Source organism: Netta rufina, assembly GCF_964035555.1.
Source record: "Netta rufina genome assembly, chromosome: 1".
In the NCBI taxonomy this organism is placed as follows: Eukaryota; Metazoa; Chordata; class Aves; order Anseriformes; family Anatidae; genus Netta; species Netta rufina.
The window spans coordinates 102,287,590-102,359,678 of NC_140123.1; the positions used below are offsets into that span (position 1 = coordinate 102,287,590).

The 72,089-nt window shown below is 39.5% G+C and overlaps 1 protein-coding gene across 1 annotated transcript; it reads right to left on the reverse strand.

The window, feature by feature from the left end:
• Nucleotides 1-13,782: 13,782 nt before the first annotated feature.
• Nucleotides 13,783-59,064, reverse strand: ADAMTS5 (ADAM metallopeptidase with thrombospondin type 1 motif 5). Its single transcript, XM_084305891.1, is given in 11 exon segments — nucleotides 13,783-18,892; nucleotides 22,558-22,733; nucleotides 23,601-23,776; nucleotides 24,177-24,360; nucleotides 25,970-26,253; nucleotides 31,747-31,914; nucleotides 46,742-46,874; nucleotides 58,106-58,742; nucleotides 58,744-58,787; nucleotides 58,789-58,827; nucleotides 58,829-59,064. Coding segments are annotated over 11 exon segments (2,595 nt in total). The 5' UTR covers nucleotides 59,012-59,064; the 3' UTR covers nucleotides 13,783-18,321.
• Between the last annotated feature and the right edge of the window lie 13,025 nt (nucleotides 59,065-72,089).

A 72,089-nucleotide genomic window follows, 5' to 3' on the forward strand; every position in this document is an offset into this window, starting at 1 on the left:
CCCCTTAGATAATTCTATGTTAGACCAACAGTAAAATTGAGGACAAGCACACTTATATAAGCAGAAAAACTTTGTACGTAAATATTACTTTTCTACACCACATGAAAACATTTATACTTTTCTAAACATGACAATGCGACATTTGGTGAGTAGCATAATTGTGTTAAAATTACTCAGGAGTTAGGCACTGTAGTTAAAATATTTGATTCTTTCAGAGCTACCGATGCCACCACTATATATTGACCTCTGTAAATATGCGGTTGTTGGGCCAGAAGTGCTTTTATTTATGTGAGTGCAGTGTGGAGTAATTCCAACAATCCAAACAGAGCTGCATGCACTAGCAAGTGTTAGCAAAGACAGACTCTGGCCTATTGTCACTACCTTCTTAAACATGTAGGGCTGATTATTTTCATTTTTAAATTAGCTTAGTTGGTCTGTGCTGGGAAGAACAAGACATATTTCTACTAGTCACCTCCCAGTTTATGATGAAATAGCTGAAGGTGGAAAAAAAAAAACAAACACAACAAACAACTTAACGATGAGAGTGTTCAGAAAAAGCACTAGAGGAAGAAACTTTACATCCTAGAGTCATTTTTTTTTTTTCTTTCTACAATTTCAGTTTCATGACTTTAATCAAATCTCACATGTAAAAGTAAACAACACAAATGAAAGAACACCGCCTTTGCTTAGAGCAGAAGTCACTTGGGTACCAAAAAGATTTGAGATACCCGTTGCCTTCCACAAATGTTTGATTCCCATGTATTTTCTCTTTCGAATGTGGTTGCCTGTTAACCCAGAGATAAAGTAGAAGGATAAAAAAAACAAACAAACAAACAAAAAACATCCCAGGAACTGTGAGAGATGCGGGGATCAAACAGTGTAAAGTCTGCTTGGATACAAAAACTTCTTTCACCACATTTTCCAAAGCTTGTTCCCTCAGTGAGTCTTTAGTATTTTGCTCAGTTCTGCATTTCTTACTGACACAGCCAGAATGGACTCCTAAGAAGCACTGAGTTCTCCATAGCTCTATGCACTCATGAATTTAAAGGCATTTAAATCGATTGTATTGGCTCAGAAAAGGAAGTCAAAATTTTATGTTTGTGGAGTTTTTTCTTCTTTTACTCTTTTTTGACAGCTCAGGAAAGGCATTTGACTCATATAATCATTTGGTTACAATATGATTGCAACTGCTATTTTGTTGTAATAAAACAGAAACATGGATGTTGGGATTTTCTTAAGAGAATAAATTGGAGTGTATTCAAGAGAACTGAGTGCCACCTGTGGAAAAGCTGTGCACAGGCATAGAAGCACCAGCTGGCTTGGTTGCCTTTATTCACTATGGGTAAAAAAGCCAAAAAAGAAGAGACAGCAGAAGCGCACAGAATGAATGGGTGAGGAGGTGGGTTTTCTTATTTTTTTTTTCCTTTTTTAAAAAAATTATTATTATTATTATTATTTTTTTAGCACAGGAAAAAGATCTGCTCACTGAAAGTGAGAGATTCTGCACAGCATGGAGTGTACAAAGCCACCATGGCCTTTTCAGGTTGTGCATGGTGACATTTTCAACCTTATTGTCACAGCTTGTTGAAGCTAAAGTCTTACCAATATTAGTTGTGCAATAGGGATACTCAGCTGCAATAGTCAGTACTAAAATATACTTAAGTAATTAACTTAAAAAGGTCTGGAGTAACATAGTATTTAAATATAGTATATTAAGGCTAAATGATGCAAATAACTTGGTGTCTCTCCAAGACTTTCATAATTTGATTTTAAACAACATCATATTGGTTAAAAATTCTGCAAGTAACAGTCCTAGAAAACAAATGAGATCCACTTACGCTCTACAGAAATATATTTTAAAGAAGGGGGGGAAGAGAAGCATTTTTCTTAAAATCATCACAATATGCATATACACAGCATTTACATTGCGAAGAGTTTTGAACTCACTGTAGATATTTTCTGTACTGAAGAGGATGTATAGTTTCTTACACAAGCTTAAAGATAATTTTGCAATGAAGTAAGAGTTGGAGGAGGTAAGGGGGAGGGATGATAGAGAGTAAGAGTCTGAACTGGAACATTACTAATTCTCACAATGGTAGCTCAGTGAAAAAAAATGCTGCAGAACAAACCTTCCTCCATCCAGTCAATTTTTGGAAAGAATTATAGTACCATTTGGAACTGAGATTTTACTTGAAAACTCCTTGGAAACAGGATATCTCTTGCAAGCTCTTTCAGCCCTTTTGAGACCTGGAATGAGATTCATCTCACTCAGCTTTAGACATCTTTATGGGCTTAAGTTGAGCCAGGGGAGTTTTAGGTTAGATGTTAGGAAGAATTTCTTCACTGAAAGGGTTGTTAGACATTGGAACAGGCTGCCCAGGGAAGTGGTGGAGTCACCATCCCTGGAAGTCTTCAAAAGACGTTTAGATGTAGAGCTTAGGGATATGGTTTAGTGGAGGGCTGTTAGCGTTAGGTTGGAGGTTGGACTCGATGACCTTGAGGTCTCTTCCAACCTAGAAATTCTGTGATTCTGTGATTCTGTGATCTGCATTGTAGCTGTCTGCATCTGAACCCTATGTCCCTTTGTCACTGCAAAGAAATACACATTTGTAATGTGCAATTCATCTAGCCTATTATGGACATCTACTGTAGGGTGAAATTAATAGCATGTGTGAAGTGCCCATTTTCCTCTGTAGAATCTAAAAGGTACCTATAAAGACTATTTCATATGCAGATTCCAAGTCTAAGGAATCCCCTCCACAGTGTCATTTTTTATATTTTTATTTTTTGAAAGACTGAAACAGTTGCTACAGTTTCATGTATTTACATGGAAAAAGGATAAGTGGAATAGTGTTATAGTTTATACTCTTGGCAGACAACATGCCACTGGAAATAATTTATGACAGCAGTGTTTGTCTTTATCAAACAACTTGCATAAATATCAACCATTGTACCATAAAGTAGTCTGTAGAGCAGTGTGAGGCCAGGGATGGATTCATCTGATCAACAGTGACAGCCTCCTCCGCATCTATTAACTTGGACGCTCTCCACCCTCTTTGCAGTCAATTGAGAGAAACATGAACACAGTTGGTCTTATCAAAGATTAGTGGCAAAAGCCCCAAGTGTTCCACCTTCCATGTATCTGCTTTTCTCCATTGACTAGCTAAGGTGCCCAGGTTGGCTCTTTAAAGACACTTCAAGAGTTGCTTTAGGCAGAAATAGTACTTCCATCAGCAGTGGGGAACTGCTTCTGTGGATGCAGTTGCAAGAGGAAGCCTGAATGAGAAAAATAACCAAGAGAGCCAACCTGATGCTGAAAGCAGCTGTTAAAAACACTGGTAGGAGAGGAACAGTTATTTTAGATTGCTGTTTGGGAACCTAGCAGCCCATGGTACTTTACTGGCTGTGCTTCTGCTCACTGTGTGACTTAAAACAGGATAACTATGGATTTTATGTCTTCCAGTTGCTTCCTCTGGGAAACAGGGATAATGGTATCTTCTGGTGCCTCTCTATTTGTCACCACTTCATTTGACCTAGGTAAACATAGGTGAATTCTGAAATCTTACAGTTCAATTTCGCAGTTATCAGAAACTTGGGGATTACATTTTGAATGGCAGCCCTTTCTTTAAGCTAGCTTGGTCCTGGATCAACCCGACATAACTTGTTTGGGAGAAAATCCAAACAATGAATTTATCAGTGAATACTTGGAAATATGAATTTTATTTTGTTTTGCGGTATGAACAACATATATCAGAAGGTAAGCTGCAGGGTTGTACGTATGTGTTTTCCCCTTCTTCTAATTTCTTTTCATTCTACTGTTGTATACCATTGCAATGCATTCTGTCTCAAGTTTGGGAACTGTAGACAAAAGCGAGGAGCAGACCACTGTTGGTATAAGCATTCTTCTGTTTTGGAATTGCAGAGTGAACTCACGTAACTCCACCATTAGCCATTTGCCTTCCTGGAAATCATAACTCACGTGCATGTTAAGAACGTGTAAGGGGGGCACTTGATGACTGCTGCTATGAAGCTAACCAGTGGGAAGGGATTTCTAAATACCCTGAATTGTTGTTGCAACAGCTTTGTATGGTTATTGTATAAAAGAAGCCAAAATTCCTGACATAGCTATTTAATACATCACTTTCATGGAGGCAGTGAAAATCCATCTAAAGGCAAAAGTGTCAGTAAGATAAGTACCTCATGGGGAGAAAAAGGGTCCTAACTGGTGAAAACCATCGTGACACAGAACACTAGGTGCCACAGTCCTATTGCTGGGCTTGGAAGAAAAACTGTAGCAGTGTTGACCTCACAATTTTGGATTGGACCTCTCTCTCTCTCTCTGAAGTTGCTTCCACTCTATTTTCTGTAAATTTTAAGCTTGTATATGTGTATGTGCTTTTGGGTGTTTATGCTGCTTACACTGTGCTTCTGCAATTTGTCTGCAAAATGCCTTGTAGACTGAAGCTACTGTGGTGGAAATTATTAATGACAATGATGAGTATAGTGCCAAATTATTACTGGAATTCAAGTCTTCTTCTTACCCCCAGCTAAAAATCGCGGTGACCTATGTTGGTTGTGTTGTAGTTAAAAAATAAAAAATAAACAAATCCTAATTCAGCCTATAAGAGAACTCCTTGTAAGTGGCTATTTATCTCAACATTGTGGTTCCAGATTCATTGCATTCTGACATTCTTGTCCATTCACATTCATTCCCTGTACAGTGGCTTGAAGAACAGTATGTTAGAGTGTTTGCTGAAGAGGTCTGTTATAATGTTTTCTCATAATAGGAGAGCATGAAATCATCCAACTATCTGCTGGAAAATGTGTTAATTATTTTCTGAGTGGGTAAAAGGTCACAGGCAATGGGACAATGGAAAGACAAGGAAGCTACATACAACTGTGCATTGGAATTAAGCTGAAGGAGGGAAAGTAATATTAGAAATAAGTCCATAAAGATAATTTTAAAGCTTTTTTTTTAAGGCTTCGCCTTTGCTGTCAAGTGCTAAATTCAAGCATTATTCAGCTCATGGAAGCAGAGATTCAGTAGCAGTAAAGAACAATAACACTTTATTTTCAAAATCATAAAGGAAATGTTGATCATTATGCAGGAAATACACCAGACTTAAAAAAAAAAAGTCAAGTCACTTACCTCTAAGGTAGAATAAAACAGAAAGAGACGGGAAACTAACTCACCAACTTCTTAATTGCTATTATGCCAAGACTTTTAGAGAGTTTGAATCCCAAACATGTATTCTAGGAAAGAAAAACATTTTCTTTCATTGAACAGACCTTATGAGGTGGATGGCTTTTTCTGCCCCATCTTATCCCTCCCTGAGATTTTTTTTCCTTTTAATTTTTTTTTATTTTTATTTTTTTTCCCCTTGTATGTACGTGTAAAAGCACAAAATCATTTGTAAGAAGTTCACTTAATTCCTCACTTTCAGCTCACATTTGTTACAAATTTTGTTTGGCTTCCAGTTTGCTAGAAGGGAAGGGAAGAGTGAGCTCCAGCCAGGGAATGCTGCTGTCCACTGAAAAATGTGTTTGGATGGTGGAACGCTTTTTCATGGATGGATTGTGGCTTTTGGCAGCGGAGGTGGCAGGAAGCAGTTGCCATAACTACTATGCCATAAAAAAAAAAAAAAGCCTTTAAGTAAAGATACTTTTTTGAAAGTATGCTTTTATTAACAATCCTGGTAGAATCAATCAGTTCAATACGATGGGTGACAGAATGCTAAATGTGGTCTCCTGGTTGTATGCTAAGGATATGCTTCGAGGACTGTATTCAGGCATTGGCTTGTAAGGTACATAGGGGAGGAAAATATGTAGACAGCCAGAGCACTGAATATAATCTGCCTTGCGTGGGATTTCAGGGCTTGGCTAGAATCACACTGTGGTGTTAAATAGCAGACTGAAATATATATATGTGTGTGTGTGTATATATATATATATATATGTTTTTAAGGATGGGATTTACAAATTCACTGAAATGATTTAAAGGCATGAGTTAGTCTTAAATCAAGACGAAGGGCTCTGCCTTAAGTGTAGACATAATGTATCAATATTCAAGTGGCAGATACTACTTAGATAAAAAGCACAGATACATTTGGTTAACACTAAGTATTACTGTAGTAGGCCATGGGATTTTCTACAGGGGTGGTTTATACTGGGTCAAGCCCAGCAAAAAGTTTTTCATCCTCAAAATTACACCACACATTATTGTCACTGGCAAATTGCTTTGGCACTTTTTTTTTTTTTTTTTTCATTTGGAATCAGAAAATATTTCACACCACTGAAATAACCTCTGCCTACTGCCATATGAATACCAATTTAGTTTTTGCGGTCCACTAGCTACTTTCCTGCAGTGCTTTGACATGTGTCCCAAATGACCAGGCTCATTTACTCATGGCACCTTTACTGAACCAGTCAGGTGAATTGGACTCATAGTCCTGCTTGAACACTGATTCCCAGGCAAACTTTATCCTTTAATTCTCACAGTTGTCTGGGGTCAGCACCTATGAGACTGTTCTTCAATGAGCCTTTGCTACTCATTGTAATGATGCTCCTTCAGCCAGGACCCCTACTCAGGTCCAGCAGAGAGGAGGAGTGTGCCCACTCTCCTTTTCCATTCAGCCAGCGTCTCTGGAGACATGAAGAGCCCTGGGGAAGTAGTTAGTCAAGATCACATCTAAATCCCTTGTCTACGAGGTGTTTCCTATAGTATATCCTGCTGACACAAATACATGTATCAAAGAAACTTTCTATTCTGTCTACTAACAGTTTGCTTTAAAAGAAAGTGTTATATTAGGAAGTGCATCAGGAATGAGTTATTCACTCCCACCCCTTTGTGAATTGTAATGTATATTGCAGTTACAATTGCTTCAGTCCAAGAGTAGGAGCCTCCTGGCATATCTAATTCAATAAATCAACTATGACTTTATTTAAATTGTTAAAAAGACTTAAGCCCCTAAATCCATCTGGGCTGTAATTTTTTTTTTTTTTTTTTTTTTTTTTTTTAAGTAACAATATCCACATTCTGAGCTCTGCAATCTTCATCTAATTGAAGATCTAATTTCTAATTGAAATCTTGAAATCTGTAGATATTTTAGAATCTTTGTTGTTGCTGTTGCTTACCTTTTTCTGGTAAATTTAATCTCATATGAAATAATCCTAAACTGAACTCTCTTATTAGTTGTTTCTTGTCCTTCAATGTATCAAACTGAAAGTAAAATCTTTTTTCCCCCCCCTATATACTCTCTTATTTTAACTGTTTTACTTTGTATTTTACATTTTTCCCCTAATAAATTGATTTCTACAATATCAAATTCAACCCCCTAAATTTTTCAGAGTTTTTGGACACTGCTTGGCTATGGCTTACATCCAGATTCAAGACAGAGGAGATACTGTTCATAGATACTGTTGCTCCTTGGACCTTTCCCCCCTTTTTTTTTCCTTTGTAGTTGGAAATGAAATTCCCCCCCCCCCCCCCTCTTTTGCCAATATCCCTCTTTTCTGATCTTCTAGGACTTTATTGTTCTCTTACATACTTCTAGAAATCTGGCTAGGTCTGAAGACAAACCAGGTGATGATTTAAATAAACATTATGAATGCAGCCAAAGAAAAAGACTCTTGGGGTAGAACATGCAGGCTCTGGGGAGCACAAGCCTCAGACTGGTCTCACTGGAAAGGCCTTCTGCAGGCTGAGGCAGGCAGAAACCTTTTGGAGGCAAAGTTGTTCTGCAGCAACCTCACAGGTTGCCTTGGGTTCTGGCTCTGACTCTGCCTTGCGTTCAGAAACTATTTTGGGAAAAATAATAGCCAGAAATACATAACAAACTCATTCCAAAATAATAATTATTTTGATGGAGAGTGAAATAAAACATCCTTTGGTTCCTTCTCCTCTTCTCCAGAGGAGAAGTTCTTCATAAATAATAATTCACTTCGTTGCCTCCTTTTAACCTGATTAAGGGCTAGCATCTTGATGATGATTTCCTGTATACATTAAGAGGCTAAGCTTTGCACAGAGAAGTCCTGCCACTTCCGTTCTCCCTTTGAAGAACATTACAGCTTGCCTGTATGGCCAAGAGTCTGATTGTGTATTTTGGCATTTGAATGCCAGACTGGTTGGTAATTTCCCCTTAAATCCTTTCATAACTCAAATTCCTATCAAAAGAGCCCATCTCTCTACAGCCACTGGGTCATCATGCAGAGACTGTCACCGCTATCGTTGGTGGCCCCTCTGCCACCTGGTTTGCCCCTGAGGAGCCTGCCATTTCACGTGCTTTTGTTTGGGAGTTCTCTGCAGCGTGTAGTTAAATGAAATATTAGCCAAAAACCCTCTGGATAGCTGTTAGATCTCAGCATGCCACATAAATATTAGCGTGAAAATATTCCTCCCAGCCCACACAGAATGCCTGTAACGCTGTTTTTTCTGGACAAAAACATTGGTAAGTACAGCAAGGCCTTCAGAAAGGACCACTTCCAGTGGGCAGGGTTCTGTCTTAAACAGACCACTTTAAAGTGCTCAGAAAGTTTCCAGTATAATTTTCGTTACCCTTTAGTTACAGACCACCTTTACTAGGTAGCACAGCAGCCTGTTTGCCAACCCCTTGGGTTGCTGCCATGTCAGCAATTGCTGAGGTGGCCAGCCGCCAGGCTTCAACTATTTCAAGATGTTAGTTACCTGAGGCTGCTGGGGACGGTACTGGGGTGATGTTCCCTTCTCAGATGCATTTCTGGTCTACCAGCAGATGTTTCTCTGTGGTACTTTCACTGCTTTGTGGCTGCGTGCAGCAGGTTTCCAGTGGGCCTCTGCGGGATTGCTTGCTGAGGGTAATTTGCACATTCTTTGCAAATCTCTGTGTGTCTGACCCAGGCGTGTGCCCCTCAGTAGTTATCCACACAGCTAGAGCAGGATTTATATCTGCAAACCTCATCAGGGCATAATGGCCCTCTATTATTAAATAAGCAAAATTATCAGTCACCGTGAGAAGATCCAGCTTCCATCAACAGAGGGTCCAGGCAGAACACCTGCTGCCAGGGCACTCCATGCTCTACTAAATTTCTGTGGAAAACAGGGAAGTTTCAATTCTGAGCGTTTAATAAGCACACACCGGTGCCTGAGTTATTTCAACAACAGTTCTGCAAGTGAGCAGCTCTGCACAGGCAAGCTTGAAAGGAGCCCCAGTACCTCCAGAGCAAGCAAGCAAACAAACAAAAAAAGTAACAACCATCTTGACTGCACTCTCACTCACAAAAAGAAAAAAAAGGAAAACACACACACACACACACACACAAAAACAACAAAAACACACACACACACACAAAAAAACAACAAAAAGAAAGCCCACACCACAAATGGGTAAATAGGAGAGAAACAGCGATTAGCAGAGCTGCAGCTATAAAAAGAACATATTTATGATGCACACCTGTGTGAAGCACTCAGCTGTGCTGGAGATAGGCATGTTCTTGCACATCTTGCACACATGCAGGATCTGCAGGTTCAGCTGGCTTCGCGCACTAGCATTAGCTTGGCTGTGCTAGGCTCATACCTCCCCACTGCTGTGCTTCTGGAAGCTGCAAGGGCAGGGAGCCCGGGTCTTTTTTTTTTTATGCACCCACCTGGCTCCATTTGAGGGCTGTTTGGAAGCATCATTACTAATGTAAGTCTGGGCAGCAGAACTTGGTCCACTGCAGAGGGTTTGCTTTTAGTTCTGAAGACATGGGTTCTTTAGGTAAAGGCTTACTGGGACAGAGGAATGGGAAGAATGGAAGCAGTAAAGTGACATCATTGAACCAAACTGCAACACCTGGAGTAGTGAGACTGTGGTGGTGATGGCTGCCATGGCCATTTTAATAACTAAATCCTTAGGTTGCATGATTGCTACAACAAAGCTTTATCAAGCAGTTGCTTAAGATTTTCTTAAAATCTTAAGATTTTTAAATGTGTGCATTTTTCCTTAAGCATACTTTTCCCAGAATAATCAAGGGAAACCATGGAAAATAATAATTTCTTTCCATGGATTTTTATTATAATATTTTTTCCCCTACATTTTCACTTCAACCCTATTGCTGGGTCAGTGTAGAATGCTGAGTGGTGTAAGCATGATGAATTCATTACTTGGGTCTTTGCGTAGCGTAAGAAGAGTGAGGCAACAGTGTAGGCAATGTGGAAAGACTTGGGCATTTTCTTGTTTGATTATTTAATATATTTTGGTTTCCAAGATATTTTTTAAAGGATCAGTTTGGCTGGAAACTAAAATTGAATCAAATGCATCTTGCATCCCAAACTAAAAATGAGACTTGGGTCTATAAGTTCTGAGTCTTGGGAGTAAGTCTCCCCCATCATATGTAATTATGTGTGGTTTCTGAAGAGGTGAAATGTCACATTATGAAGAGATGGAAAATACATTAAGAGAGAATGAGTTCATCTTCCTGATACAGAACAGTCCCTGCACGGTAATGGAATTATGACAGCCTTGGACATTTGAGAAAGTCTATACTGCTGTCTCTGCTGTATTTGATTTGTATATGAATGGATTTCCATTCTCAGTAATGGCTTTTTCTGAGCTACTGCATACTCTAAAATAGGAAATAAAAACATAATTTTGTGAAGATAGCACCTGCCATAATCATTTGGTGACACTGCAGCTTGTTTTGCAGACAAAAATATGAAGGAAGTACTGAAGTATCACTGAGGTGTTAATACTTGTGGAGTCCTGTAACAGACAAAAAATACTTAAAAGTAGAGGACAAAATTATGGAATAGGTTGTACAACTGCTATTTCTACTTGCAGGTGGGCAGGGGGAGATGAGGAATGAGTGGAGGCTTTGACCTGACCCGGGACCTAAAAAGATGAAGGGAAGGCAGAAAACCTGTTAAGTCACTTATTATTGAAGAGACTGTGGAACAGGTGAATAACCTCCCTCAGCCCTTTAGGCAGGATAAACGGTAAAAATGCACTCTTGCACAGGATTTTCACTGCATTCTTCACTGATGTTGAACATAGTATTCTTTCTGATGTGCAGTGACCAGTCTTAAAAACATCTAGTGTAAGTGTGTAAACAAGGTTTTCTGAAACGTTTATATACATACAGAGTATATACAGATATATTATATTGTGTGTGTATATATATGTAGATCTAGACATGTACTATAACAAGCACTAGCCTGATCGTTCTTATGTAATGTGGTTCAAGCACACTTGTATGTAGTGTAACAGATTATTATACATTTTGGGCCTGTCTTTATAAGTACTGGCTGCTCTGTAAAGCTTCACTGCCATTGTATGAACAACCTAGGAAGAAAAGCTATTCTTAGGCATGAGTACATGGTTTCTGTAAATAAGAATCAACATAATTTAGAATCTGTAAAACAATATAAATCAAACAAACAACAACAATAACAAATAAGCAAAGTCCAAAGTTCAAAAAAATGTCAGCAAACAATAGATTAGACATGCACATGGATGGGGTGAGACAGTTTTTGAGTTGGGTTTGCTTTCACTTTTGGAAAGAGCACATCAGTTTAGGGAACGTGAAAAACTCCAACTTAGTGTTACGGAATTAGAAAGGATAAGCAAGAAATCAGCATGGAAATTGAATTATAATGCATAATATAATAGTGCAGTTCTATTGGAAAAATAAGTCTTAGTACTAAAGTGTTTTAAGAGCCATGCTTCAACTGGAGTGTGTAAGTCATTCTTTCTTACCAGCCCAATCGCCTTAGTTGCTGCTTTTCTCTTTCCTTTGATACATGCTTTACTACCGTTTTTGCACAAACTGTATGTTTTCATTACCTGTTCTGGCTGGTTTTTACTACTCTAGTTAGGTTTACATTGATAATTATGAATCTCACTCTATCTTAAACCACTGTCTAATTCTGTTGGATGACGCTTTTGTATAGGTCTCACGGATTTCGTGGGGGCTTTGCAGGGGCTCGGGTGATCACCAGTGTATACCATATCTACTGGACTTTGTCTAAGGCTCTAGAAAGGTACTGTACACACTGTTTTCTGCACTCCTCTGTTATACTTCATGACTCAAAAGAACACTTTCACATAAATCACTTAATTTAGTGATCAGCTCAGTCTCTCTTAGCTTACCTGTCATTAGTGGGTCATAAATGGCAAACAGTAGCCCACAAATATACCATATAGAACAAGTACCTGGACCTATGATACAGTTTATATTTATTACTTTTACTGAAATCACAGAATCAAGTGTTTTAAGATTACAACTGGTAAATTATACATATGTAATAGTTAACAAAACAAAATATTGGCCTTCAATGTGTCATAGTACAGTGTAGACCTTGTACAATTCAGTTCAAATGAATTTATATTTTGCATAACATATTAATTATGGTGTAAACGGGCTGACATAGTAGTGCTCTAAAAATGTTAATTCTCTTATATTAGACACAAACTAGAATGAAAAAAAGTTTTGTGACACATCTTAGTTTTCAAAGGGTACCAGTATTTCAGTCAAGTTATCTATAATGCACAAAGTGACACTTTCCAGAATATGTTGACACCAATAGAGTGTACAAAGAGGCACATGAATAAAAATAAGAAAAAATAAAGGTTGTGCTTTCCTGTTAGTCTTCCCTAGAATACCTCTCTAATTTTATCTGATGTTAGGCAATGACCTGACAATAGAAATTAAGTATTTTTATTGCTATACAGGGATACACACTGTCTCCAATTTACTTGAATACTGTGTATTATTTCCTGTATCTGATGAGATTTTAGCAATGCATATAAGCTTGACTGTCAAGGAGTATGTTTCATATGATAAAACTATTAGAAAACTTCACAGTTCATATGATAAATTGTGTAAACCAGTTCCTATAAATTACAAGAGAAATTATGTTGTCACCTAGAGTGGTATATGTCTGAAGCAGCTCCTGCAAAGCCAAATGATGTAAAAAAAAATTACTCTGAATTTAGTTGCACTGGTGTTAGATATACCTACGTATTTTGCCCTGTGAATGGGACTAATGGAGACTCGAATACTTGTTCGTGTGTATGCGTATGTGAACATGTTTATACATACACATGTATATGCAAGCGCACATACAAAAATATACATTTCCATTTAGCTCTAGCTAAGTTCTGTGTGTCCACCTATGCATTTCAACACGGACTATATGAGATTCTATCTGACATGTGGAAATGCTTTTAGTGTCCTTACAGCTACTGTGAGCCTCTGCAGACAGGTTTCAGGGCAAACAGCATTGTGAGTTTTGGGTTCAATCTGTAACTCTGTATTGCGCAGAGTGGCTGGACACTATCAAGATGTTTGTTACAGGGTATCTGGAGAGAAGCTCTGCAGCCATTTACCTAGAAGATTAACAAGGTGTTTGGGGCTTTTCAGTGTTTGTGTGCTGCCACTGAAAACTGGCAGAGCTACCCCAGAGCTATATATTGTGATGCCAGCTGACTATCTGACAAGTTGTCTCAGGTTAAGAGTCATTACCACTACACATGATAAACCAGAAATGTTTGCATTAGCAATGTTTTTTGAAACAAGAATGCTGAACTACCTTTACTATACAAGCTGGCATTCAGTGTACCCAAACAAAAACAAAACAACAAAAAAACCTTCTTGAAAATGTTACCAATGGCAAGTATGAATGCAGTGATGTACTCTCAATAACTCTATAAAAACTAATCAGTTAATTAAAAAAAGGAACAAAGACCTCAAAATCAGCAACTTTTTTTTTTTTTTTTTTTTTTTTTTTTCCCCTGAAAATTGCAGCCCATGCTCAGAAAATCTAATTTTGGCTCTTGCCATAGGCTCCATCTTCCTCAGTGACAAAAAACAGCACAGCATTCATGAACATGAGAAAAAACAGTCACCTAAATGTTTTGCTGAAAACCTACCATTATTAATGTTTCATCCTTATGAATCCTATTTAAAGCCTGCCCTAAAGATTATCAAAGTCAAGGCTTACTGTCATTTCCTGGCATTTTGGAGTGGGTCTTAAGGGAGACCATTACCCATTGTTTGTTGTAATTTTATCTAAAGCCTTGTGGCTGGCTCAGGGTCTTGGGTAGTGCCTTGACGGCAGCAAACAGCGCACACAGAGGCTGAGCTGGAGTTTAACTTGTGTGAATCTAGACACTAATGAGAAAGGTACTTTTTGGTCATTTGAAATAGATTATTTGCTGTCTGTAGTACTGTCCTTACAGTGAAGTGGTTACAGAAATAATTTGTATCGTTAAATAAATTGATTTTATGAGTTTATTTATATTGCATTTTTCACCTCATAATGAGTCCAGTGCAAGTTCCCTCGAGTTCAGCAGAATTTGGACTGGACGAACAGTGGAAGTAAGCAGATACCATTATTTTCAAGGAAATACTTGGAATGCATGCTTGGCTGGATTTTAGTGTCTAACTTTGCCTGACGTGGTGTGATGAGCTGGAATATAATGAAGCAAATGCATGTAAGTATATAAATGGTGAAAAGACTGAAAAGGCAGCTTTTTTAATGGTTCAGTCTACATAAACCAAATCTGGTGCAAATGGTAGGACTCTTACCACCTTCAGTGCTAAATTACCAAGGTGCGTCATAAGAATTGCATGCACCTTTCGCACCTTTATGGAGTCTGTTGTCTGATCGCTTTAGGAGCATGGATGTGTTTTTTTTTTTTTTGGTGATCCACAGACCTCTAAGACTTGCTAGCTGAGAGATTCTAGAGCTGAAGTGTAACAAAGCTCCTTTGAGCATGAGGTGTCACAAACTTAGAAATCTACAACTTGTCTAAGGTGGTAGCAGAAAAAAGAATATACATCTATACAGTGTGCACACACGTATACACATATACTCCTGTTTCATACAGAAAGATTTCTAAATAAAAACAAACAAAAAAATAACCAGTGCCATACATTATGTAAACTCACAAGGTGTACTTTCAACACAAATTTGAAGCATAAATTAGAGAGAGAGCAAGAAAGAGAGAGACAGAGATGATAGCAAACATTTTAAATATAGAATTTGCACAATTGGTATTTTTGTTAAATAAGAATAAATAAATTCATTACATCCGTTCACATACCAGTTGTAAAAACAATAAATTATTTTATTTTTTTCAGTGCTGTGTTGCTTTTTTTTTTCTTTTTTTTTCTTTTTTTTTTTTTTTTTAACAATTGTGATTAATCCACAAGATTATTTCCTCTCTCCCTTGTGATAAAACTGTTTCCACAGGAGGGCAGCTAAATTGAATTTCAGGTATACAGGCAAAACAAAGATGATAGACTTTTTCATAATGAGGCTGTCATATTTGAAAAGCAGATGCTCGGAAGAACACAGATTTTAAGGGGCTGAACTCCACTGAAAGCATTGGAGATGTGTCCCAAAAAACCTACAGTGAGTTTAACACTGACTATTGTTTACTTCCATGCACAGAGTAATACTCTGGGCTTCTTAGACTGTGTCTCTATCCAGAGGAAGCATTTTATGAATCTTGTTTGGCATGACTTGGTAGTAATATAAGCAATGTGTGACCAACAAAGAATTTAGTTTGGAACACAAGTTGAAACGACAAAGTCACATACCTTGCATCGATTTTTCATTCATCAGTTACATGAAATAGCTATGACTGAAAAAAGCAAGGTTGGCAATTAGAGTCTGATTACAAAGATCTGCTAAAAAGCAAGTGTTAAACAGAGCAGGCTGGTCTAGTTCATCTTGCATTTTTAGGATTGCTTCCTTTGTCTGTCCCCTTTGCCCTCTCACCATATAAAGGAAACTTCTTTTGCACATATATTTGCTTTGTTTAGTTCCCATATTTATTTAATTTTTATAAATAATCTTTCTACAAAAAAGATAGTCTTGATCTAAGAAAGCTTTAAATTTATACCAGCTTATGGTATTCTTCTGGAATCTGAGTAGCATCCAAAAGCTTTACTCATTTTGTTCTTAATAAATTACTACTATGATGCAAACACAAATACTTGTACGTTCTCTATTCTGATAAAACATAGGAAAAAGAAATGCCACTTAATAAAGCATCTGTATGCCAAGACAAATATTAAGTCTATGCACATTAAATCTCCTTACTTTTCCTTTCCTGATGGTTTATACTTACTATGAACTTTCGTGAGAAGTTCTGAAACATTTGTTTAGATGAAGCAAAAATCTTAACTTTCCAGAAGTTTGCAAATATTCAGAGCCTTGATCTAAGTTAATAGGGTGATGTCAGTTATTAACAAGAGAATTTTCCTCAAGACCCATGTTTTTTATAGGACTACTTCTATTAGGTCATACTATTCTTGAAAACCGAAGATGACTAGTAACATTCCTTTGTAATTCAGTTTTAGGGAGGATGAGGCCCTAACCCTATTCCTGTTTACTTATAATAGAGTACAAAAACAGATATTTCTCCAGTTTCATACTGGTAGATGTAGCAACTCTATGCTGTTTTAAAATCATCACATGCTTTCTAGAATTCACACAAACACGCCTCAGTTGCAAAAACATGTTTATGTCAGCCTGGAGTGAGACCTGACCTTCTCACTACACAAGCCAACATGTTTTCTTTACTGATTTCATGACTGGGATTTTTCCTAGAAGAGTCTAGGGAAGTTCAGTGCTCAAATACCACTGACTCACAGTTGTGTCTGAAAATGCTCCTACAGTTTTACATTCTCCTGGGTGGATGAACTGAAAAATAAAAGACAGATGGGCTTCTATTTTCATTAGCAGATCATGACCATTTCTTTTGGTACCTGTTATTCTAGGGCTTTATTCAAACCCTGATGATAAAAAGGAAGCAATTCTAACAGGGTTGGTGTCAAGCCTCCACCTGTTATCTGTATATGTTGAAATACCCTTCCTCGGTCACACAACTTCAACCAGACAATAATGGGATTCAGAAGCTGCTGCCAAAGAAAATTATTACTAGCTACTGCCTGTACTGTGGAAACAGCCTTATTGATATTGGGTAAGTCTTCCACATCCTGATGTGGTTTGACTTTCTAATGACCCCTCTGCCTCCCAAATGTGGTAGATATACAAAATATGAATAAGTTCTACAGCTTAAAAAAAAATAAAAACAAACAAAAAAAATTGACAAACAAAAGGACAAATAGTTACAAACTTTTGCTGGTAAGATGAATACCAGAGTTAGACATGATGGACAAAACAGTGATAAAATATTAACTGCTTGCTGTGTTTTCCGACCTTTATAGCCTCTTCAAAAGATGTAGGTGCATCACACATTGTTAGATTCAAGGTGGAAGCCATAGAGAAAATAACAGAGAAAGCAGTTGTATACAGCCTCAGAATATCTGAGTTAGAAGACACTTGTTTATCTTACCTGTAATTTTTGGTTCTCTAACTAGTTTCTACAAAATACAGTATGCCTTTGTTTTATGGATAAAAGGAACTAGCAGCTATTGTTCATCGACAAGAAAGGCCCCGTGCTGTGACACAGCTGGAGCTAATGGAAAGTTTACTAAGTCGAAGGTATACACATTCTTTCTAGCAGCCAAATCCTCCTGCTATGTGTGTGTGACATACACATAGTAAGGAGCTGCTGATGGTGCTGGTATTTGATCAATGTACTTGTGGGGATCCCTGGTCTGTGAACTGCTGCAATGTTCCTTTTGAGAATTTCTTGGTGGAAACACAGTATTTGTCAGAATTATGATCTGCTGTCAGGAAATTCCTGGAACAAAAATGCATTTCCTTTTGTCAAAACCAAAAAGTATTACTTTTTAAAACCAGTAGCAAGCTCTTCATTTTCCAGTAAAACATCTGCAGCCATTTCTGAAGACTGGACCAAGTCCACAGGGCTGTAGATATACTTTGGTCAATCACTTTGCTTATATAGTTTATCTTTTTTTTTTTTTTAATAGAACCAAGTGATATAAAGTGACATACCAAATCAAATATATTTACAAAACAGTATAAAATAAGCTACTGTGGTATCATGGGTACAAGTGACATTTTCTAAGGACATACTGTATTAGAGGTAGGTGAAAAATGGGGAGATGATTCTGTAACCTTCAAATATCCCAGGATCCTCCATTCACTAGTTTTTCTTCTTTTTTATTATTTTATTTTATATTTTTGCAGACGCAGAGGGCTTATAACAACTTTAATGCTTAGGTTTTTGACATATTAAGATCACCCTACTATTTTTTAAAGCAGTGCACATCTTCATTTGGTCCAAATAGGCAGATTCTGCCCATAATTTGAGACTATATGTAAGTACATCGAAGCCTTTGCTTCTCTCTGTCTGGGCAGACCTAATACCGGTATGTCAAAAATGGCTTCATCAAACCTCTTTTAAAGAAGATCACAACCACAGGTTAACACTTTTTCAACAAGCACTGTTTAAATGCTGACGGTCTCTGAGAGAGAAGACATCCTTTAGCTAGTTTTCCATGCCCATCTTTGCACTGGACAGTCCTGGTGTGCCATCCTGTGTCACATGTTCGAGAACAAGAAAGCCACGGCCCCGTAACCCACCGGGGCTGCATGAGCTGTGGAGTTACTTTGCTATTGCTGCCACTGCCGGTGACAGAGTTAGTCATTTGCCCTTGCTTCTTTGGCACGAAGAAACTGTAACGGACATCCACGGGTTGAGTTGGGTCAGTTGCAAGTATCTGCACAATAAGAACCTCTTTTGTCGCAGAGTGTCCCATCGCATGCAAGAAATCATCTTTGTGACTCCAGCCACTATAGTTCATGACAGTCCCATTGATGTCAATGATTGTTTCTGAAGTGGAGATCATATATTTTCCATTGACAAGGTACTCACCATTTTTCTTTTTCAGGGCCAGGTAGGCAGTAAACCTGCTCTGGTCCTTAGTCTTGAATTGCCGAACTTTGATGTGAGTTGCCCCTTCTGGGATTTTCACTATATCTGTGTAGCCCTTACTGAATGAGGGGGGAGAAAGAAAAAAGAGAAAAAGAAAGTACTCAGTAGCTGGTGTGAAATAAACCTTAAGTCTAATGAAGTTACTGGTACGATGCATCTTTACTTGAATCCATCTGACTAGCGGCACATCTAAGATTAGTTTAATCGGGTTTCGTTATTTGTCTTGTGTACTGTTCTTTATGTTCTTGAAGAAATTTCTACTGCACTTACTTCAAATTGCTTAATCTTTAGCATTAGTAATGATTTTACATGAGTCAGATACAAAAGGAATGAAGAATAACAGATAGCTTATATATTTCAGCAAAGGGTGGGAGATATGAAATACGATGCACGTTCTGCCTGCCAAGGAAAGATAATGAGATATGCATTGGTTACAGCTGTTTCTTGCTGTCTTTGCTATAATGATGATTAAGGGAAGCATGAGCAGAGTAACAGCTGGATAGAGGTACCTTGGGAACATTTTAAAATAATCTTGATCACTGAGAAAAAATTTGTTTACTTTGAAATTCATAAAGCCGAAGATTAATTGTTAAGTGTCTAACACAAGGTACACTCAAATGTTTAATTTGTACCACAAAGTTCTCTTAGTTTCTACTTTGAAATGTTTTAATGCAGACTTAAAAGAAGATATTTAACTTTTCTACCAAAAGTGACAAGCATTCAAAACCTGCAAGTGTGCTAAAATTTTTTACTATCTCAAGTATATTATTTGTTTTAACTGTATGGATAAACAGAAAAGTCTGAATGCTGTACAAAGCTGTAAGCTACCAGCTGGACTTTGGAAACATTTATTTTCATTTCTAATTTTGTGATAAAACCATTCTGCAAGTACCTCAAATCTGAAAAGGTTAGTGCTGAAACATCTAGAGGAAAGGGAATGAGAAAATATACTTAAAATGTATAATAGTGAATGGGGTCCCTTGGAATTGTTTAAAGAATAGACTACTACCTTTGCAAATTTTTGGTTGCAAAAGTAAAGACTGCAGAGACTGCAGATTAAACACTAGTGCTATTCCCATGCTATTTCAAGCAGTTATAGGACAACTACTAAAAGTCCCTTGATTTAGCAGCTCTATAAACGTGAAGGAATATGGTGCAAAAAACAGGATGGGTGACTCTGCTCCACAGCACTGCACAAATATTTTTACTTAACAGTTGCCAAAAGAGCTCTGTTAAAACATATTATTAAAGTTACAAAATCATTTCTTCAAAAATTAAAAGAAATGCTAGAGAACGCAACATTTTCTTCAATATTTCATGTGCAAAAAGAAGCATGTGCATCTTTCATTCTCCTATTTCCCAACTTCTGACTATTTAACTTTACAGCCTTTAAAAAAAAAAAGTTATTACGAAAGAGTTCTCCAGAAGATTGTGTTTTGATTGCTCTAAGGGAAAAAAGTACAAACAAATGTTGTTATGGCAATTGTCTACAATGGAAAATATTAGTTTTCTCTTACACATTTAATAATTTCCCTGTACATTTAAAATACAGGTTGGTTTATAGTGGATAGCAAAGAGGGAGCTGCTATTTTTCAGTGGAGAAAGATAATTTTACTAGAGCCACTGCCCTTTTATATACAAAAATAGTTTACAGACAATTAAGATTTCACTATTTTAATGAAGTTTTTTTTTTTCTTTTTTTGAAGTCAGTCACTTGCATAAAGGAATCATCTCAAACAATATTCCCAGTAAAAAATAAATTCTTGACAATGCAAATTCAATCAAAATCAAATTAGAACTGCTTGATTATTTATTACTTTCTATATGGGACAGCTCTTCAAATGCACTGAGGTTGAATTAATATTTTATTCTCTGACTGGTCTCATTTCAGTTAAAGTCATGATTTTTAGAATAAGATGGTACCTTCATAGGTATAATTACAGTAGAATCTCACTGATTCCAAGTATATCTACACTACAAATCTGGCTTCACTAAAATTCATGGAGTCCCTTTAGCATCTTTGCTGGAGCCCGGTCTGCACCACAAGGATCATTGCTAAAGCACATGAATATCTTGCACTGCCTTCTTCATTTAGACAGCTCAGACATTTCAATATTTACAGATTAGAACAGATCTGGTTTATATAAGTACTAAATTGGATGGAAATTCCATTCTTTTTGGAAGAGGTGTTTTGGCATCCCTAGGTGAGTAATCATTGGTTTACTGAGAAGAATATTGGTTATATTTATTTTTGGAAAAAAAAAAACACTCAGAGATATTTTTGACTGCTATTAATTAGTACGTTGAAATGTATAGAAATAAAAAGTCATTTCAGGACTCAGATTTCAACTTGTAGTAGCATTCCATATGCTAATTTGGAAGATACTAAGCAAAATAAAGTTTCTGTAAATTTTAAAAGATGGTACACTAATTCAGTTGCAAGATGCTGAGTATAAATGTCAGCTAAAAGTTCCTAAGAGTAGGTCACTACAGTGGTCCTCTAAAACCTTGGAATCTATACAAATGATAGTAAAAAAAATCTCATTCTTTTATGAACCTTAAGAATGGAAGGGGGAGGGAAACAAGAATTCAGACAGAAGGCAGACTTATTTGACATTGGTAATCTGTAAAAAGCTTGCTGCTGCTCTCAATATGGTTAGGAAAAAACATGGGGATGTTGCTTTTCTTTTGTTCATATTAAGAAGTATTGTAGTTAAAAGCTGAATATTCTGACAGAAAAACGTCCTACAGATAACTGCTATAAATATTTTAACTTAAAAGAAGTACATCTGGAGATCAATATGATCCTAGTGAACACTAAGGGATGTAGAAAATGCCACTTCTGACATTTCATCTAGTCATTTAAGCTCCCTGTATACTGAGTGGTGTGAAAAGGTATTTTTAGGGTATAATCCCTCTCAGCTGCCAAGGACGACTTTTACAGCTGTGCTCTAATGTTGTCTGCTGCTTCTCTCCACTAACTTACACAAGGATTCTGTCACTTAATCAGGTGGGATATACTTAGTGTTCAAAGTTAGATGAGATCAAACAGATTCCCAGAGCATAACTTCCTAATGCAGCATCACCTGGGAAATGCAGTTTCAGATACACACGGAGTATTCTGACCTCAACAACTGTCTGATGCATCCCTCTCTTCCCTTCCCTCTCTCCTCTACAAACCACAAGTCATCTGCCACAGCAAGACTGGCAAATAACATAAGATTCTATGCCTTAGTCTGCTCACCTGTATCACTTGTACTTTATGTCAGAAATGAACTAGGTACAGTGTTTTGACAGGTGATTATTTGCAAGTTTCAGGGTATTATTAAGAGGCCAGCTGTAAATATCTGTAAACATCAAGTAAATTGAATTCAGAGAAAGAAGGAAGGAAGGAAGGAAGGAAGGAAGGAAGGAAGGAAGGAAGGAAGGAAGGAAGGAAGGAAGGAAGGAAGGAAGGAAGGAAGGAAGGAAGGAAGGAAGGAAGGAAGGAAGGAAGGAGGGAAGGAAGGAGGGAAGGAAGGAAGGAAGGAAGGAAGGAAGGAAGGAAGGAAGGAAGGAAGGAAGGAAGGAAGGAAGGAAGGAAGGAAGGAAGGAAGGGAGGAAGGAAGGAAGGAAGGAAGGAAGGAAGGAAGGAAGGAAGGAAAGTAGGCAGGCACAGACAAGTAGAGATACTATTTGCACAGCAAGTATTTTTTAAATATTTGCTAATACTCAAGATCAATACCTCTTTTTGGTAAAGGTTCCCATGACCTTTGTGCAGCTGGAATTGTCTCCTCCACATACCCCGCACTTATCATACTGGAGCTTTGAACCGATGATGCCATCACAACCAGTTCGGATGCATTTTCCCCGGACGCAGACCGAATTACTGTATGGTCGACATTCAGTACCATCAGTTACCTAGGTAATCAAATGCCTGTTAGTTAAAATTACCACAGATAAAATAAAAATAAATTGGTTTGTGAATCTAACTGGTAAAAAAAGTTACTTATTTACGTGACCCATACAGAACAGAGTTCCTATCCCGGCAGCCCAGACTGAGTTTCTCTAACATTCACAGCACTAAAGCAGATGAGGTTTAGGCAGGGGCTGAAAGCAGTGACAGATAACTCTAGCATAAAACACTAAAATGACCCTGACTTTAATGATGAGCTTACAGTTTATTAATAATAATGATATCAGTACTTGTATATAGCCTCTCACTTGAGCATATCAGTTCACCTTATTAATGCATATATCCTCATAACATTTAGAGGCAGAAAACTGCAGATATAAGTGTAGGAGACATTTTAGTTCAAATTGCATCACTGCAAGTCAAATCTACAATAATTGGCTAATTATTTTATATTAATTGGCTTTGTATGAGTTACTCTAGACTCCCTTAATATATTAAGACTCCCTTAAATTCAGGGTAAAATTTGTTCTTTTATTCATGGCACTCTTTCTCCTCCAAAGGCCACCAGACTCACAAATGAGTCTGCAGGCAAAAAAACATTTATCCACTACTGAAAAGAAACCTGTGCAGAATCCACTAACAGACCCAGATTTTTATGAACCCACATATTGAAATGTGAAAATACTTGACTAATTTCAGAGGTCAGTTCTGGTCCTACTGTATAACCACTGGATCAAACCATTATATTTAGTGACACAGTTAAAACTTTGAATCATATGACTAACTTATTTTCCCTTGCTGTAGGGAAAGATTTCTAAGATACAGGATACTTCGCAGCTTGAACATGAAGTCATGATTGGAGATGCCATTACCTTTTGAGAAAATACCACATAATAGCCAGTTCCTTTGGCTCGGCAGGTGAGCTTGCAAACATCTCCAGGAAGCACTCCAGCATACTTGGGGACCCATTCAACAAATGTTTTGACACCCTTTGCATCAGACTGATAGCCATTCCTTGCTTCACACTGCTCTTGTCGAAAAGATTTAGCTGTAGAATTATTCAAATCATTAGCGACTATTGCAGACTGTGCTATAAAAATCATCATGCACTCACACCTATTATTCCAATTTCTTTTTAACTTGATTTTTGAAGTTACAACACTTCACCTCTTTTTAACTTTTTTAGCAATCTTCTCATGCTATGAAGGACTAGAGCTAGCATGATGGTTCATTTTCCAGGACAAATTTCTTTTCATTTCAACGTCCTTTCTGTCTGCAGTCAGTGTGGGGTTGGGGGAAGAATTAACATATTGTATGAATGATGAATGTCTTGCCTTGGTAAGCACATTTTAAAGGAAGTACAATAGATCTTTGTTGTTTCTTTTCTCAGTAGATGTTCAATATTTACTATCTATGAAAACAGAGGCTGGAGCAAGTACATAACATACCATTTACTGGGCAGGGTGTGACATTGCAGGAGCGATAGATGGCCCTCTTGCCAGTGCAGTACCGGCCGTTGTTTCTAGGAGCTGGATTGTTGCAGTGACGATACGCAAACTGAACGCCTCCACCACAGGTACGGGAGCACTGTCCCCAAGGTCCCCAGGACCCCCAGTTACCATGGCTTGATGCCTGAAACATATAGAACAGTGGGAGGTAAGGGTGTGAATAAAGGTGCTAAATCTCAGAGACACTGCTGATGTTTTCCACAATTGAAAAGGCATTTTGTTGGTCATTTTAACTGGGGATAAAAGGCTTTAGAGCCTTCTTTTTTCCCAGTAAAATTTATTTCTGTCTTTTATCTGCAGATTGATGGCACCTGATTTGTAACTGTGCATGCAAGCACAATATAGGCCTTACTCTTAAAGCCAGCTTCAGCCCGCTCATTGAAGAAACACATGCTTCAGAAATATGGACTATATTTTCATGTGCTGCTCTCTTATTTTTTGCTATTCCCACCAACAGGCCCCCATAAACTAGCTCCAGGGGATTCAGCTCCCAGAACATGTTCATAAGGATACCTACGAATAATAAATGCAATTATTATGATGAATAGGTATTGCTCTAAACAACATATGCAAGCGTTCTTAAGCATACATGAATGCTGAATTCTAAAGGACAAGAGGCAAAATCCCTTATGTTGATGAGGGATGCTACAAATACAACACATGCTACAAATACAACAAACCACCCACAGTTTTGCCAAATGGATTATCTGTCCAAATTGTGGTAGTAGTCTACTAAGTCTAAGTTCAGGTGATCGCTGCTGTTTTTTCCTTTGTAAATAAATCATATTGAATTTCAGAGTGTTTTAAAGGCAGTAAATAAAGGCAAAAAACAAAAATGTTGGCAGGGAAAGTGGAGTAAAAGTTCCTTCCGAACCAACTAGTTAACATTTCAAGAATACTGGCAAGAGGTGGAGCCGTCAGATACAGTTTGCAACTCTGCTATTTTGGCTCCCTAAATACAGTATTGCAACAATTAACAGACATTACATGAAGAAATATACCATTTTACAAAAAAGAGTGTTACAAAGGCTGTAGCTTGATTTGAATGACTCTCATATTTTGTGTCTTCGCAAAGCTCTGCAAGGCTGTCTCTCTCCTGTAGGTGTAACAGAAAGGGCAGTGCTACTTACTGTCTTCCAAGTTAATTTCAAAGCATTTGAACTGTGCAGTTGGCAATCTCATGAACCTGGCCACTCTCATGAACCTGGGGACTCTTAAGAGCTATTAAGTTGACAGAGGGGACTCTGTCACTATAAGTACAAACTATCTGATCCAGAAATTGTATCCTGTATGAATGTCATCAATCTTTCTCTTCACTACAGTTAGGTCCCCGGACACTTCTGGATGAGGGCTGTGAACTAGATTTACAGATTTAATTTACCTCAGAGTCCACTGCCAAGAAGTCAGGAAGCTATGAATAGTTCCTTGAGAATCTTTCCACACATCCTGAGACCTGACTTATTGAATGGGTGAGTCCTCTAGTCTGAAAGGATGTTCTCAGTTTTCCATGATCGAAGGCTTCCGTACTTCAAGAAGAAAACTTCCTGAATGAAACTTCCTGAAACTTAGTAGCATTTTTCCTGCATCCCTTACCAGTAACACTCCAATTACATGCTAAAATATACAGTAACTTTCAATCTGACTTTTGTCAAGTCCCTTTCCCTCCCACAAAAATCAGTGCCTTTGAGGGTTACTCCTTCTAAAATTCCCTAGGGTCATAGCAGGTAACTTACCGAGTAGTATTTTTTCTTCGTTTTGTCAACACATTTTCCCTGGAGGCATATCCTTCCTTTTCCACATGGTGTCCCTTCCACAGCAGGCAGCTTCTTAGTCAGACATACCATCTGACCTTGACGAACAACTGCACACCACAGGCGAGAGCACACATCCATACCAGGACACACCGTGTATTCGGATCCAAATGCCAATTTGCACTGACGAATGGCATCATAGGTTTGCCCTGGAAGCTCCTCGGGGCCCAGGATCTGCTTTCTTGGTTGGTCCAGCAAACAGTTACCTAAAAGAGCAATCCAATCTATTATTACTCATTACCTTGTTTTCTCTGTAGTGCTACTAGTCTGTCATTCATATTACGAGAACTGATAATGACAGTGAGAATGACAGTGTCAAAGGACACTGATGTCAGTGGAAAGACTCTCTGAGGTGTCTGAGGTTTTGTACAGGTCTCTGAGGTTTTGTACAAGGTCATATTGCAACTGTTGTGTCTCCCAGGAGTATACCAGGTGTCAAGCTATTTCCAGTCCAGGAGTGTAAATTGGTTTTATTCAGGTCCTTTGCTCCTTCATTCTGTTTTCCTTTATTTGAATTGACTCCGAATACATTCCACTCTATCAATATGTGATTTAAGGAATGATCAAGACTCATGGAAAAGTAAACAAAATTCCCATTTGAATTTTGAGCCAAAACATCAGTACTACTGAGAAAGAGAAGCCAGAAAAATCACAAAGAACAGACATCTAGCTCATGAGGCACTTAAATACAACCACCACCACCAACAAAAACAAACAAACAAACAAACAAAAAACACAAAAAGATCAAAGGAAAAACAGAAGTTGCATATTGAAACTAATATTGGTGGTAAATCTGGACTGGGCTTCCCTTGTAAAGAATGATAGTTGGTGGCTTCTGGAATTAGTTTGAAGAGGGCTATCAATTTTATACAAACATGCACAAAACAAATAAACACAAACAAAAAAAACAGACAAGGAAAAAATAGCATAAATATAAAATACAGAATTGAATATGTGTGTTGAAATATACTGCAGAAGTAAAAATTTGTCTGGCACACTGAAAATGAGAATTTGCATTTAGGTTCTAGACAAGCTACTAATAGATTTTTTTTTATTATTATTTTTTTTTTTTTACTATTGAAAAAACTCAGTTATTGACATGCAGAACTATTTATTCAGCATAATCTCTTTTACACCCCATGAAAGGGGTATGTGGTCTGGGCAAGCTTCACTTATCTTTGGCCAAAATAACACAATTTACATCACTTTGCAACATACACCAGTATTCTTTGGTTGGATCATGAATGAAAAAAGGCTATCTAGAAAAACTTCACTGTTTAAACTAACTGGAATTGAATTTCAAGCTACAGCAGTGAATTTAAGTAAATCAAATACCCCATCACTCAATGGCTTTTGTTTTCCCTCTAGAACATACACTGTAGCTTTTATTTTTTTCCCCTCTTAAGGCTAAGGACAATTAGCCAAATGAGCCAAAAAGTCTTTCTACATCATCGCTTACTACCAAAAAGCTATCTTGTTAAACTTTTTGTATTTATCCTTTGCTGACCCAGATTTACTCTAGCCTTATCTTTCATCTGGATTATGCTAGCTTCTTAAATAAAGACAAGGTGTGCCAATGCTAACCGATGAACTGAGCATCATGAGATAAAGGCATTTGAAAGTATCCTAGCATTCAAAGTCTTTTATAGTATAAAATATTAAAGATATGGTAAAAAGTGAAGAAGCACAGATTTTTTTATTCCTGTGGTTGTGCTATTTTTTAAAAGCAAGAACAGCAATTCACTACATTATAATGTACAGAACATGTATGTACTACTACTCTCATTTTTTGTCCTGAGTATCAAAGAACATTAGGGTGCCTTGGTCTAGAGCAACATACTTGACTGATGACAGTATTAATCAAGACACCTCATTCTCTTTCCTCAGTGTTATGTGCAATATAGCCTGGAAGGCAGAATAAAATTTGTGCAGGAAGCAGATAACCAGGATATAAATTAATTAAATTAGAAATAGTTCTTTCATTTTTTTTTAATTTTTTTTTCAGGTTACAAAGAACACCAAGCACTCTGACAAAACACAATAAATTGCAAGCAATAATACTACAGTCTAGTGGCTGGCATGACAATAAACGCAATTATTATCTTAGGAAAGAGTTGGCTAAAAGCAGATGGAAATAAATGTCACTGTATTCTGGACACTAATTGAACATTTTCTTTCTAAATGTCAAACTGCTGTCTGGGGTCATCTTACGAGTGTAAAACAAATGGTGATATGATGACAACGATGATTAAAGTTCTCAGAGTGGGCCTCGGGAGACAGAGAATCAGCATATTGATCATCCCCAGCCCTCCTGGTTGACCTTGGGTGAGACATTTATACTGAAATTTACTTAGCTGACCATAACTGTATGTAATGCTGGTGTCTGCAATTCAGTCAGCTGTCATATGCTTTACTAGTTAGTACAGGCAAACGAGTCTGTGGTGTAATTCAGGGCCACTAATGCAACTGATGACATCAAACCACTTATGCTATTGATTACTCCCCTTCATGATGCAATGGGAACTTAAAAATCTGCTTTAGGTGGAGCTACCTACATAGCAAATATACACTTTTTATAAGATGAATCCACTTATCAATACAACTTTCCAAATATATAAAATACGAATCTCAGTTCTTGACAAATGGATGTCACAAAATTCAAGAGTTATGATGATGTTTGCTGTTAGAGTGGTATGGAGCGAGTATTTAAATCTATATAGATAACTTAAAGCTTTGACACAATATTGACTACTTGTTTATAATAAAATACCACTCAAAGATCCAGGTTTCTGGACTTTATTCACATTTCATTTTGTTTAGTCATAAGGAGCAGTGGATGAAGTACTTCATATATTTACTTCCTCACACCAATACTGCTATGCCTGGTTTATCACAAAGCACACTTCATAAGCTCATGCCCATTCAAATCAAAAGCACTGTGCAGAATGCTTATGTTGCACATTAAAGAACGGAAGAGTCTCTTCTTGCTCAGTGTTTTCCACATAAACTTCCTGTGACTATACAAAAACCACTCACAAGCATCTTAAAAGAAAGCCTGGTATATGAAGATCTGCATTTTCTCATCATTCTGTTGTAACTGATATTTTGTGCCTTCTTTGACAACATTATGCCTGCAGCACTCCTCAAAAGTACATCTGAATGGGTATTTTTTTTGTTCTCTGCTAGCAGTACTCGAGAGATATAGGATTTTCTCCTTTCAATGGGAAGACTACAAAAGAGCACCTTATCTAAAACAAAAAGGGAGAGAAAGCATGGTAGCTACACAAGTAATAAGTAAGTACATCTGCCACAGCTAAGGAAAAAAAAACTAAGAACCCCAAAAGCAGAAGTATATTCATTCTGAAGCACACATGGAAATATGGCACATTTGCTCTGTTTTATTATCAGCCCAAAGCAGTCTGAAAGGTGGCGTCATGCTCTACTAGGGTTCTGTGGCTTTTGGTATACTCAGTATGTGTTACAAATGAGAATTACAGAGCTATGGATTTATTCACTGGCTGGAAGAAAATAAAACCAGAAGCAGTTCCATTCCTATAACAATACATGTCCTCTCAGCACAATAATTTGAAGAAACTGCACTTTAAATCATTGACCTTCATCATTATTTCATAGATTGTATTTGTGTTTTGCCAAGACAAATCTTTGATTTAAAATAAATAGCTAAAAATGTTAAACTTCAACAGAAAAGGAAAGCTGTTATGTAGACAATGTCTCTGAAAGCTTAATCTATCAAGAAAACAGATTTCCTAAAAATTGTAGTTTTGAAATTGTAGCAATAGTATCAGTAACAAAATTAGTTCATAGATCTGACTGGAGGTTCACATTTTCTGTGAGTTATTTTGTCCTATTGATAACTCTTCGAGACTACACGCCTGAGTGGTAACTACTCATGAGTATCAGAAAGGGCAATATACCCTAACCCATCCGTTAACAAACTGACAGATCCTAAGCATTTTGTGTGCAGCAAAGAATACATGACTTTGTGAAAAGTGTCAGCAATGGAGGACTACTAAACTTCTTGTGCAGGAAGGCAACACTCATGCTGAACATGGAAACCATAATGCAGCCCTTAACGATTTAAAGCGCCTACCGACTTGTGCTGAAAAAAATGGCAAAATCATATTTTTAGACCTGTAGGACAAATTGTTACAGCCCTGCTTAATTTCCATGTTCAGACTAGGATCAGACCATGGATAAAAGTCCAAATTTTGAGCATTCTGCAGTGCAAACAAGCCAAAGGTAAGATGTATGGTAGAAATGCTCTTTCTTTTTGTTATTAGTGGAGGAAGTAGCTGGCTGGATGCATAGGAAGGTGAAAAATCCAGATCACAAAAAAAAGGGAGAAAATGAATACAACATTTCAGTTTGGATTGGAGATTAACAGAAGAGGATAGATATAGATACATACAGACAGATATATTCATAGATCTTTATACTCTGTACATGGTCATACATGGGTGGTGAGGAAGGTCCCTTTTTTACCCCAGTGAACACATACTGTAAAATTCCCAGGTGAGAAGAAAGGCAATGAATGTACCTAAACTCAAAAAGGAAAGATCTCTTCACATGTGGAAACTAACTTGGTAATATTAAGTCAATGCCAGAGTAATATGGACCATAAAATAGGACAGCACAGATTAATGGATCTAATAAAACTGGAGAGAAAAAATGAAGTCATTCTCCAGATAGGAGAAAAAAGGAGAAAATATTTCAGAGAGCACTAAAATTAGCCAACACAATATTTAAAAGCAAAAACTTTACATTCAGCAGACTTACCATACTTTTTATCCATAAGTATTTCAGTTACTATAACAACTTGATCCATTCATTCAGTTATGTCATTTTTATCTCAGCTTTTTGGAATTTGAACGGTTTAAGAACTGCAGTTGCTTTGGAAGCACAATGCAGACTTTAAAATTCATTTAAGAGTGCAGACTATTATTACTACTTGGTGGAAAAAATGAAAGTTTTGTACTTATTCTCCAAAGGGTAAATGACATGTTTAACGAATATTACTTCTAAGACTTGGAGGGTAAGCTGCTGGGGCAGAAGCAGACTTTTCTCATGTACAGCATAGAAGAGTCTTAATACTTGCTTATGGCTCCTTTACATAAACATAATAAATATTGTAATAATAAATGCTGTAAATGGTAAGAAGAACATATACCCTTTGCTCATATCTATCATTGCTCATATAGTCCAATGCTATGTAGATCATAGTAACCTCAATTGCTGTGAGGAAGAGGAATTTGCTTGTGTCCTCTGTTTAAAATACTCTCTGAACTCCTATATGTGGCAAAATTATATTTTTAGACTATATTATATTTTAGATTATATTTTAAATTTTTAGAAAAAAATATATTTTAGATATTTTAGGGAAGAAAAGTCTAATTTCATGTTTAAAAAAGAAAAAAAAACCACTCTGTTTCAAAACAAGTTACTGCCAGCACATGCTCCATCAACTCTGTTCTTTTCTTGTGCATTTGAACCATGCAAAGTCGGGGTGAGACCCTGACAGTCTTTTAGACTTTCGCCTTGTTTTGCAAGCACTTCCAAGATAGTTCTAAAGATGAGCAAGGAAAGAAAAATCTGGCATAAAGTGTTCTTATTGCAAAAATAGATTGCAGCAAAAACTGACATGTAACTGATGCAAAGTGTGTGAAGCAAAAGATACATACCATGACCATCATCAAAAAACTCTGTTATAGTTGCTGAAGTGCATTTGGACCAGGGTTTGGAAGCATCAATGCTAGTCAGAATGGAGGACATTAGGCGCTTATCTTCCATGGAGCCAAAGTTTTCCTCACAAAATTTGGAGTCATCGTGGGAGAGACCAAGCAAGTGGCCTGTAGAAATGAAACAAATATATAAAATGAAACAATTATCCATAGCAGAGTTTACCAGCTGGAGCTCACAGTCAAAGTAAAATGAAATGCATTATTTTTTTCTCAAATTCCCAACAGCAGCCAAAAGCTTGAAATCTGGTATCTGCTCAAAGCCAAAAAAGGTGTAACAGTTCATACCATTACATATAGAAATGCCCGCAGCTTACATGCCATGAAATTGTGTTGATTTAGATCTGATGAAGACTACGGTGAACTGTACTTTTTTATATTAGCCATGAATTTAGTTTTCAATGTTTACCAAATCATCTGCTGCAAGAAAGACTGATACTTCACTCTACAAAGAACTTCTGTGACTTCTTAGAAAGGTGTTACATGATTTTTCGAAATGAACACAATGATTTTTATTTATGGAGTAACTAAGCAAACTGTATGTGAATTCTTACACTGCGCTCCTCATTGAAGAGTGGCACCTGGACGAATGAGAGCCAGATGTGTGCTCAGGTGGCCAGAAGGCTAATAGCATCCTGCATTGTATAACATGGCCTGCAGGACTAAAGAAGTGATTGTCCCTCTGTACTCAGCATCAATGTGCTGGAGCATGTCCTGAAAAGGGCAGCAAAGCTGGTGAAGAGCCTGGAGAACAAGTCTTATGAGGAACAGTTGATGGAAATGGGACTATTTAGCCTACAGAAAAGGAGGCTTAGGGGAGACCTTCTCTCTCTCCAACTACCTCAAAGGATGTTGTAGCAGGGTGGAAGCAGACTCTTCTCCCAAGCAACAAATGATAGAACTAGAGGAAATGGCCTCAAGTTGCACCAGGGGAGGTTTAGGTTGGATATTATGAAAAGAATGTTCACTGTAAGGGTTGTAAGGCATTGGAAGGGGTTGCCGAGGGAAAAAGTTGAGTCAGCCTCCTTTAGAGATCTTTTCCAAACTAAATGATTCTATGTTTCTACCCTCTACAATATATCAAACAACTGGAATAATGTTTTCCAATAGCCTCTTCCATGTATTGTGCCTTATTTTGTGGGAGGGTGCTTTTTAGTATTGTTTTGGTTAGGGTTTTAGCTTTATTTTTAAAACTATATGGTATTGGGTATTTATATCACAGAACACAAAACAATGTGAACACAGAGCAGCACATGATGTAACTTGCAAAAATCCTGAATAAGATTTTTGAATATGATAGGTAGAGTTCAGGATTTTTGAATATGATAGGTAGAGTTCATTCCAGTGATAGATTATTTCCTATAAACGTTGCAGCAACTTTCACTGTAGTTCAAAGATCCCTACCTTCTCTAGCCTTTGGGCAACAATAACAGATTGCAGGCAACCCACTTTGTTCCCTCTGTAAATATCCTGTTTAACATTTCCATGCCCACAATGGATTATCTCATTGCCAATTTACTATCCAAGAGGTAGAAGACTGAATTGGTACCAAAGCTGTAGGGAGCTCAGGCCTGAACTTAACATTCACAGCCCAGGAGATGGTTTGTTGGACATCCAGGGTTTGACCAAGAGGGCTTTAATGATAAAGGCAAAGACCACCAGCCCATCACAGCCACTGCAGAGGAATAAATGTGACATAATTTTATGTTTTGGTATAACTGCTGTACCCTAGCTTAAAAGTGGCAAAAGTAGAACGGCAGAATATCATACTCTGATAGCCATGACAACAGTAATAACAATTACAATGCGTACAATACAGTCTGGAAAAAGCAGAGTATCAGCAAATATCTATTTTCTGCTATATTGTTATCATCTGCTTTTGGGGAGAAGCCAAGAGGAAAGAGATGGAGGCAAAACTCACTGTCTAGCCATACTTGAGATTAGGAAAATAGCTATCCGATCAGAAATATATGATAAGGCTGCAGAAGACCAGAAATCATGGTTTCTGGCAGCCTTACTCCCAGTGATGCTGGGTTCCTGACCTAAGGATGTAGCTACAGCAGATGTGACAAGAGGCCCTTGATCTGTCATTTCAGTTGAACCAGTGATGACAAAGAACAGACAGTCTTACATCCACAGCTACTAAATCTGCACTGGAGGGGAGAAGGAGAATGAAGAGAGCATTTCTTTTTTTCCTCTCTTCTCCTGATGTGCACACATTATCATAGAAACACAGAATCATTAGGGTTGGAATAGACCTTCAAGATCATCTGGTCCAACCATCAATTAACCAATATCATTCAGCTATAGCTACTATTTGAAGAAAAGGCCCTATAATATTATACAAGCTATCAAGAATTTATTCAAGCTACCTGGGTTAATGGTGATAAGAGTCAAATAATTAATACCCCTTTCCTTGCTGTTATTTGCTATTGCCATGCTGCACTGTTGCGTTCACAAATACATTCCCACAGGAACAAAGTGATTCAAACTTTTATACCAAAGGCACATCTAATTACTCCTGTGTTTCATATGCTAGATTCAGGACTATTATTTTCTTATAGGTAAAAACACTTTCCTCTGGTGATGGTTATTATATACGGGCCAGATAATGCTACTTTTATTTTGCACTGTCAAACAGGCTGAATGTCAGAAGGTACATGCCAAATTTCAATCTGATATAGCATTACCAAAATACTTGCTCTGAAGATATGACATCTTTGTTTTATTTAAGCCAAAAGCTGGCGTTGAGCAAAATAATTCACTAGTAGGACTATTATTTCAAACAGACACATTTCTCTGACAAATAACCAAATAATCAGTGCATCACTTCTAACTTTAAACAAGTTCTCTGGGTGTCACAGGCTAAGCATTTAATGAATCAGCAGTTACTGTGCCAATGAGGGCTACCTCCAACTTTGCCAAAGTCTTAATATGCTGACAATGAATATCGTCAGGAAATATGAAGATGGTGTTGGTTTTGGCTGCCTTTATATAAGATGTTATCACTATGCTTGTATTCATGCTAATGCAGTGAATGGCACCAGGTCACACTGCATGTCTGAGAAGAACAACAAGCACAGCTGACATGTTAATGAATCTCAAAAAATATCTAGTAGTAATATTACTAGAACAATTTTCTGCTGACATTATGTAACGTTTTGTAGCAAGTTACACCAGTATTCTGCAAACATAAGCAAACATTTACTAGAGTGGGCTTTAGACCCATCCACTAACTTTTGTTGAGGTACTCCTGTATATACAGCGTGGTTCCACACTTCAATCAGGTCTGCATATACACTGTTTTGCTGAGTTATTCAGGAGTTTCAGCCAGTTTCTTGTGATTTACTTGAATCTGTCCAGTTGAATATGCATATATTTCCAACCAATTAAACAGAAATATTTGCACAAAATAAGCCCAACAAAAATGAAAATACCATGTTGATTAGACCTAAGTCTCACTATAGCAACCTTCTCTGAGGCAACTTGTATGCTTAAAGGTCACAGGAAGAATGCTTTTGTATTTATTGTCCCAAGATGGCTCATAGTTTTAATTTTAACACTGCAAGAAATTACTTCACTGCAGCATGTTTGTGAAACAAAGTAATGAGGTTCTGTTAGTGAAAAAGAAGTTTCATTTTAAGCCACTGTACTTGGTACTGAACAGCTCTGTGTGAATAACAAAAGCTGGAGGACAGTTCTAAAAGGTACATCTGAATAATGCTATATGTCACAGAGTGCATGTTTGGTGTAGGATATGAATAATAGTTGGATCTGAAACAGCAATTAGAGAGCCTAATTCTTCAGAGTGCTCAACATTTTGTACCATCACTGAGAACTACTCCAAACTCGGTGATATGAAGTATTGAGTCTTGTAGGGCTGAATTCAAGTTTCTTAACCTTAACACTCTCTTGTACCACTGCAATGCTCTTACTTAAGATACAACTTCACTTCTATAAGAATCCCTTTCTTGCCTAATCATTCTTCTCTATTCCTAACTGACAGAAATCCTACATGAAAACTTCTTTTTTTTTTTTTTCCCCCACAGTTTTTAGCCCCTGCTCCATTTGCAATGAGATTTGTAAAAAAAAAAACAAAACAACTTAGCTTAGACTACCTAGCTGTCAGAGCAATCTGGTCACAGCACATTAAACCATGAAATCCTATAGCTGGGCAATGTGAACGCCCCCCACCTGAGTATGTTGTGCTTGAGCTTGCTCTTGGCTTCCAGGCCTAAAGATGGTGTAGTTTTTGTGCTTCTTTACTCTTCTCTCCAGCCCAACCATCCCCTCTTGTGTTCTGTGAATTGAACACAATGAAGACGGACCTCTCCCTGGGCAGGAATCGGCACAGCTGATGTTGGAGTGCTGGGGACCTAGCAGTGGAGCAGCCTGCTGAGGATGAGGGAAAGCCCTGACCAGACTCAACAGCCCTGAGCTACAACACCTCCAAGATGCACTGTCTCTACAAAGAATATAACTCCTGAACTGCATCCTGAAATTAGTTTCCTTCCTTTCCTTTTTCCTCCTCTGTATAGGACAAAAAAGAATATCCTTCATAAACAAGGAGCAACATTATAGTCAAATTTCAAGCTCTTCACTTTGAGCAGAGAGGCTTCAAGTTTCCCCATAAAATGGTTGCAAATTAATCTCCCTCTTGGAAATGGCTGGACAGTCTCTGTAGTTCAGAATAAATAAGATGAAATGCTTCTCAGGCAACTATTCAACACAGAACATTTCAGCCTAAATACTTTGGCAAGAGTACAGGAAACTGAAAAAGGGTCATCTTCTGGAAAGTGTCAAGCTACTGGCTTCACCTTTAATTAGAGTGCACTGTAACTTCTAAACTTCATGGTGATAAATGAGGTGAACTGAGGACATACCTCATTAAAAGTGTCTATTTTGTCATATTAAATTAGGCCATTGTTCTAATGCATGATGAGAACTAGACACTAGACTTAGCATACCTAAGCTTTTTGTGAAGCTTCTCAAAGTATTTGTAAATGTCTCTGACTACTTTTAAAATTTAAAAAAAATCTTTGAACAAGCATAAGAAAAGAAACAGTGAATAATTTCCAAAATATTGAACTCTGATTGTCAGCATTTGAGCTTCTAAATAAGCCATCAATGACATGAGTGAAGGTAATATCTGTTCATGGCATTAAATATATGAATTCTATCTGTCCATATTGATTTGCCTGTTAGCTTCGTATATATGTTTACAAACACTGAGAATGCAACTTTGAAAGAATTTTATGAAACTAAAATTCCCAATTCTTATCACAACCTAAATCTTTCTCCATCCTAACTTCTACTTTTAAAGCAGTATAGCCAGACTCAAAACAGTTTAAAATATATGACAAACTTCCAATGACTCTTAAAACTGTTTTGGCTTCTCATTAGAAACAATCAAAAATCAAAATATCACAGCAATCTGTGACCTCCAAGGTATTCTATTTTTAGTACAGATGTAACAGCAACAGAGTACTTCTATACCAGTGCCCTTCATCCTTTTGGATCTAAGAACTAAGGTAGGGACACTTCCCTTTCTACTTGAAAAGTCTGTCCCTTTCCCACTCACATGCATGAGCATGCTGGTATTATCACATATTGCTCAGGATATTAGGGTAGTTACTGGCATTGACTGGTAAGGGTGCTTCTTGTCATAAGAACCAAAGTGAAAAGGTTATAGGTGATTCTTCAGGAGATCCTCTATGTAAGCATGAATTAATTCCAGCGAAAGCTTTGGGCAAAAGCTAAGAGATGTAAAGAACACAAATTTTACAATGAAAGCTTTTAAAAAGTATGCCAAATTTAGAGAACTTCAAACCAGGCTATTCAAAAAAGAAAAAGGGCTCCCAGCAGCTGTGTAAAATGATCACTGATTGAGAACGGGTTAGTAGATCATCTCATGTTTTCTACTTAATGAAGCATCTTACTGGTGTTGACAATTCCCACTGAGTGAAAATGACATAATATAATTTTACCAGCAGGATGGTGTTTAGTTAAGTTATGCTGTAGGAATGCACAAAATGGTAAAAGAAACAGATGGAGAGGAGGCAGGGGTTTACCCTACATGCAAATGAAGAGGAGCTAGTCTTCTTGTAAACTGTTCCCTTCCCAAATGGCCAAAAGACCAACCAGCTAGAAGGACTGACAGCCTTTCCTAACAGTCTTTCATCTCCCCCTGAGGTAAGAGCAGGTGTGACTACATCAGTAAACTGTCAGAACAGTATGAAAGCAACCTGCAGACTTTGGACCCTAATATATTTTGGAATGTAATCTGCAAGGGACTCTTGGCACAGCTCAGTCTGTTTAGATCCTCAGACAAGAAATGAAAGAGTCAGCAGCAGCCATCAGCCCCCAGACCCTAGTTCACTTTCTGCATTCCTGATAGTGAACCTTGCACTACACAGGCTTCCTTACCCAAACAACTATTGAAGGCCAACACCTACTACAGCCCAACAGGGAACAACCCCAATGGGATCAAAAATGAATTCCTGCATCTGGTAGGAATGGGCCATATATTCCTGAAATAAGGTGGGAATACGCCAAAGCATTTATGGAAAGTCAGATAAAATTTCTGTCCTCGCTAAATATCAGGATGCAAAGAGCTCTGCAGGTAAATCAGGAGCACATCAGAACTATGCTGGATATGTGGTAAAGCACATTATACAGCAGCTATTTTCTTCCCAGGAACACTGGTAAGCAAAAGAGAAGTTTGGATATTTCCAAATTTTTTTTTTAAGTATGTTGTCAGACTATCTGTAGAGGTTCTCTGAGTCTATAGGGTGCAAAAATTACAATAATCACATTTATTTTCCATTGATATCTCAAGCATAGTAATAAAGACAGCAAAAAGCAGCACCAATGCATGGCAAGTAAAGGACAGCTTTTGCTAAAATGTAAACCATGATGGTTCATTCTTTTGGAGGAAACACCCTTGTTTATGTACGTACCAAGATCTCTAGCACTTGATCTGAAAAGCATACCAAAGTATTGCTCTTGCACTGAATTTGACCACAGCACACATGCGAAGTGACACAGCACATTAAAAAATGCTACAGGCATTGTAATTTGTTTTCTTAGAAAAGCTCAGTGCAGATTAAGCACGTGTTTTTTAGTGAGCTCATGCTTTTCACCTAATTTTCAGTGGGGACAGCTGAGGTACAACAGAAGGTCAAGTGACTTGCCCAAGGTTACCCAGTGAGTCACCGTATCTCCTGGGATCAGGATTCAGGAACCTCCTGGCTCAACATTCCTTGGTCTAATCACCACCCCATGCATTCTGCGCAATCCTTTTGCTCCCTCCTTTTCTAATAGCAGATTACATGCAGTAACTCTTTTAAAATAAAGCCATTTCTTTCTGCATGCATTGTTTTTCCAATTTGTACAAGTACTTGGTTCCTCGTTAAGAACTGCACAGTGGTATCACTCATAGATGGAAATCCTTTTGAAGTAGTTATGGAAATTTTGAGTAACAAATGATGAACCTAAGCAATAACAATTAATAATTTTTATTTTTTTTTTTACAAAACAGCAGTGTTTTGAATTACACAAGCTTACAAAAAACATTCACAGAATGTAAAACTGGCTATTCCCCTTTCTTCATACTTGAACTTTCCTTCCAATATTCTTTTTCTTTGACTGCTGTCCATCACTTATGAAAGGAAAAAAAATATCACTCTCTCTTTTAAATCCCCAGCCCAGAGGCAGTTTTTAATATTTCTGGCTTAAAAGAATTCTTCGGACTGAAAGAAACAATAGTCTGAAGTGCAGTTTCTTTTCAGGAGCAGACATAAAAAAAGCCACAATCAGACATTCATACACCAGTCCTGCAGACTTTACACAAAACAAACTTCTACTGAAACGTCTTGTTATAACAGACTTCTGTGGGAGATCACAGATACATAACCCCAGTCAGACAGACAATTTGCAGGCAAGATTCTGTCCAGGCAATGCAGACTAGGCAATAGAAACCACTGTGACCACAAAGACTCAAATTATCATTAAAATATGTTGTCCATGCTACATCTGCTATGCTATGGGACGTGTGCAAGTGAAGTCAAGATTTTAATGAAGTGGGATGTGGCAATTCCCATTTCATGTCTCCCAATTCAGAGTAACTCACAAGGAATATAATTTGCTGTAGCTTATTGTAAATGAATGAACTCCAGGAGAGAAGATAGTGGAAGAACGAATACATTACATTGCCTGCTGCCTGTATTTTTTTTTGGTAATTCTGCCTTCTTCTATACGGTTGGAGTACTAACTTGAAAAAAACTACTTGATAGTGTTTATCTGCCAAAGAGGAAATCAATTCCTACTTTATTCTGCAATATGGAAGACTGTGGGTTCAGGCATACACAGACAAAGCGAACTTGTATTGATAATGACTGTTCTGAAACATTAGGCAAAACCCTGCTTCATTCTCAATTCCCTTATGGTTGCACAGATACTGATACTTCACTCTATCTATTTTGCTTCATGTTATGATGTTTCAGAATCCACAGCAGCTTCTCAAAGCATGGCACTGCTTAATCCAATTCTTCATGAGGTTACACATATACAAAGATCAACATAACACCAGAAAACCTCTGAAAACTCAGGCAATGCTGCTGCTGTGTCTGAGTCGCTTCCTGAAGTCTCTGGTAGAGAATTTTGCCCTCAACCCCCTCGCTTCTCTTCAGGATTGCTTCACAGTTGGTGGGAAGGCAAAGATCCCTAATCTAGTCAGACTCAGCAGTACATGGTAGATAAAGAAAGGCTCAAGCATATTCAGGACCTGAGGACTCATTTTTTCCATATCATACCAATTTCCTCCTTCCCTATCTCCAATTATCCACACAAAGGCCATTACAAACTGGCTCAGTTTCACTAAAAATGCTAGATTTAATCGCCATGTGTGCTGCAGGTGGAACAATTATGTATTGCATTTAACTGAAGTTAATCACACTGTTATAGGACAAATGAGGAACTTCTAGTCAAAAATTTTAACCAGCACCCTTTTGTACATCAGATGCTTGTGTTTTGAAACATCGTTTAAAGTTTCTGCCCTACTTTTCACCTCTCATGAAGTTTTGACTGTCCATCTTCTCTTGTAAGCAAAGGGGATATGTTGATGAGGGCCTAAATCAAGTGCTTCTGCTAATAGAATTTAAAATAGAACCTTGAAAAAAGGTTCAAAGAGAAGGAATCAAATAATACTCCTGATGTATGTCATCAGAGTAGATTTGGATGACTCTACACTCTCTCTCACACTCCCTTTTTTGTTGTTTTAAGAAAGCAACTCTGTCTAATTATCATTACCTGGATATTTGCCTAAACTTTGTCTGTCATGAAAGAAATATAATACGAAAGTCAAATATTCTTCATCATCTTTTCATGTTCCTCTAAGATTCTGTGCCCTTGGCAATGTATCCCCCTTGAAATGAAAGGCTACAAAAGATTTGCACCTGTCAAGTCTGAAGCTTTCTGTTATCTGCTTTATCTTGACAGCCTTGAAATCAAAGGGCTAAATGTTCAGTAGTGGCAAAGAAAAGATGACTCTGTACTTAATTATGTTGCGTGCATATAAAATGACCACACGTGGTAAAACATGGAATTAGAGTATTTTTGGTTCTCCTATGTACATCAAAAGCAAGACTACTACTTAAACATCATACATATTGTTCTTGGTTTCAGTTTCTCCTGCAGAAGGGTCAGAGTCATATAGTTTTTTTCTAAAGCTTACATAGGTTAGATGTGGTATACATGGCCCTCTTTCTACAACTCTACTTCAGGCTCGGGCCCTGAAGAAATACTTTCAACCCCACTCAGAACTCTGTATAATGGTATTTTTGATGTATTTCAGTGAACTGCCTCAGTTCACTCCAGGAGTGATACCTCACTTCTGAAATGGTTTCCTTACATAAAATTGTGCTCTTTAATAAAATCACTACACTTTGTTGACTGCATTCATGTCATTGTTGTCTTCAGTGATGGTATGTGCCACAGAATGGTGGCATACGGAAAAAGATTTGCCATTAAAAATGTTGTTCTCTAGTTTTAGTTTCTGTACAGGTCCTTGATTTTAGGTGTTCAACTATGTAACACAGCTGGAGAGGAGGCTGGAATAACATCCACAAAAAAAATGAGGCTGAGAGGAGACCTTGAAAAGTCGTCTTGTCCATCCCTCTGCCATGAGGTAGGATCAGCATCCCCTAAGCCACGGCTGTTTGGCCAGCTGACTCCTGTAAGCCTCCACTGATGGAGATTTCACAACCTCCCAAGGCAATTCATTCCTGTGCTGAACTGTCTGTATGGTTAGATGACTTTGGCTAACGCTTAAAGAAAAGCTCCCCTGCTGCAATGCAAAGGCCGTTACCCCTTGTGCTGTCCCAGGTGGACATGGAGAATGATTTATTATGCAAATTTTTGCAACTATTATTAGATATATTTGAAGACTGCTTTTATGCCTCCCCTTTAGTCTTTCTATCTCAAAAGTCACATGTTAGAGATAAAGAAAATTAATGAACAGAGGTTTAATTAGTTCCATGTAGAATTTTTTAAGCTATAATCTAAAAATAAAATACTTGGAAAGAAGATCAGTAAACCATATTACTCAGGAGGATACAAGGAGTAATAGCATGCCAGCACAATTATATAATAGAGAAATAGGAACTTTGCAAAAGGTCAAATGGACAAGAAGGCAGAGCTTTCTCTGTATCCCCTCTTAAAAAAAAAATTGAAGATTAATGGAAAGAATAAAGATGCATGTAATTTAAGTTATTAAACTCATGTAATTTTCACTGAGCTAAACTGGAGCCTTGCCTGCTTAAAGACTGCAGAAAGGATGCTTTTGTGTTTAAGGAGTAGATTGAAACCCAAGAGGCAAATTTAATCCTTGGCTTTCCTTAAGACTTAGTTTGTGATTTTGGCAGTCACCAAATTTCGGTATCTCAATTACCAATTGATAAAATTGGCAGTAGCTCCAGTTCTTTTCTCCTGAACTCTTCTTATTTTGTTTTTGCAGATGATACACCCTTCAGGCTGGTGGATTGTTTGCACTGAAGCATGCAGGACTCCAGCATAGGAAGGGCTGAAGTCATCAAAGCCTTCTGAAAGCTACTGCATGACGAAACGCAACACCAGGCTACTAAACAGAGAATTGTCATTATGCAAGAGAGACATTAAACGTAACTTGAAATGTGTTGATTGTATCTTTAGATGTTATATTACAGACCTTTAGGGGATGCATAGGCTGGTTTATAATTCAGCATCATAAAAACAACAAAATCTCCTATCAAAAGGCTAGAGTATTAGAGTAAAAATTAAAATCAGTTATTTTTGTTTCCTGACAGTTATTTTAATAAGGGATATATGAATTAGCAATATGCCAGCACTGACCTATGAAAATATGTTAAATAAATGTTGAGATCATGGATAATCATGGGTTCTTTAACACTTTCCTCCAGATGTTTCTGTGATGCAGGGAAGTACATGAAATAACAAAGCATCATTTTTTTTTTTTCTTTTTATAGTCCATAGTCTGATGACAACAAAGACTTGGAGAATATCTATATGCTGTGCCTAAGACAGTTCTGAGCAGAAGCTATGGAGTGCAGGGCTATGGAGGAATACCATGAAGAAGTTGCTTAAAGTCCCATAAGACATCTCTGTGCCACAACATGGAGTTGAACTCATGACTTCAAGAAAGAATCCAAAAGACTGTTTTTGTGGCAGCAAAGCTACTACTGTCTACACTGATAACAATGAGTCTGCTGTGAGAAAATAACTGCATATGGATTTAACACTAGTGGCTGAATGTCTTGACAGGCTATGATTTTAAAATAACATTTATGATGTAAGCATTTATACTCTTCATTCTGAGGAGAGACTATATTATCACTTTAAAAGCTACAAGATATCCTTGTTAGTACTGTTTTTGTTGTTGTTGTTGTATTTTCCTCATTTTATGCACTTGACACTGTACAGAAATTATTCCTGATTTTGCTACACGCAACTAGGACAAGATTTGGGTCCTAGATGCTTTGTCAATCTTTATAGACAGGTCTTCACATCTTGTCATCTAACCAGCATACTAAGAATTTGGTTGTATCTATTTCTTTCTGTGCTTTTGTTTACAGCTCTTTACAGATCTTGCCTGTTGATTCTGCTCATTCATATTCTCCCCCTCAAAAACTACCAGTCAAAATCCAACTATTTTTTTCTAAAAGGAATAAAATAAACATTTAATGCATAATGTGGTAGAAACTCTGGCAACTCAAGCAGCATGCTTTATTCCACAGCAGGCTGCTTTTTGGCTTCCTGTACATGTATCCAACCCGAGTCCTTGGGCTGTGCATTGTCCTGTTTGGTTGAGCTGCAGTTCCATTTACTTTGGTTGCCTTCCAGGGAAGGAACACAATCCTCAAAAATGCTCTTGGATCCTTCAGAGCGGAAACAGGAGCACTCAGGTCACCTTGAAGTTAAAGTAAGGACACCCAGCCTTTCTTCGGAACAAGTCCATACTAATGATGCTGTATCTACTACAGATGCACACTTGGCAGGGTTATTTAAAAAACTGCAGACAGTGACTCCAGTATGCCTAGCAGCTCACCTCACTCTTCATATTGACAAAAAGGAGCAGCTTATGCTTCGAGCCCTGAGAATCCCCTCTGTCTTGCAGGGCATCTCCTACCCTGCAAAGTGAACTACACCAAATAACTAAGCTGCTGTAAAATTAAAACTACACTCTACCCACAGGACAAGGGGGAACTTTAAGACTTCTGGACTGAAGGAAGAAATCTGGTCTCCAAATAAAATAAAGTAAGGTTTTCCTCAAAGTGCTTAACTAAAGAGTATCCTTGCCATGCTTCAATTTTTCATCCTATTTTGACCTTTAATTTAACGTAAGTACTCAAGCAATTTTAGCTGTGTTTTCTTCTGAACATCTCCCACTTGAGGCCACACACACAAAGGTCATTCTGTGATTTGACACCCCTCCTTTCTTCAAATCTTATGGTAAGGAGAAAAAAAAAAGGATGTTATTTTAAACAACCTCAAACTAGAGTTTTTTTATCCATTAGGGTACTTATTTATCCAACTGTTTCAATTCGTGCCTTTTTTACATTGAAAATTATAGCTTTTTATGGATTCCTATAAACTTCCAAGGTATGAAAATGGCTCTTTTTCAAAAATGTGCCTCTAGATTACTAAAAATAAATTCACTTGTGTTTACATTTTCTTTGAGTGGAATTCAAAGTAATAATATGCATATTTTCTGTTCATCCCTATCTTGACTGATCTATGCTTTTCATTTCTAATCTATTTGCACATATATCTATTGATAAAATGACAGTTCAGACACATCGCCCATGACTTCACACAACAGGTATATACCAACACCAGCATCCCCAAAGGGTCCTTCATACAACCATGACAATGCTTACAAACTGTCATCAGTAATTATCACTTTTGGATGTCAGAAGATACAAGCCGTCCCTCTATCAGACTGGACTCTGCATGATAGCCTAAGTGAGACAATCTATCTTTTTGTCCCAGTTCTAGATCAGATTCATGATGAGTTGTCAGCTTTATGGCATCCAGGTTTGATGCCACTAAACTCACCTGTTGTTCAGCTGTCTTTGATGTATTGGCGTACTTATCTCGAAATGCTCTAAACTAGCAATTTCAGACAGTTTTTCTTTTATTACCAGACCATCTTGTTTATTGAAATAAAGTATCTATTCTGGGGACTCATTGTGCTGTAAGATTTTATGCTTTCATGCAACACATGATCCCTCTCCAGCTTCTGACCTCAATTCTTTGAGGCACTGTATGCTGTAGTGTTAGTATCACTAATCATTGAAGGGCCTGGATACTACCATGCAAGCTGATTTTTCATACTTGGTGACCTCTGTTTGCTGAGCCAGGTATATAGCAAACACATAACTCTTAGGCTCTACCTGCTAGCTACTTGAAAATTGAACTATTGCAATGATACTCCCAAAGCAAACTTTACTTTGGTTTGGCAAGAGCTACAAGGCAATTCAGAATTTGGCTCTCTCAAAGTTCTCCTTTCCTTGTTATTTCCTTCCAAGAATGTTAAAAAAAAAAAAAAAAGTTCTCCAGTTTTAAATTGCTGTTCACTCATCAAAATGAATAGCCCACATACCAAATGTATTTCTAGTGAACACAGGTCACGAAACATTAGTAAATTAAAAATAAGCAAGATGGAAGCAGTCTCCCTCAAGGAATGTATCATGCCAGAATACAAAATTTCTTCTGTCACTAATTCTATCTTAGATCTTTTGAAGGATACAAGTAAGGTTGCTACATTAAATTGCTGTGCACTGAAGTGGAGACTGAAATGAAGTTAAGCAGTTTTTTAAACAAATCTTTAGCACCTAAATACTATTTCACTTATTTCAGGATTTAGATTAGTACCACATTTTACCATAAAGGTGGAATTTCAATACCATCAGAAAAATATTAGCATTTTGCTGTTTTCCACTAAAGCCTTGTCTGCAGGCAGTACACCTTCCCAAGAAAAAGTTTCATAACAACAGAGCATGCAAGTAGTTCAAAAAGGTGTGTTACTTTCCACTGTGTATACACTAAATGAATATGAATTATACCATATAAGCCAATAAGCCAAACACCTTCTCAGGAGGGATATGTATTGACATTTTTGGACAGTAGCAGCAGCCTTTGAATTTTCACTCTGACTACTGCTTAAAAACGACACTGTCAGAAAGGAAACACCTACTGTGCGCCTTCACTTGCCTTCTGATCCCTTATTAGTTAACCCTGAAGTGCATATGTATACAGCCTTAATCCCCAAGCGAGTATCTGGACCAGGGGAAATCTGGAATTAATTGCAAAGTATTTTGGTTACTAATGCAGCTGTTACAAGTGTTTGATTTGGCAAGCGAACAGAAAAGGCACTACATACCAATTTCGTGAGCCACTGTAAAAGCTGCATGGAGGCCGTCATCTTCAATCACTGCACAGCTGCGCTCAGGAGAGCATATGGTCCCAACGTCTGCCATTCCCAGAGTATCACATGAATGATGCCCACATAAATCCTGCCCAGGAAGGAAAAAAAAGAGTCATTAAAATAAATTTTTACACCCATAGGTAAGAACAGGCTAAAGTCACCAGTCTTTTGCAAACAGCAGAACCAGCAAAAGAAGTTTTCACCTATAGATCTCAATGCAGTTTAAAAGCATGATGATCCAATCCAATCCCTGCTAAAGTCAATGGGAGAATTTTCATTGCCTTTAATGGGCTTTGGATATGATCTATAATTAATTATTTTTATTTACATTTGCATTTCTGCAGTGCATACAGATGCTCAAACTTCCATTGAGCTAGATATACAAAACACATGCCACAGCAACATTTCTCCACTGACAATAAAAATAGAAGAAATATCGTCTTTATTTACAGAAGGTGAACCCAAACCCTGAGAGCAAGTTTCATATTCCTAATCAGTTCTTCAACTACAGTTTGCCCTCCTTTTCAAAAGGCAAGTCTTATACTTGTACCTAAAGAAATGAGATTGTTATATATTAAACCTCATGTCACATCTGTCAAGTAGTACAATGATTAATAATGTATTACCCAATATACCAAGTATTTAAGCAATTCTCAAGGGTTGCTTAAAAAGTCAGCGACAGGACAGAGTCTATTCCTTGATTCCTAGTCCTACTAGCTCAATGGCTAAGTCACATACTTTCTACTTGCAGATATGGGGTGTCTCCAGAAACCATGCAGGTAGCACTAGTTTTTTTCTTTCCATTCCAGGATAGCACTACTACTGAAAGAGGCAGCTTTTGTCAGACATACAGCGTTTTAATTGTCAGTAATAACTTTTCAGTACTGCTGCTGAAGCAGAGGAAAGAATATCAGTTTGAATGGACACATGTACATAGGGTTTTTTGATTGAGAAGGAAAAGTAGGTACCATGGCATTTGGAGTGCTCCCAGATTTTTCATTGTGGTTGAATGAAAATGTCATTTTCAAGGCATTATAGTATTATCAAATGTTATTATCAAAATGATCAAAGAGTACTTTTTTCCCCTTCATTTTTAAGACTCTCTTCTTCCCTTCAGATCTCCTTTTCTAAAGAATTTCTTTAATGAAACCTTTCACAATTAATCCATCTACAGATATCCTGTATGAGGCTCCAGGTCAACAATATTCACTGATTATAGCAGTTCCAAATGTATGTGAGTTTGAAAACACATTCAAGTCCCACTGAAATCAAAGAAAACACTGAGTTAACAGATAATTTGAGGCAATATATCTTTACAAAAAAAAAAAAAAAGTCATGCTCAAGTTAGATGAAATATTAGATATAAGGAACAAGAATTTCTGATCAGTTTTTCCAGCTTCCAAGTGTCTGGGTATCTGGGAACTCTTTTTTGTAAGTGCACTCTAGGTGCTACTTAATGTCAAGATTTAAATGCCAACATACCAATTACCAAAACAGTCTTACCAGAAGAGAAGGAATAAAGTTCAAAAACATTTCAATTCCCAAATTTTCACAGGTATAATCCATGGCTTAAGTAAAACTGCCTCTCTGCAGCAATGCAGGGAATTTTATTTATGTCTGAGTCCTCTCTAACTTGGACATTCAATTAGATCCTCAGATTTTGCTTCTGGATCTGCACCGGTTATGGGAAGATACAGAATAAGGATGCATGTTTTCAAGGACTCTAAAAGAAATACAGTTTTTCAAGTTTTATTTGGGCAAATATTATCATTTACAGCATTTCTGGACCAAGGTTGGAGAGGCCCTGATTGAGGTCATGTAAGTATACTGTCTATAATCTGGGGCATGTTCAACAAGGAAGATGCAATACTTAAATTCATGTTAGTTTTGCTTAGGTTCGTATCAATTTAGCCCTCTATGTATCATGCTGAACCTGGCCCTGTCAACCTAAGGGTACATTTTATGTAAGGCGATTTTAAGTGGTTTACCTACAGCAGCATAGTTCAGGTAACAAAACTCAGAAAAACACACGGGCATCATACCAGTATAAATACCTTTTCATGGTAATATAATTGGTCTAAATGAATGAGTATAAGCTGTATAGGAAGTAGGATACCTTTATAGTAGTTCAATTTTAACTGAATCCACACAAGTAGCTGAACTGAAATTTTTACGCAAACACCAAAAAAGCACATAAATCAGACAGAAAGCAGCTTACTAGAGGAGGTCTGAACTACTCTCATGTCGAGTGTGCCAAGAATGGTATAAAATACATTAATTCGGGCCTTGTTTCTACATGCAGATTCTGTCATTTGCTCTTCTGTTGTACCTAGGGTGTCTTTATTACTCTTTATTGCTTACATTAGGACTACTCCCAGTATGGTACAACCATATCAGCACACATATGGCTCGTGCCAGTGCATGATTTATTTCCATCTGTATACAAGAAGAAACTAAGCCAGTGATATGGCTATGGAGCTATACTAGCAGACACAACCAGACCTCACAGTGATTATCTGGATTAGACAACACGAGTATAATTAAAATTATACAGTCTTTCCAAATAGGCAATCTCAGAAACTTTCTTAGAGTTACTTCTGATGGGATCTGTGGATTTTGGAAAGTTATGACAGGGCTGTTAATCATAAGCATATATTCTGACTTTTGGCTGGTTAGTAACACTACTCTAAAAATTTCCAACACTATGCATGGGTTTGTATTGTGCCACCTTCTTTAGACATCAAAAAAAATAGCTTTGCACATATGCAACCACAGAAGGAAATAACAATGTTCAGTTACTTTTCATATGTTATGTGTTACTGACATTACACTATATTGCATGTCCAGTCACTTCATCAAAGTGTTGTTTTTCCATAACTTCCCAGAGTATGAAACATATTCAAGCATCTCAACATCTTACTCGTAACTTTCAAGCTCATTTGTGTAATAGTCGTCTAGACATAACAAAGCAGGCTTTACGCTTTCTTTAGATATAATTGAACTTCAGGCCAGATAAAGTGAATTTCTTGACGGACTTTATCAGTTAATGGTCACTCCCAGAATATCCCACCTACTACCTAGCTCCTGCAACATCCCACGGGCAGCTGAAAAACGGTTGTCCTCAGATAGCAGGAAGGTGGTGGTGTGGGACCAGAGATCCCATAAGGAAGAAGAGAGGAGAACAACTTCACTGTGCACAGAAAGCGGTGGGCTGATTGAATAAAATTGCATGTCCTTCAGGCAGCTAAGTGACCACATCTGGACTGCTCCCCCAGCATACTGGGCAAGACGGTGTGGGTAGTCCTGCAGCCAGCTACTGAATTCCAGCTGGGCAGTGGTGAAGCAACGTCATAAAGAGTCTTGGAAACAAGGACAGGAAATATTTTCTGGTGTTAGCTTCTTTGCATGTAGTTGTTATTGGAGGGATGTCTACAGGTTACCCATCTGCTAGCAGAGCAGTGTGTGACTAAACTCTGAACAGAGAACATGCACAGAGCCTTCTGGTTTTCATTGCAGATGTCAGTCCTTAGTGATTGCATGAGATGAATTTTTTAAACTAATGCTGACATTGTCAATAATCAGGCAGACTATCCAGGACTTGGCTCCACTCTGGTATCAACTCACAGTCTCATTTACTCTTTATTTCTCTTGCCTCTGTATGATTTGAACTTTACATTTCTTCTCGTAACATCCCATGGTACATACTACACAGACAATTAAAGGCTATCAAGTGGCACTTCTGAGACAAATATTGTGAAAATTTGACTATTGGGTCTTTTCTTTCTTAACTCCTCATTCCCCAGTTACATACTCTTTCCCAAGAGCATGATTTTTTCTTATGGAAAATCACACCTGTTTACACTTTCACTCATTTAGATCTTTATAGCAAACTTTCTTTTGACTTACACCTCCTTGACACCACAGATGATCTGTTAATCATCTGTTAATCAATATCTGCATTTTTAGTTTTCCTGGACAGTTTTGGAAAGCAGTCTCAGACTCTTCTAAAGTAGTTTCTGGGAGATTAAAAGTTCTCATTTCCCTTTAAAACAGTTTCTCAAAAACAGGCCCTGATATAATGATGTAATCTAAGAAAATCCATGTGCATCTCTTTAATTTTTCGAACTCCACCTAAAGCACTAGGACAGCAGGGAGTCACATGATGCTTAAAATCAGTTTTGAACAATTATTTCACCATGGTGTGTAGCTTCCATTTAAAGAGTTGGTTGCTTATTAAGATTTGAATACTCATTTAATTGCCTCCAAACAGCAGCAGAAACTTCTAAGAATAAGTGTTGATATTTCTAAAGAAGGAATGCAGTCTGGCTTTTGATCTAGATTATAGTAGTTTCAAAATAGAGGAGTGAATAGGAAATGCATTTGCTACATGAGAGACAATAGATGTTAAGCCTTAAGCTTTGGCAAACAAATGACTTAGAAAAAATGAGCTGTACATCATAAGACTAGCAGTTAATTAGACAGCCTATTAGAGGCCAGGTTTTCTGGGCATTTGTAAGTACATCAAGAACAGTTGGCTGTTAGCCAAGTATACGTGGCGTTGTTGTGAATGAAGATAACTGTCGTGGCTCCCTGCTGAAACAGCTGATTTATTACACCTGAAATTCTTTCATTTGTGCAGTAGCCTTAAAAATGAGAATAAACTGTTTAGTGGAACCTGATATTAGACCAGAGCCTGTGGACTGGATCCAAAACAGTATTTAAGCACCAACACAAACAGTTTGGTGGAATGTAAGTGCAGAAGAACAAAACTAGCTCATGTGTCTCCTGGTATTTGAGTTCCCTATCCTTCACGGGGCTTGTAGCTTGTGACCTTATGGGCCCCAAAGTACCACAGTTTTACAGTCCTGAGCAGCTTAGCACTTATCTTATACTTTTGTCCTTTATGGGAACCCCAGCCTACAGATGCTCTCAGACTGTATCTATGAGATGGGATTATCGAACACAGTTCCACATCACCTTCTTTTAAATCACAGCTAAAAGCTTTTATATCTCTGTGTTTGCTTGCTTGTTTTTCTGCTTTCATTATGATGGCCCAGCAATTAAAGACTTTGCCCCAAAAGACTCAGCTTCAAATTCCTCTGAGGGATGAGGACACTTAGAAGCATGTTTCTTAGAAAAATGCCCTAACCACCAGACTATGGTCTGCAATGAAGTCATGCATGCGTCTGTACGTGTGGGGAGTCGGGGATCCTCCTGTTGCAGCCCACGTGCCAAAGGTTTCCATAGCCCAGACTGCAGTTAGTGCTTCCAGCACTTGATTGAGGGACCTCATTTTTGGTCCCTGTTCCTCAGACTACTTCTGTAATTTACATTCAATAGCCCTTCAGTAAATTGCAGAAACAGTCTTCCCTATGCTTTGGGAACACAGGCCTTCTTGCTCAAAGCAGTTCACTCCAATCGGCAGCTTCAGGTCATGATTTCTCTCCTTCCCACCACATGTATCTTGAATTACTTACTAAACGGTGACATAGCTTTGGTCAGAGGGGTGGAAAGTTTCCTTAACACCTGGAACAGCTTACAACCTACTGGTTAAGGACCTCTCCTGGGAGGTGGGCGATACAGACCTAAAATCCCTCAGGCAGAGGAAGGAATTAAACACGACTTTCCAACTTCCTGCACAAGTGTTCTCACCGCAGGCCTATAAAAGGAGGGTGGAGTCGCTCCATACTCGGGATCCACAGATCCGTCCTCCTGCGCTCAACCCTGGAAAGTAGGTGAAAGTTTATTAACCTTGCAGTGACCGGGAACAGCACCTTTGGAGACAAGTGTGAATAAAAAGAAGATAGAAAGACTAAGGCTTATCCAAACAGAAAGGATTACCAGTATCACCCCAGCAGAGCATGATGTCTGGAAGGCAAAAGGAGTGCAAGACTGAAATTGACAGACCACTAATGGTACACTGGAAACAAGGGCTAACTGGTAAACAAAGTAATTAGGGAATGGTCTATTTTACCCTTCAACTGATACTATGACACTTAGAAAGAGAGACTTTACAAGCCCAAATGGTTCAACGCTGTTCTGGAGAAAGCCTGCTGTGAGAAGTCCTCCTAAGAAACTGGTGGGTCTGGCTGATGGGGATGTCCAGGTAGGGGCACAAGGGAGCAGGCCTGGCAATCGCTATGAAACAGTCAGACCTGCTCCAGACAGACCCACTGAGACACTGCTTTGTCCTCACCTGCTATATTTTGAGTGGAAAGAATGAAGCCTGGTTAACTTTTGGGGAAAACAGGAGTGGCTATACCCGCCATACTTACAAACTGAAAATCATATATTTCCCTTCAGTAGGGAAACTTAAAAACTGAAGTCATCTTCCTTTCAGGTTATTACGTTAAAGTCAGAAATAAGTTTGGGGTATTTGAATACTGAGTAGTCTTTCTGAATTCTAAGTGAGGAGAAATTCAAAAAAATCCAAGGTATTTGTGATGTCCTGTTGGGACCTCCTGATCAGACTGGTAATTTAGACGTGTTCTTACTCTTTCCTTGCCATCCCAGGACACCCCGCAATGAAGTATTAGAAAGGGTCTAAACTGGACTAAGCCTTTGTGCTCTGAATGGACAAAGTAACAAAACTACTTTTATTCCTACAGCATTTAAGGAAAATGCAGTGGGATTATGTAAAGCACAGATTATTTTAAAATATTGACAAAATGCACAGAAAGCTTTTGCACTTTGCACGGGAAGGGAAAAGGCAAACACAATTTCAGTTGCAAAACAGGTGACCGGTATTTGATTTAGCTTTCCTATCCCATAAGTCTTTTGCGCAGAAACTCTACACAATTTCTGCGATTAGTGCAAATCATACTGCTTCTCCCACACAAATAAAATGGCCCATCTTATTTTTCCCTGGGACAGTATCCAAATGTTTTAGATTTGCAACAAAAAAACCTACAAAACTGATTGATATCACATTATAATTTCCTCAAAGTAATGAAAATAATAATTAGTGAAATATGTTCTATTGACAATTGGTACGGTGACCTGTTTACAGGATAATAATTGTGAGGGGATGATAATACAGAAAAAAAAAGAAAAAAGAAAAAAAGAAAAAAGACCCAGAGCCAAAGAAAGCATGTGCTCCACTCAATGAAATTATTATCTATGGAGTTGAAATAATCCAAAGCTTGCTGTTAAACTTCAACAGCACTGTCAGATTGACAGTTAAACTAAATCACATACACAGTTACCCATGTAATTACTGTGTGGAAAAAGGCAGGACAGTGGCCTTTGGCTCTAGTATGAACTTTATGTTAGAGCCAGGCTTGATGGCACTGTCACAGATGATACTAGCAAGCACTTAGGAAAGTATTCTTTCTTGTTGCCTGTATCTACTGTGAGAAATATGTGTTTAAATTTTCACATGATTCAGAGTTGGGGGGAAAAGGAAAGGAAGAGAACTGGATTTTGTCCAAGTGCACTCAATAGTTCACTTGAAATTTAACTAAGAGTCACTAATGAAATAGATTGGAAGAATTCTAGAGGATAATTACAGAGCAGGCTGGAACTCAGAAAAGAACAGTTGGAGTTCAAGTGCAGTTTGCAAGTCACAACTAATATGTTTTTGTACTGTGATAAATAATCTGGCATGTATTTTCTGCATTGATAAGAACCTGAAGACTGAAGATAACCTGTTTCCAGCTTCAGAGAACCATTGACAATAAAGGAGTCCAAAGCAGACAAAATTTGCTGTTGACTTCACTGACATGGAGAACAAAGTGAGCTAATCTCTAGGGGAACAGGGGTTTACAAGCTCTTCTTCCTTCCCACCACACAGCCACTTCTCTACTGTCACACAGAGTGGAGGACTCACCTGGCCACCAGATGATTGAACCCTTGCATCTCTGTATTCTGTGGAGGATGCTCTGAGGATCCATGTGCACTATGGATTTACAGCTTCTGCCAAGGACTCAACCACGAGGTAGTTGAACAGCAGGGGATCCATGTATTCTCTAAGGTTGCTAAGGCCATATGGCCCTAATGAGAGGTCTCACAGGATTTATCAGAAAATTACTACCTTTCTGTTACATTTCAGTACTGAGAAGTTAGACCCCCGTTGTGCTTGATACAGGCCATACTGGGTCAAAATAACAGATTGGGAAAATTAGATATGGGGAATTTAAAATAATCACTGTGGAACCCAACTGAGTTTCTGCAATACTGAGTAATAGATAATTTCTGCATCCACTGAAGTTTTGCAGTCTCCTATACAGGTGATAATAATGACCAGATGTTACTGTAGTTTTCTGGTCGTTACAGAGTAAATGTGGGATTCACTGCATCTAATGGATACAGATACACGGTCTGTGCCCCCTCTGATAGCAATATAGAGCATTGTGGTAGTTTTAACACAAGTCACCTGTATCACCCAAAGCTGAACTCACGCTCATGTTTATTTACTATTTATTATGCTCTGCAGCATGAGTGCTTTAAAACACTTTTCAGATTAAATTATGACCAAAAGTAGGCGTTTTATTCCAGAATGAATAAATCTCCCTCTAAAAATCTTTTTCCATGGGAAATACGTCTAGTATGAATGATGATGATAATGATTTGAACCACTAGTACTAATTTTATAATAAGGGAGAGCTGCCAGCATTCTTAGTCTATCAGTGGTTATTCATTTATCTTTAAACAAGTAATGACAACAGAAGAGGAGGAGGAAGTGATGGTGCTGAATTGTGAGCAAGACTCTTTTGGTGTCAGAATAACACCCGAGTCAATGTGAATACAGGATAAAGATAATTATTATATTAGAGACTTGTACAGCAATAGGCACGCATAACTCAGGTTCTAGTTCCACATAAACAGTTGCATACAGCTGAAGACACATGTTCGACTGACAAACGATTTGCAAATATTATTCTGTTGACGCAGAGACACAAAGTTCGAGGTGGCCTCGGTTAGTAAACAAAGATGGAAAATGTACCTCACAGATTTACTCTGTGCCTCAAAAACAAGCCATTTAGAGGAAGACATCTGGATGTTCAAAAATTAGCACGATGGTATTCAGAGCCCATCAAAACACTCAGCCATGGCTTGGCGTCTCGTAGCTAAGCAACGTACTTCATACATTCAAAACATAGTTGTAAAAGTTGGATCCTCCTGCCAATTGCTGCCACTCTCATTGAAAAGCTAAACTGGAAAAAATCTTGCTTTAGCTCAAAGTGTGGCTGTTTTCTACAGGAAACATCTCTGTTCCTTTCTCATTCTTTAACCCTTTTCATGTTTACATTCCAGGAAGAGCAGATAGCTTCATGTTGACACTTTGACTGTAAGCATATAACAATCACGTGGACTCCCTACAAAGAACACCATGAAAACATGTAGAGAGAAACTACAGTCCTGTATTTTCATTGAGCCAAATACTGAAATACAATGCCAAACAGTGTCCCTGTGCATGCAACTAATCATTAAAACAGATTAAGTTAGAGTGAATGGCACTGTTAGATGCATTAAAATGTAAGCCAGGCAAACTGAGGCCTGTGCTTTTCTCTTGCAATGTACCTATGTCCCTAAGCAACAGCACAAACGGTATTTGCATCTTAAGAGGAGAAGGTGATCACAGGAACTGCAACATTTATTTTATGTACTACACGCATCGAAAAGAAGTAACTCTATGCATGAAAGATGCATTATTCTGGAGTCTTCGAAAGTGGATTACTGATCAGCACACTCGTACTCTGGCGCGAACACGTCCATCTAAAGAATTACAGATAAGTACCTGTAAAGCAAGTGCACTTTAAAGCCACATCCTAGGTTAATCCAACTAAGTTAAATAATTAATGTTAGGATTGACAGTCTGCCACCTTGAGAGTTTCTAAATCACAAGAAAACCCAGGGAAATAAATGGGAATACTGGCAGGGAAACACACCCCTTAGTGAAAGAGTGATGGATTCTGGCCCAAGGTTAATTAATAACCCATTAGAAAGGATGTTTATAGCAAAAAATAAGAATGGTCTGACCCATCCTAGGTAGCCTGCTTTCATTCAGATTGTAATGATAAAAAAAAAAAGAAAAAAAAAGAAAGCTTGCAAATTGGACTGATGGATTTTAAACTGCCAAAAAAAGGCTCCTGTTGCACAAGTGATGCCTGACTGACACAGAACCTAATGTTTCAACTATTTACAGCTATAAAAGCAAGCCAGGCACTTTTTTTCCCCCACTTCTGGAGCAACTCCTTCCACAAACCATCCAAGGCATCCTTTTTGGCAGGCTCCTGTGATGTACAAAAGCAGGAGAGCTCGAACTAACGGAAAGTCATGCAGTTATTTTTTTCGTACTTGGGGAAGAAAAAAATAAAAAAAGAAAACACCAAACCCAGACCGCTGAGGGAATATTCTTACAGAAGAACTTCATTGCATAAACTCTACCACATGTCTACTACAGCAATGTCCCTTAACGACCTCTGGCAATGCAACTAATTAGCAACTGGGCAGGGAGTGAGGCACAGCTCCGCGTGGGTGACTGGTAGGATGTGACCCTCAGCTGCTCAGGACAGCCACTTCTCACTTGAGGAACAGGAAAGAGGCTGCATCCCCTCACCAGCAGCCCAACTCACTTGACTTCTCCAGCTCTGTTTACCTGCGGTTTGCATTTACGTCCCAGCCTCGAACCACAAGCGCTGCTGGCTTCCACTGCAGCGGAGCTACCCTTTCATGCTGGAAATAGCATGTCGACCCACTCAGTGAGGAAGTCACATGTACTTTTAAGGTGTTCTGCACCAGTTTTGTTAACAGCAGAAGGGGTTCATGTGGGGACTGACACAGGGTAGGGAGTGCCACCAGCCCCTTGAACAGACCATCCCCCAGAGAGAGGGTGTGAAAAGCCTGCTAGGGAAGGACACAGCGTCATCTCTCAAGAGGGGATACGTTGGACGGCGCCAGCTGAGCCCCCTGATCAGACAAGTTGCCACCTCCCCAGCCTGGCAGAAGTCCCAGCACCACACCGATGTGGACAACCACTGACCCGCGGTGGGACAACCTTGCAGGAGAGGGCACACGCACAGGCACAGCCTCAACGTGCCAGGTTTCCGGCCCCACTTCATCCATCCCTGGTGGCAGTGCACTTGTGTGCTGGTCTCTGCAAGAGATGCAGCACAACCCAACCAAAAGCCAAGGTCATGAGTGAGAGGGCAATCACCAGGTGTGGCACAGCGTTGCAGCTCCAAGGCAGCCCTCAAACATGGGAGAGCCCAAGGACTGCCAGGGTGTCCCTGTTGTGCGCATCCCAGGATGCCTGCGGGATGGTGAGCGGCCGTCGGGTGCCCTGTTGGAGATGTCGTGCTGTTGAGGTTCACCTACCTCGCGTGTGAAGAGGATGGCGGCGTCGTAGTGCTCGTCGTGGTCGTCGTCGAGGCGGTTGTGCTGGTGCTGCCACTTGCAGAAGTTCTTGAGGGTGGTGGCGGCATTCCGGTTGACCTCCAGCCCCTTCTCCTTCTCGCCCAAGACCACCACCTTCACCACGGCCAGCCGCACGTGGTTCTCCAGGCTGGCGTGCGCGTACAGTCGGGAGGCGATGGAGGCCAAGGTGAGCAGGTAGTGCTGCAGCCCCTTGCCGTACTTGCGCGCCATCGAGGCGTCGGCCACCAGCAGCAGCTCCACCTGCCGGGCCCGGGAGACGGAGCGGCGCCGCCGCCGCCTCCGGCCGCCCCCCGCCGCCCCCTCGACCGCCACCGCGTCGCGGGTCCCGCAGCTGTGGCGGGCGGGCAGCGCCTGGAAGCTGAAGCGGTCCCTGCGGAAGAGGTGGGGGACGCGGGCCGGGCTCTCCCCGTAGATGCCGGCCGCCTCCCCGCCGCGCCGCGCCGGCTTCACGGTGTAGCGGGCGCGCCCCACGGCGAAGTAGCCGTCGAGGCCGCCGCAGAGGTTGAAGACGGCGAGGGAGCGGGGGCTGCCGTCCACCGTGCCGCGGTAGGAGCAGCGAGCCGGGGTCCCGTCCCGAGCCCCCCAGCGCCTCGTCGCGCTCCAGGTCGAGGAGGAAGCGGCGGGCCGCCGGCGTAGAGGACGTAGCCCGCCCTGCCGCCCCCCCGCGTAGGTCGGGTCGAGGCGCTGCACGACGCCGTTGGCCCCGCGGGGCGGCCCCGGGGGAGGGCCGCGACGGGACGGGGGAGGCGGCGGCGGCGGCCGGGCTCCGGCGGCAGGTGCCGGCGGCTGGGTCGCGGCGAGGTGCAGCTGGGCGGCCAGCAGCAGGGAGAGCAGCCCCCGCAGCATGCCTGGCTCGGCGGCGGCGGAGCGAGCAGCGGTGGCGATAACAGGAACGGGGGGAGAAGGAGGGAGAGGGGGGAGAGGGAGAGGAGAGAGAGAGAAGAGGCGAGTTGTCCCTCCCGAGCGCGAGTCAAGTGTGGGTGGGAGAGGTAAGGATGTCAACAAAAGCCGCTCGCGTGTGAACTTTGTGTTTCTCTGCAGGGAAGAGCCGGGAGCACATGGAAGGAGAGAGAGAGGCGAAAATCCCAAATCGCTGCTGCTGGGCAGGCAGAGGGGGGGTTGTGGGGGAGAGGAAAAGGAGGAGAGGAGGCTCGGAGCCGGCAAGCGGAGAAGTTTGAGCACTTCCCACTCCTCTTGCACTTCTCCGCTGTAGTCACTGGATCATCACCATCAGCAGCAGCAGCAGCAGCGGCAGGGGCAGGGGGCAGGTCTGCCGCGACTCGGCACTTTCTCGGGCTCCGGTGGCTCCCTTTCTTTCCTTTGCCCCCTTTTGTTTTGAAGAGAAGGAGGAGAAGGGGAGAGAAGAAAATCAGGCACCAAAAGCCGTCTCGATCGTCTCCGGTGAGATGATGGTTAAAAAGGAGGAAAAAAAAAAAAAAGCCGAAGAAGCAGAAAACGTCCCGGATTTTTGTGCGAGCCCCCTCCCTTTATCTTTTTCTGTTGTTGTTGTTATCCCCAGTCTGCCGATGTGAACAAGAGGAGAAGGGAGAGAAATGTGAAGATGAGAGGAGGTGGAACAATGAATTTATAGCGGAATGCCATCCTGCAATGGCAATTTCAACAATTCGTCACTGCAGGCTGCCTCTTAAAGGGAGAGCTTCAAAACCACCACTCCCACACTTCCTTCTCATTTAATCAGACAGAGGGAGAGAAACTTGAGGGGAGGGGGAAAGGCGGGGGGGGGGGGGGGGGGGGGGGGCGCGGGGGGAGGAGAAGAGGAGGGAGAAGGAGCGAGGGAGAGGGCGGCAGGGGAACGAGCGAGAGGGAGGAAGCCGGGGAGGGCAGGAGTGAGCGGCCGAAAATGTTTGTGCACGGAAAACACCAGATTTCCTTTGAATCGCTTTAAAGCCGCAAACGGAGCCCGCCGGTTTGATATTTCACAACTGGCCGGGGGCGCTCGGGCCGTGCTTACCTCCCGGCGCTGCCGCTCATCCGGAGCCTCGGGGGGGAGGGCTGAGGCAGCCTCGCCCCCGGCTGCCGGGGGGGCCGGGAAGCGGCCGGAGCCGTCCGGGGGTCCCGCGGGCTCCCACCGTCTCTGGGCTGCCCCCCCGGGCTCGTCCCCTGCCCCCGCAACTTGCCGGGGCCAGCGGCAGCGCCGAGCGTCGTCCCTCCCCTTCCTTTGTCTCCGCGGCCACGGCTCGCCCTGCGCCCAGGCTGTCATTAAGTCCGGCAAGCTGTCATCTAGTTTGGGCAGACCGTGATTTCCCCCGAGCCCCCGAGGAGGAGAGAGGGCGGGGAAGAGTTAGCGCTCGCTTTGACCTTAGGGATGACTTCAGATGCTTAGATCATCCCCCGCGGGCTGACACACGCGTCCACTCGCGCCGTGCCCCCCTGCCCCCTTTCCCCCAGCTCCGCGCTCCGACAGGACAGCACAAAGGGCAGATGTCGGGGCTGACTTTTTCATCTGTCCTGCCCACGCTGGCGCTGCCTCTAGGCAGAACAGACGGGCAGCGGCTCGCTCAGGACAGCGACCTGAGCGCACGACCCCCGCCGAGGTGCCCCCTCCAGCAGCCGGTGCCCCTTCGTGCCTCCGTCTCCCGGCAGGCACAAGGATGCTCTCGGCTCCCGCTGTGCCTCGAGCCGGGTGCCGGGAGCAGGTGCTCCGTAGCTGCGGGACTCCAAGAGGGAGGCAGCTTCCCAGCCCCGCCCGAGCCTGCAATCAGCCCCCCGCCCCGACAGCTCCGGCTGCAAGGGGTTGATGTGTGCGGGGCCAGGCCCGTGGCGGTGGGATGCTCGAGGTGGCACACCGGTGCTCTACCTCCAGAGCCTGCAAAGAACAGGTTAACTGGTGCCACGAACGATTCAAATAATAATATTCCCGGCTAAAAGATTACATTAACATACACCAAATCTTTAATTAGATCACCCTGGGGTTATGCTTATGAAATATTTAATGCACCAGAGTTTTGCAGGTGTTCTTCTTTTCTTTTCCCATTTTTTTTTTTCCTTCTGGAAACAGTGATACCTGCAAACAAAAGTTCATTTCTCAGACTCCTGGTACTTCTTTTTCTACATTTCAGCATTTTGCCATCACCAAAGTTCTTGACTGGAGTCAGTAAATTCCAAAACTGAGTTATATATCAGGAAGGTCACATGACATTTTTTGGGCATTTATCCAAGGCTACTCAACATTTTTTCAAATTTAAACATTTTCTCAGTTATTTTTAAAAAGTTATAAAGTTATTTTTTCTTTCTTTTTTCTCTTCTCTTCTCTTCTCTTCTCTTCTCTTCTCTTCTCTTCTCTTCTCTTCTCTTCTCTTCTCTTCTCTTCTCTTCTCTTCTCTTCTCTTCTCTTCTCTTCTCTTCTCTTCTCTTCTCTTCTCTTCTCTTCTCTTCTCTTCTCTTCTCTTCTCTTCTCTTCTCTTCTCTTCTCTTCTCTCTCTTTTTTCTTTTTATTCTCTCTGTCTCTCTTGCTCTAAAGGGAGGCAAAGACAGAGAAGAATAAGACATGTTTTGATTAAAAGAAGAACCTGTAATTTGTCTTCCACTTTTTCTTGGATGACTTTTAGTTTTCATTTAAGCCTAGTGTTCAGCAACACCAAAATTTTTATTGACTTCAGTGGGACCTGATCAAGTCCTGGATTCACATATATGTTTAGGTCCAAACTCCCCAATACCTCTGGGAGAGGTGCTAAAGATGAGATCTGTAATACGGAATGTAGTTTGGATAGCAACCTCAGAAACTCTCATTAAAAAACTGTTAGTTTGTTCATGAATAGGCATATAGCACACAAGAGGCCACTGTAACGTTCTCCCATACTACAGCATAATTCCAACTGTCCAGCTAGTTGGACAGTTGTAGTTAGCCTAGGAAAAAGAGAAATGCTTAGATGAGTTAATGGTAATTAAATGGTGCGTCTCATTGCTTGTCTGCTGTGTTGATTTCCCAACTGAGATGAAAAGCTGGATAACTTTCCACAACGTCCTATTTCACCAGGCAAGGATCTAGGTTTTCCAGGAAGATACAAATTAACCCATGCAGATTACCCCATAGATTATGAAGTATTTCCTATTTACATTTCGAAACTGTAATAACTCATCAGTGCAACAGTGGAAAGATAGGTCAATCATGCCTCATATAACAAGAGGAAGCCTCTTCTAGTCTGAGACTCTTGAAGTTGAAGGATAAATCACTTAAACGAGTTGTCTTCTTTTTCCTCCCAGTTTTGCCCTCTTAGACCCTTTTTACAGTTACAGCATACCCTTTAAACAAGAAAGCCTGTTAGCATGTCCCAAGTTGTAGATGGCACTAAATCCTTCTCAAAAAGTTCTGACCTGGAAATCACAAAACTGACCTTTTCTAACTGAGAGATAGAGAGCCACAAATCCTCAATTAGCTTTAAGGCACAACTTAAGTTTTGTGCACTTTGGACCAAATTCCATCCTGATGTAAAAAGATGCAGTCCTCTTGAGTCTGCAAACTGCTTTCATTAAGGCTGCATTTCAGCCTTTGGATTTGTCCATGAAATTTAATTCTTAATTATGCTTAACTCTTTCTTCTAGGGAATTAACTTTTCTTCAGGTTTTGTTGTTTAGGTGTTAAGAATGCCTGTAATTGCACAGATGAATCGATATGGGAGATAATAGCTTTTTATTGTTGTTTTCTATAAAACTATATGAAGACTGAATCAAACACAAGAAAATCCCCCGCTCAATATGTTCTAAAGTAATATAAAGCATGCATCATTTGATAAACTTTGATCTACACAAACCTGATGGTGGGAACTGGACCCAGGTTTTGGCAAGTTCCAATCCAAGCATCTACCTGCAGCAACATGCTTCCTAACATGGGGCAGCTTTGTCTCTCCTGAAAATAGAAAGCCTCTGTTTACTTTACGGGACATTTTAAATATGGATATCATCAGGATCAAGCTCACGTGACAGGAAGCTGTTCCAGTCTTTATCTCCCACAAGTCTTTATCTATCAGTGATACTTAACCACCTTTCAAATTCACCATGGTTTATTGGTCTTGTCAGCAGTTTTAGCAATCCAAACATGATTATAATGGTCAAGTTTATTCATTTTAAAGATTTCCTATGGTGATGCATTAAAACCACTGAAGGCATTTATTTCTAAACTGCTCATTATTAAATAAAATACTCATTATAAGTCATTTTGCAAAGAAGTTTCAAAAATGTATATTTTTGGTTAATGTTCTGGAAATGTCTAGATATATTGGTATTTGGAATAAGCTATACAGCTTTTGACTCTTATCCTAGGAAAACGACATAGTCTAAGTTGTCCCTTATTTGGACTATGTGTCTTTAAGTGGCTTAAATGTTTTTGGAAACCCATTCAGGACGGAGACCTCCTGGTAGTTGTTTTGACTGAGTCTAACTCATGCTTTTTGATATTGAAGTAGGATTGTGGTTGATAAATAAGCCAACATCACCATTACTGGTGTACCTTCCCACCAGTCTTACCAGATGAGTCGGAAACTGAGTGCTTCTGGAGACTGAGCAAACTTCTTCCTCTTTCTCATATTGCATGTGGCAAAGACAGTAGTGAGAAGTTTGCTCTTGGCTGCACATTGTCTCATTTCAGGGCTGGCATTTCCTCTGTATGTGGTTGTCATTTCTATGGAGACCAGGCTGAAGTTTTTGTAGACCCTAAATTATTTATTTAAAGGTCTAGTAATGAAAATTCAGACTAACTTCAGAAAACTCAAACAATTAGAAAATATTTTCATTATGAAAACACACCGACTGGTGTTCCTAGGTGTGTGAACTCCTGAATGGCATTCGTACCTCTGACAAGCCACCACTGCACATGACCAGCAGCTGTGGCTGCTGTAACTGGCCACCTTTACAATAAAAATGTCTTCAGTTACAAGAAAACTATGAGCTTAAAGTAGTTGTATTTGGTAAAAAATGTAAGTGTTTTGGGTGTGAAGCACTGTAGCTTTAAGGCAAAATGTTTTACTTGCTTCTTTATGGTCAATGACATCTTCTTCAACTAGAGCCATGTGGGAGCAAAGGAGACGCCTTTGGCTTGGGGTTTATGTTTTTATAAGTGGCATGTGTAAGTAATGTATCAAGTATATAACAGTTCCAGCAGGCTGAAAATTTTACATTTGACATCAGCTCCATTTTTCTATAAGGGCTAAGGAGGCAGCCTTAAGGGGTGCAGTGTTAAAGCTGGGTTGGGCACAGCTTAAATAGCTGTATTGTTTTAGTGTAACAACACAAGAATATTGTGAATTTGTGGGTACCGTATCAAATTAAAAAAAGGAAATTGTTTGAGGCCTGGCCAGAAGTCAAATTATTAAGGTATCCACTTATAGGGAGGAAAAGAAAAAGCTAGTGAGTTTTTTGTAAGATTAATCATATATAAAAATGTATCACATAATAAAAATATATCTCTTGCCTGCATAGCAGTATCTGGAGGAGGGGTGTGTTTACTGATTGAAAGAAGGTACATGTATGACATTGTACAGTCAGGAGGAAAAGAAGGTGCAAATGACAAATCATATTTCCTAGGTATTGACCTAGAGAAAAGACTGGAATTCAGTCCCTCACCTTTCCACAACTGATGCAAGAAATGAACTCACATAAACCATAACAAAAATGAATAATTGTGACCATTGAACCTACTACAAATTTTGTTTAAAAACACATGTTGGGTGGAAGTAGTGTTCTGCAGGAAGTATCAGATGTTAGTGTAGTAAGTATAAGACACTTATCCTTATTATTATTATTTTTTTTTTTTTTTCTGAACAGCAGCAACATAATCAGAGGAAGGGTAAGATGTTAAACCTATAAAAAATGACACTTGTTATAAAAATACCTTTTAGGAGTGCAAGATATGCACATGATGTATTCTACAGCTGTTCTTTCAGAAGACTAGAAGGCCTGAAAAACTCTGGAGTCTAGTTTGTATGAAGAGCAGCAGACATTTAATTAATCTCAGTCCTAGAATTTTATAGCCAATATGTGGCCTCTGAACATCTCTGCTCTAGTTAGCGGAACATCTGTAGTAGAAAAACAGAACTTAAATAAATCCAAGTATACATGTACCCCTCCAAACCTTACCCCTTTTTATGGTTATTTCTTTAAACATTTTTCCAAAGATTTGTATATTCAGCTTCTCTCTGTCCTCCCTGCTGTAATGAGCCATGTCTAAACAAAAAACAATTCAGTACAGATTTAGCAGGCAAATAACCTGTTCTCCTCCCCTCTACCCAAATCTTCATTCTTTTTTTTTTTTTTTTTTGCACATAGGCCAGGTATATGTTCTTGCATATATCCTGAAATAAATAGCTGGATCTGAAATACTGGGGCAATTACAATAAAATAAATGCTTTTTTTTTATTATTATTAATTAAATATAATAATAATAAAAAAAAAACACATAAGTAGTTCTCAATTAATACAAATTGGGATAGTTCCATGTGGGCAAACTGTTAGAGGCATAGCTTTATGAATTTACACATCCATAAATGATATTCCAGTACTGTAGGTGGAATATCTTTTTCCATGTCATTGGAGGCATAAACCAGAAAATGTACTTCCCTAGACTTCAAAGTTAAAACTGAAAGAGTGATTAAAGAGACATTTAAAACAAACATTCAATTGCCAGATCTCACCTGGCATTAATACACACACGGCACCACTTAAGATATCAAGTTCTGGTTGCCGTGCACACAGATTTTTCCATCTGAATCCCAGTTGCACTGGAACTCGCGGAGAGAGAATTTTGCAGATCCTCTGAAGCAGGAGGCGGGGGGGAGCACTGTCAGGTGGCACCACTGCCTGGCACAGATCTCCCTGTTACTTGCCCTCACTCAAAATACAACCTCTTCCATGAAAGGGAGAGTTTGAGAGCTTACTTCCTTTCCTATGGAAATGTCTGTAACAGCAACCTATGGTTGGAAACTTTTTGTGAACACTTCTTTGTCTTGTCCTTTGTCTCAGAAGGGTCATGCGTGTGCACAGGGCACATCTGTGGGATGGTCATGAATGTGCTTCTGGAGTGACTCTCCCAGTCATTTCTGCTTCCTCTGCTCTGGTGTGCCTTAGGTAGAGGTCATCGAGCACACAAATGGGATCCATTTGGGATGAAACAAAACCAGAAGGTATGCTTCAATGGGCATACAAGGCACGTAACTGCATTAGAGATAACTCAAATAAATCCACTTATTCTCCGCCTATTCTGTACTCCCCCTCCTCCACCCGCAATACTCGTTAAAGCAGACAGTCATTGTTACTACTGTTGAGGAGCATCAGAGGGATGAAAACAGGCTGCAGTATCAGCCAAATGATGCACAATATTCCTTCCCAATTGCAAATGTTTTAGACACTTCTGCAGGCTAGGACGTTGAACAAAACAATGATAAGAGAAGACATACGTAAGACAGGGAGGTAGTCTTTTGAAAATATTTTACCATCTTTAATGCTGGAAAGCATACATTATAATGATTAGCACTTATCCTGTAAGGCATGCACCCCCATCAAAAGGGCCAGGAGGTCCATGTAACATGGAAATGCTTTGTTAGTCTTATTCTGAGGGCTTAAATGGTTCTCAAGAGGTGCATAAGACTCATGCTGCCTTGGGCATAAGGGTACAATTCACCCTAAAAGAAGAGACCTAGCATAAGTCTCATCACAGCTGCAATATTCATTTCTGGAATGCACCCAGCAGGTCTTATCCAAGCCACTACAGACAGGCAGTTTGAGTTTTTCCAGTTCCTAATGATTACACAGTATCCTGGAGTCACTTGGACAATTTCCACTGAGAGTGAAACTCTTTGTATTTAATATCCCCCTAAAATAAAAGTGGTAGAAGAAAAGGGCCTCAATCTTTTTCTTCTTTTATTGCTTGTGTTGAAAAGGTTTAGCCCACAGGGGTTGGAGCACTGGGCAAAACTACAAAATATGCAGCACATCCTGTTACACTGAAGTGGGCAGATCCTCTCTAGTAACAACCAGACTGGTACAATGGAAGACTTTGTCTAGTTTTCCTGATCATATGGTATTATAGCATGCATGGTATTTCATTATGGTTTCCATTTCAGGAAGTGAAATGGTGGAAATCCCTAAGTATCATGACTCCATTTTCACCATTGCTCCAGGGGGAGTGGGAGGTGGGGTGTTAAAGGAGTGGGCAAATCTCGCTGGAGCTGTATTACATGATACTGTAACGTACCACAGGAAATTATTCCCCACTCTGCTGGAAACTCAGAATGTCATCAAATATAAGTCTTGACAAACTTCAGCTACTATGTTGCAAAGAAATTTGCAGATAAATAAACAAATGGAGTTACCAGCAGATATATCCTATGGGCAGAGCAAAGAATAGCTTGATCTTATGTTGATCTGAGCAACCAGTCTAGCAAAATCCATGTACCATGAAGTTCAGTGAAAGAAAAATCAGAGCAGGTCCACTAGACAGCAACCATACCTTCAGTATGCATCATTCTAAAAAATGCCATTCCTACCTCATCTGACCTGGAATAGATCTAAAAAGCAGTGTGCAAAAGACAGGCACCCATGGAGGCAGCTTACCTCTCAACACAGTATAAAAATATGGGTATTAGGACAAGGGCAAAAAACCTCTGTATCAACCAAAATTTCTGTTCTCCTATTTAATCTGAGTTACAGAAATTTCATCATAGCTTCAAAGCTTGTTCCTAAATTACCTACCATCTCTCTGAACCCTTCTGTTTCTCTGCTCCTCTGCCTGTAATATTTTCAGATATTTTTTCTCCCACGAGGACATTTTGAAATGCACATGTCACGGTCCAGATCATAACCACACCACGCAGCCTCCTTTCCTCCCTGAGGTTTACGGGGTTTTATATTCTCCAGTATGAACTGAAAAATGTGTATACTCAAGCCCTTGCCAATGAACAGCATGACTTTCCATGCTTCATAAAAACTCACCCATCCCCTGTGTAGCAAAGCCATTCTCCTTTGCACAGAGCAGAAGTTTGCTACTTCAAAACACAGAAACCATATGGTGACATGTTTTAAAAGAAAACATAAAAAAAAACACAGTAAGAAACAAAACAAACCTTCTTCTCCCATCCTTCCCAACCAGAACCCAACTTTTTCACACAGGAAACTAGACCAATGTGATCACCTGGTCTACCACAAGGTTCTCTCTGCTGTTGCATAAGAAAGAATGAAAGTTAGCACTGTGTTTGTGTTTGGCAACTTTAAGTTTTCCTGTTGTCAGCCTTTCCACCTTCTAATGTGGTCAGTGCCTTATGCCCTAAGCAGTGAGAGCACAGAAGGGTGTTAAGAGGGTGTTAAGGGGTAGTTGTGCTTGAGCCTCTTCCTCTGCTGTGGCTGGGAAGGTCTTAAAGCTGAGCCTCCAGGCTATGTGCAGGGGTGTGTACATGGTTGGGTTTGAGAGGGGTCACATGCTTACACCCAAAATATACAACTTGACCCACTGCCTAATGACGCCACTGGACTTCTCTGATTTTCTCCCTAGCTGGAACAGATTATTTCTAAAAAAAGTTTCTAAACATGATTTTAATATTTCCAGGGAGGAGATGACAGCCATTGGGGTTCCCACACTTATTAACCTACACCATTTAAAAGTTGCGGCTGACTTTTAGTCAGAATTCATTTAGCTTCAGTGCTCAGCCATTACACTTTATTAAACTTTTGCCTGCCAGTCTGAAGAATCTGCTACTTTTTCCCTAGTTTGTAAAATCACAAATAATGGCCATGTTGCTCTAACCTTTTCTTTGAGAGGCTATAATGCAATAAGTAACTTGTGCCTATGCAAACATATTTTTCAATACTTCAGTCATTATCAGGTTCCTTCTCTTAGCCTCCTTCAATTTAGCAAATCCTCTCTAAGCTGCAGCTACTGCATCTGGATAAAGTGACACTGCTCACGCCAGTGTAGAATACACATACAGCTTGACTTGCTGTAACCCCATTGGGCAGTGCATCACACTGGGAGCTCACATTAGCTATTAGCTGCCACAGCCTCTTCCTCGTGGGGCTTCTTCAGAGTCCCCGCTTCTCTGGAGAGCATGTTCCTCTTCTAAGGTCAGGGCTTACATTCTTTGTTTCCAGATGTGTTGCTTTGCCAAGTAGCTATTCTTCAGGATCCTAAATTCATGTCAGTGACCAGCCTGATTTAAAGCTTAGACTGCCTCCTGAAATTATTTTATGATTATACGCCTATTTCTAGGTCACTGATAAAAATACAAAATTGCGTTGTGCCAAGAATAATGGTCTTTGGTATGCAGCAGAAAAGTCTGGCTTGATAATGAGCTCTTCTTTACAATCACATGTTGAGGTCTATCAGTTTTCGACAGTCAACATTTGCTGCATATTTTCTATGCGTAGGCAAATCCACATGAACCACACTGAGCAACTATACTGTAATAAGGCTGAATAATAGCCGTCTGTCTTACAGTGACTTTCTTTTCCTCTGTCTGCTGGAGCGTTTGTGATTCAGGCCCCATGGTTGCTGTCTAGAACATTGCTGCTGGGGTCTCACTGAGCAATGTGATGCTTCCTGGGTGGCAATGACAGACGTGACCTCACTCCAGCTCTGTTTTGTCTGCTCATACTTACATGCTTCTACTTATAGAGCTCAAGTAGCACCTCCCTCCTGTATATCTCAGAGACACACAAAAACCCGTCTTTTCCTGTCTGCATCTTCTGAAGAACTCCTCCTGGTAACTTCTCATTGCAGATGTTTTCCTCTTACTCAGAAGGTCTGCCTACACTTTCGTGTGACCTTCACCTCATAACTCTACTCATAAGTTGAACTCAGACCTGTTTCTAGTGAAGGGCAACAGAGCTGTCTCACTTCCTGTTATATTTTAAGAATTATGGTGAAAGACATTTGGTGAGGGAAGGAAAATCTGCATATTCTCAATAAAAAAGACTTAACACATATCACTGTGCATATAGTGTATTATCCATTTCCATTTCCCCTTAGGGAGTCAAAGCTGAGGCCCTGTATTCAATTTTATTTATTTATTTATTTATTTTGAATCTGCATGTTCATTAACTGTGATACAGAGTAGTCCTCATTATAGCTGACAAGGGAATTATGATGCAGCAGAGTCTTGCTCCCACTTTGCACATGAGGAAATTAATGACTGCACAAAAACGCAAGGCAGTGGTGTATCAGACTGTCTGTTCTCTGCTGTATAGCCCCTGTAGACCTTTCTCCTCTCTCATTTGGTTAAACCTGTTTTTACAAGCACCCAGAACAACTCAGCTCAATTGTTCCTGCTGCTCCTGCTCTGCAAACCCAAAGTGACTCCTTCACATATTTCTCTTGAAGCAGTGACATGCATGGGGCAGAGGCAAAATTCCAAAACAAAGTAAGCAGACACTGTTGGTCCATGAAAGCCACATGAAGTTGGAGCTCTGATGGCTTTCATTATGTTGTGGTGTAAGCACCCTATGTTCACATGGCCTGGTGAATTTTAGTAAGCTCAACCACTATTTTGAGTTTCAGAGTTTCTGCAGATTTGAAGGCAGTAGGTAGGCGTATATATTTGGCTGCACATGGTGGAGATTTTATTTTTCAGTGTTGGAAAACAAATCTCTCACTCTTAAGCTTCTGTACTTACACTTTGCTGGGATAGCAGGGAAATGCTAGAAGAGTTATTGGTCAATAGCTCTTATAGTAAAAGTTAGTAATGTTTCCCAATAGTAAATGTTGTGGGAAAGACATGAATTCCTTTCAAGTTCTGCATCAGATTTTTTTTTTTTTTTTTTTTTTTTTTCCTTCAGTCCTTTCCTCAGATCTGGGGAATTCCAAAAAGAAGGGTTTTCGTACTGAAACCAAAGACATCTATATTGTTAATGGGACTGTCAAACTGCTGTTTTTACAATGTGTGATTCAGAGAGCTCAGCCACCCACATGCTAGCTGTAACCACAACAGGCAACACTTCAGAGCATCCTATCTGAGAATCCATCTGTACGGACATTGCAGACAGACCTGAGGCTCCTTTGCTTACGCTCCGAGCTGCCTGGAGAGGAGCCAGCTCTAATTTAGAAGTCCTGTAGACATGTTAGCTCAGTTCTGTGTTTGAGCAGATATCAAAGTCCTTGCAATCATCTGGGTTGAGATGATGCCTTGTAGGTAAGCCTCAGTCCTCAGGTGATATAGAGCATGTTGCCTCCATGGATGTCAGAAGAATTTTGCCTCAGAAGAAAAACATGTAAGGGAGTACGTGTTTCTTTACTTTCTGTTATGCATATGACATAACCCTTCCTCTTGCCCAGTGCTCAGCCTACACCCAGCTTCAGAGAATACCTGCTTGCAACCAGCAGCCTCTCCTGGGAAGATCAAGCAGCTCCCTACCAAACCCCACCCCCAAACCATCTTTCCCTTCCTTTGTACCCACTCATGCCTGGCCAAAATCCAGTCCTCAACTGAAGCTTGTAGAACTCCTTTCCTAGTACACATACTTTACAGATAAGAAAGTTAAGCTTTGCTTTAGGGAAAACAACAACAAAACAAAACAAAAAAACCCTAGCCTGAAGTCACATGTCACACCCAGAAACAATATCAAAGGCTCTTGGTCTCTGCAGACAACAAGTTTGCACCTGAATCATTTGGAAGGCAAAATCTTTTCAGGAAAAAGGCATTCATTCCAAAATACAGTATCAATTCCTTTGTTTAGTTTAGCTGAATCCCATGGTTTTGTGTTTTCATCCCTCAATCCTCCCTACCAGAGAAACAAATCTCCGGTAATTTGAACACATGTATGGTCTTCATGAACTCCCAGCATTGGTAACTTGTTCCATATTCTCAGTACCATTTGCATTAAGTAGTTCTGCCACATTCCCCCTTTACTCCCAATGCAGAGAAACAGATGGGTAAACAAAGCAAAGAATGACCATGTCTCACTGTACTTTTTTTTTTTTTTTACA